General features: G+C 46.1%; 1 protein-coding gene across 1 annotated transcript; it reads right to left on the bottom strand.

The window, feature by feature from the left end:
- Positions 1–26,472: 26,472 nt before the first annotated feature.
- On the bottom strand, positions 26,473–51,837 carry CNGA3 (cyclic nucleotide gated channel subunit alpha 3). Its single transcript, XM_068564697.1, is given in 9 exon segments — positions 26,473–26,507; positions 26,510–27,862; positions 31,075–31,181; positions 31,975–32,082; positions 33,406–33,469; positions 39,945–39,997; positions 43,223–43,402; positions 45,658–45,771; positions 51,734–51,837. Coding segments are annotated over 9 exon segments (2,118 nt in total).
- Positions 51,838–52,296: the final 459 nt, after the last annotated feature.

Below are 52,296 nucleotides of genomic sequence, written 5' to 3'. Positions count from 1 at the left end.
AGTGAATTAGTGCAAATGAAGCATTTCTTCTCCAAGGAATCAAACACAATTTATTTTAAAATCAGATAGAAAAAAATTGAACAAAATGAGTGTTTTAACCTACACTTTCCAGATAGAAATTTTCTCACCAAGCTCTGTGTTGTCAGTTACATCTGTCCCCCCGACAGCCATCATAATATTCTCAAAGGGTGTACAAATTGTGTCATTTGGTCAAAAGTCAAGCTTGAAAATAACAGTATTTCCAATCTTTGCTTTTAGAACAATTCTCAAAACACAAATTATCTATTTTTCCTTTTGCTGGTGATGCTTTTGGTTTCACATCTGAAAGACCATTGCCTACTAAAAGGTCACAAAAATGTTTGCCTTTGTTTTTTTCTAAGAGTTTTACAGTTTTCATTCTTACATTGAAGTATTTGATCCATTTTGAGTTCAATTTTTTATCTAGTATGAGGTAGGGGTACGATTTCATTCTTTTTCTTTTAAATAGCCATTTGTCTTGGTACTATTTGTTTAACAGACGATTCTTTCTCCCATTGAATTGCCTTGGCATCCTAGCCAAAAATCAATTGACTGTAAATGTGATGGCTTACTTCTGGATTCTCAGGTCTATTCCATTGATCTATATGTCTATCCTTATTCTAGTGCCACAACGCCTTGATTTGTAATAAATCTTGAAATCAGGAAGTGTGAGTCTTGCAATTTTGTTCTTCTTTTTCAAGATTTCATTGGCTCTTCTGGGTCCCCTGAACTTCCAAATGAACTTTAGGATCCACTTATTAATTTCTTCAAAGAATCCAGCTGGAATTTCATTAGGGAATATGTTGAAACTATAGGTAAATTCAAGGAATATTACCCTCTTAAGATGTTAAGTCTTTTGATCCATGAACATGGGATATCTTTCCATTTACTTAGGTCTTTTAAAATTTCTTTCAATAATGTTTTCTAGTTTTCAGAGTATGAGGTTTGCACTCTGTGGTTACATTTATTCCTATTTTACCCTTTTTATAATATCATAATAGTTTTCTTAATTTCATTTCTGGTTTGTTCATTCCTACTGTATGGAAATAGTAGATTTTTGTATATTCATCTTGTATTCTGCAACACTGCTGAACCCATTTGTTAATTCTTATAGATTTTTATTAGATCCCTTAGTTTTCTATATACAAGATTATGTCATCTGTCTACAGAGACTTCTTCCTTTCTTTCCAACCTAAATGCCGTTTATTTATTTATTTTGTTTGCTTGTTTATTGACTAACTGTGCTTGCTAGAATCTCCATTACAATGTTGAATAGAAATGGAGCACTTGAATATGTTACTCAACTGTCTCCATTACGTATTATGAGGAGCCAGCTGTTAATCTTATTGGGATTTCCTTGCATGTGACAAGTCACATTCTCCTGCCGCTTTCAAGATTTTCCCTTTGTCTTTTTAGTATTTTTACTCTGATGTGTTTGTGTTTGGATCTCTTTGGATTTATTCTACTAGGAGTTGGTTAATATCCTTGAATGTGTAGATCCCTTTTTGCTCCTCTCTCCCACTCTGGTCCTTCTGTTATTGACATTAAGTGTATATTAGCGTGTTTAATGGAGTCCCATATTTCTCATGGTGCTGTTTATTTTTCCTCATTCTTTATTCCCTCTGTTCTTTGGCTTGCGTAATCTCTATTGCTCTATCTTCAAGTTTGCTGATTCTTTCTTCTGCCAGTTCACATTTACAGTCAAGCCCCTCTAGTGAATCTTTCATGCCAATTACTATACTTTTCAACCCCAGAATTTTCATTTGACTTTTTTTATAATTTCTGCCTTTTTATTGATATTCCTTTTTTTTTTAATATTTGTCTTTATTTTGGCTGTGCTGGGTCTTAGTTTTGGCACTCGGGATCTTCGCTGAGACATGTGGGATCTTTAGTTGAGGCATGTGGACTCTAATTTGCAGCATGCATGCGAGATCTAGTTCCCCGACCAGGGATCGAACCCAGGCCCCCTGCACTGGGAGCACGGAATCTTACCCACTGGACCACCAGGGAAGTCCTTGATATTCTTTACTTCATGAAACATCGTCATAATCTTTTTTCACTTTTTTTTTTTTTTTTTTTTTTTAATTTCAGCCCCAAAGTTTATTCCTGACCACCTAATTCCTGAATCTCTGGACTGATTTGGTAATTTGCCTCAGAGCAATCTGGTTTTCATGTTTGTTTTTTGCTCAAGTCTAGGATTTTAATTTTGGTGTTTGTTTGGGGACCCTGAAGATCTCCTTTACTTTCCAAAGGGCCAACACTATATTATAATTATTATTATTTTTTTTGGCCATGCCATGCAGCTTGTGGATCTTAGTTCCCTGACCAGGGATCGAACCTGGGCCCCTGGCAGTGGAAGCATGGAGTCCTAACCACTGGACCACCAGGGAATTCCCTTTTTTCACTTGTTTAAAGCATGGTTTCCATTCTTTGAATATGTTTATAATGAAAGCTTTGAAGTCTTTGTCTGTTAAGTACAATCTAGGCTCTCTCCTAGGCAGTTTCTATTGCCTGTTTTTTTGTTTTTGTTTTTGTTTTCCTGTGTATGGGTCCCACTTTCCTGTTTCTTTGCATATAGGAACTGAGAGGAGCAGCTACTTAACAGCTACCTAGATGTAGGACATGCTAGTGTCTTGTTACTTCTTTCAAAACCTGAGGCTGGGAGAACTTTTGGTTTCATTTAGTCTTCCATCTTCAGGATTCTGTGAAGAGACTGGATTTTGATCATATTTCTCCTTTTTGATATTGGCTCCCTCCTTTGATTGCTTTTCTCCTGGTTAGTACAATTGGATGAGTCTGGGACTGTCTCACCTTGCAGACCCTCAAGGTGGGCCCCTGCTTTAGAAGCACCTTCTCTTCCTAAGTGTGGGCTTCCTCCAGCACCTTCCATTCTTTGCCTCTTCCTATAGCATTGCTTCCCAAATATTTTTACTCCATGGCACACATAAAACATATTTTCCAGGATCCTGGGGTAATGAAAGAAAGCCCCTTGCAGCTTAAACATCTTAGGGTTTCTGGCTTCCCAGACCCCGTCAGGGAAGTGTCTCCAACATATCAGTTGAGCATCTCTGCTCTAGGCCAAGATAAAGTGTTAGATGTAGGAAAAAGGGACAGAGGGGCTTCTCAGTCTGATTTTGGTGTCAGCCTTGGGCCAGAAGTCCAGAATGTATCAATCCAGCCTGTAAGCATCTAGATTCATTTCCCAGCCTTCAGGGACTGACCCCTGAAAACTACACCTCCTAGGTTCCTTTGCCAACTGACTTCTGGCTGGGTTCCCCCAATGGCATGCACTGTCAGGAGACAGAGGAGCAGGAGGAAGGGAGAATCTAGGCACCCCCTATCTCCCTTGACCAGAGTTTGTCATGTTTGCATCATTGGCTGCATCTCCTTGCTCAGCCCAGCTCCCCTTGTGCAGTCCTTACTGTGTTTCCAGCTCCCATTAGACAACTCTGGCCCCTGGGTTCTGGTAATTCCACCACCTCCTAACGCCCCTTCAGCTTTTGGGCTCTCTGCTAATCTCTGGGTTGCCTTATGTTTGGATTTTTAGCAACTCTATCATGTAACTAGTTCCTCTATCAAATTCTCTCTATTGAGTATCTGTTGTGGGCTGCTTTCCTGACTGCACCCTACTGACAGCTTACATATGGTCTTCCAAATACCCCTAGCTGCTAAAAAGAAAGAACAGGCACTGATTGACCTTCTTCACTGCGCAGAGATCTTCCTCATAAATCTCATAAGCAGCAGTGGGCAGCTGGTCCAGAATTTGGGATCCTGAGTCCTGGCCAAATATCATCTCCCTACGGCTAATAATGAGAAAGAACAAAGCTTTGGGGCAGCTCCTTCCCTTGTCTGCCTGACAATCCCCTACTCATCCTTTAAGGTCTAAATATCATCATTTCTTGAGCAGTCGTCTTTTTCTTCCAACTTCCTCAAGACTGAATTAGTTCCTCTCTCATCTGTATTTCCAAAACAAGCATACATAAATGTACTATAGCAACTTTTGGCATTATAGTCACACACAGATCTATTTCCCCTATTAGTCAGCAAGTTCACTGAGGGCAGGGACCTGGTCTCACTCAACTCTATGTTAGGGCCTCACTCAGCTCACAACGCCTGGTACATAGCATGCATTCAACAATTTTCTTTCTAGAAATTCTTTAACTTGGCTGCATATTAGGATCATCTGGAGAGATTTTAAAAATTGTAGCTGTCCAGGCTCTACCCCAAGACCAATTAAATCAGAATCACTGAGGATGGGGCCCAAGCATTGGGATTTTTAAAAGCCTTCCTGGGTGATTTTTTTTTTAATTTAACTATAGTTGATTTACAATGTTGTGGCAATCTCTGCTGTACAGCAAAGTGAGTCGGTTATACACATATAGACGTTCTTGTTTTTATATTCTTTTCCATTATGGTTTATCACAGGATATTGAATATAGTTCCCTGTGCTATGCAGTAGGACCTTGTTGTTTATCCATCCTATATATAATTGTTTACATCTGCTAATCCAAAATCCCAGTCCTTTCCTCCCCCACCCCCCTCCCCCTTGGCAACCACAAGTCTGTTCTCTACATCTGTGAGTCTGTTTCTGTTTTGTAGATAGGTTCATTTGTGCCGTATTTTAGACTCCACATATAAGTGATATCATATGGTATTTGTCTCTTTCTGACATACTTCACTTAGTATGATAATCTCTAGTTGCATCCACATTGCTGCCTCCTAGGTGATTTTAATGTGCAGCTAGGGTTGCAAACCACTGGTTTAACTGATTGCTTCACCTTATCACACTTGCTCTTGCTGGTGAGTCCTGCCATAAAACCAGCTTCTCCTGAAATTTAATTCAATTCAGCAAATATTTTTGAGCACCCATTCTGTGCCAGCCATTATGGAGACAGACCCTTGCTACGCAAAGTGTGTTTTGTGGACCAGCAGCACTAGAATCATCAGGGAACTTGTTACAAATGCAGAATCTCAGGCTCCATCCCAGACCTACTGACTCAGGATCTGCATTTAACAAGGTCCTCAGGGTGGTTTGCATGCACACTGAGGTCTGAGAAACAGTGCTGTCGATATCACACAAATGTCAAAATTCTTGCTCACTGTGAATTGTATTTCACTTCCTATTCACTCTGCTTTGCTTTCCTTTAAAGGACTATCATATTCTATTCTATTCTCCAGCTAAAACAGAGCATCTCATCCAAAGCAGGTTGAGACTAAGCAGGGGAGAGATGAGCTAGTGGATGGTGGATTCCCTGAGTGAGGGAAGAGGGAAGGTGAAGTTGGCACTTGGAGAGATAGATGGAAGCATTTCTTGGCACACTGAAGATCAGTGTATCGGAGGCCTTGGGGATGGTCTGGAAGGGATGACTACTGTCTGACATGGCCAATTCACTGAGAACGATCTGGGTGTTCTGGGGGGCTGGAGCAGATCTGGTTGCCAGGGAGCATGCTGACATTGGTGCCTTCATTGGTAGGATAAATAAAGCAGCCTTGTTCACCTTGTACTTTGGAGATCAAAGTATAGCGGGGCTCACAGACATAGAAAACAAACATATGGTTACCAAAGGGGAAAGGGGGGGAGGGATAAATTGGGAGTTTGGGATTAGTGGATACACACTACTGTACATAAAATAGATAAGTGACAAGGACCTACTGTATAGCAGAGGGAACTATATTTAATATCTCATAATAACCTATAATGAAAAAGAATCTGAAAAAGAGTAGATGTATGTTTATACGTGTAACTGAATCCCTTTCTGTACACATGAAACTAACACAATGTTGTCTAAAACATAAAAGGTATAGTGGGGCATTTCTGAGGGCTGGCCCATTAGGAGTCACAGGTTACCCCCAAATGTAACATTTTCTTTTCCCATTAAACTCACAGACAATTGAGGCCTAATTTTTGTGGTGTTGTCAGACTGTTGACTACAATCTGTAGCAGAAGATTGAATTTTACGTCCCAATCAAACACGTGATATGTGAGTCTAACAAACGCAATCTTCATGGAGCCATACCCCTGTGAATGGTGCCAATGCAGTCTGTTATTTTCTATCATATTCTCTTAAAATCTGTCATTAGATTGATTTCATGACCCAATAATGGATTGCAATCCACAATTTGGAAAAAAAATGCTTTTCACAGAATCATAGTAATTTTGCAAGGAAAGCACTGGACATATTCTGTTTGAACTTGTCAAGCTGACCCAACTCCTGAGGCACAGTTTAGCATAGTGGTTAAAAATGCGGGCTTCCGGAATCCCTGCCTGGCTTCAAAGCTGTATGCTCTGAACAAGTGATTTCATCTTGCTCAGCCTTGGTTCCCCATTTGAAAATGGGAATGATGACAGCTACTTCCTCCTTCCTAGATCTCTCCTAGAAACTGCGCTCACCCTTAGCTGTCCCACAGGTGGCAAAATAACTGGTGTGTCTCTGGGCCCAAGGCTTTCTGTGCATCCATGGGCAGAATGGCACTGCAGGGACCCAGGGACGGGGACAGCACCCTTAGGAGCATCACGGATCAGGAGGTAGGGTTGGGAATGACTTTTATAGAAATATAACACCGACTTGCTGGCACAGGAAGTAAAATGCTTCCTTCCTTATTCAAAGGCAGATATTATAAAACGTTACAAATAAACACCAAACGTCATTGGCTTTACACAGTGAAGGCCTATTTCTCACTCATTTCACAGTCTTGGGGGCTGCAGCGATGGCTTGGAGATGCAGACTCTGCATCATGAGGCCTGCAGGTCACCGAGGCGGAGGAGGAAGAAAGCGTGGGGTGGGCACATGCAGACACGCTACTTCCGCTCACACGTCTCTGCCCACTGTTGGTCCCCTCATCAGCCGAACTGCAAGGGAGGCAGAGGGGGGCCTCGGTGTCTGTCAGTGAGCCCTCACCGTGGCCTCACCACAGAGACGAGGAAGGAGGACGCTTGTGACCATCACCACCATCATCAAAAGCCACCCACCCACGAGAGGGACAAGCACCTAGGAGTTTATTTATTATCAGTCATTGGATCTTAAATTCTACAAATGGTGTCAACCACATTCTTGAATTGGCATTTTGACTTAATTATTGCAGGGTGCCAAAAAGGACAAACCATACCTTGCTGCCAACCCTGAAGGCTGCTGTTTGCACAGAAAAGAGCTGTTCCCTCCCACTCCTACTTGTTCTGGCTCTGAGGCATGTTCCCTGCTGGGTGGATCCCCTGGGTGGGTGTATGTGCACAGTTCAGCCTACCTTTCCCTGGAAAACCACTCCAAGTACTGGCAGATGTGCCCTCTGGATCCCTCCCCCCCCCCGATTATTAACCTAAACTTTGTATACAACAATCACACACACAGGATTTCTCCTCCAATGCACTTAGGAAAGATATGGGCTGCACTTAAACAATGGGAGAGTCCAACATTGCCAAATCTGTGAATACTGATTTCTATTAACAGCATGCATCTTGCATACCCACCTGAAATATATGGAAGAATGAAATCATTCTGTCAAAGCCGACTCCTCATCTGGGTCTAGGGTTAACCACTGCTGCCAGCAGCCATGACCGGCTTGCTTCAGTGGTTCACCAGGCCCCAGGGGAAAATATCACCCAAATGATTCATAATGTGTCACTCGTAACTGTCTAATCTTAGGCAATTTCACTGGTAATATAAGGTGTCTATTAACGTATTGACCAACATTTAATTTTAATATTTGAAAGTATATCTGAAGTTTAAAAAATTTCCAAAGACCATCTTGAGATTCTCATCTTAAAATGCTTGTCTTAGTAAAACAGAACTCAGATTATTTTGAAGGAGCTATCAAAAGAGTTTTGAAGTTTTCATAACCCATGCGGGCTTTCTCTAGAGGCGGCGAGCGGGGGCTACTCTGTTGCAGTGCGCGGGCTTCACATTGCGGTGGCTTCTCTTGTTGCGGAGCATGGGCTCTAAACGCGCAGGCTTCCGTATTTGTGGCCCATGGGCTCAGTAGTTGTGGCTCGTGGGCTCTAGAGCACAGGCTCAGTTGTTGTGGCGCACGAGCTTAGCTGCTCCGCGGCATGTGGGATCTTCCCGGACCAGGGATCAAATCTGTGTCCCCTGCATTGGCAGGCAGATTCTTAACCACTGTGCCACCAGGGAAACCCCTCTTTTTTTTTAAAAAAAAGAAGTTGATCCTTGGCATCTAAAGCATCATTGCTCAAGTTGGGGAGCCAGTTACATGGTTATATTCAAGGTCATTGACATCAGATTCTTCTGGACTGCAGTTGCCACATTGTAGCAATTACTAGATACAAAGCCTGGTTTCTGATATAATTGCCTTGTCTTGGGGACAGGCAACTTCTGAAGTACAATGTCACCCATGGGCATGAGTTGTTTTATTTTTTCTCAAAAATCTTGCTTTGCTGTGGTTCTGGGAAATCCATTCATCGTGAAATTCTTGCATACAGAAAAAAAATAATGGTCTATCATTTTAATTTTAATGGTTTCATTCATGTTTACCTACTTACCTATTCTCTGTACTCATGATGTGGTTTAGCAAATACAACGTTAAAGCAAAGTGTTAAAACAGAAGACTTGGGGCTTCCCTGGTGGCGCAGTGGTTGAGAATCTGCCTGCCAATGTAGGGGACATGGGTTCGAGCCCCGGTCTGGGAAGATCCCACATGCCGTGGAGCAACTAGGTCTGTGAGCCACAATCACTGAGCCTGCGCGTCTGGAGCCTGTGCTCCGCAGCAAGAGAGGCCGCGATGATGAGAGGCCCGCGCACCATGATGAAGAGTGGCCACCACTTGCTGCAACTAGAGAAAGCCCTCTCACAGAAACGAAGACCCAACACAGCCATAAATAAATAAATAAATAAAAATTTAAAAAAAGAAAAGAATAAGGCAGCACTACACGTATTGACATAGGATATCTCCAAGATATATTGTTAAATGATAAAAAAGAGGTGTTGATTGGCCGTGCATGGTAGCTACCATTTAAAAAAAAAACAAAAAAAAACAGAAGACTTGGATAATAAAGAATATTAGACGTGCAGGATCCTCTCTGGCCGAGACAGGAATTAGAAGATGAGAGTTGCTTACCAAAGGTTCTGAGGGCCCCTGGCCCAGAGTTCTTCCTCCTTCATGTCTCATTTTTTTTCATAAATAATAACAAAAGTAATACATGCTTGTGGTTTAAAAAAATTGGAAGGTACAGTTAAGCAAAGAAGGACAAAAAGATCATTCACAATTCTACCAGGAAACAACGGTTAATGATTTAGTGCATGTATCTTTCTACCTTTCGCTATCATACCTACCTCTTCTAGAAGGAAATACAGAATGAAATAGCACAAGAGAACTTGCCAAGGTCACCGATGTCCTCTTTGTTACCGAATTCAATGCACACTTTGCAGCTCTTCCCAGAACGTGACATCATCGATCGCACCCTCCTCCTTGAATTTCCATCTCTGATTTTGACCACATCCTGACCACTTACTTGCTTGCCTCAGTTCTCTGTAGGTTTCATGGGTGTGTCTTCTTTCTCCTACCCTTTAAAAATGGTGATGCTCCCCAGGCTTTAAAATACTACTAACTTACTAGGCCTCTTAAATGTTTCTTTTTTTTTTTTTAATTAATTAATTTATTTATTTTTGGCTGTGTTGGGTCTTTGTTTCCGTGCGAGGGCTTCCTCTAGTTGTGGCAAGCGGGGGCCACTCTTCATCGCGATGCACGGGCCTCTCACTGTCGTGGCCTCTCTTGTTGTGGAGCACAGGCTCCAGACGCGCAGGCTCCGTAGTTGTGGCTCACGGGCCTAGTTGCTCCGCGGCATGTGGGATCTTCCCAGACCAGGGCTTGAACTCGTGTCCCCTGCATTAGCAGGCAGATTCTCAACCACTGCACCACCAGGGAAGCCCTTAAATGTTTCTTGACTGTTCAGCCTGCCATCCTCCCTACCTGGGCCAGCACTAAGGCTTCCCAACTGGTCTCCCTAGGTCTCCAAATCCAACTCCCACACACAGTGGTTTATTTAGGAGGCAGCTCAGAACCCTCCAGTATCAAAGGATAAGGGCCACCTATAAAACACAAGGGGCACAGTCCCCCTTTCTCCTACTGGTAGGATCAGAGAAGGGCAGAGCTGGAGGGGCCTTGGAAACTGGCTGACCCCACGCCCCCAGCCCTGCCCCAGGTGCAGAGAGATGCAATAGCTGTGACATCACCCTGTTGGCAACAGCATTAACCGACCAGAGCGGCCCCAGAACCCTGGACACAGTAGCCTTTCTCAACAAAACATCTGGAAACATGGTGGAGCTGTAGCATTTGCTCACTTAACTTCTGCAAATCCAACTGTCTGAGTTTGGGGCTGAGCAGGAGGGAGGGAAGGAGGGAAGCACTCTGAACAGTGTGGGAGACTCTGCCTGTCCTTCTGCTGCTGAAGTGAGCAGGGATTCCCAAGAGCATCTCAGAGTGTGAGCAGTTTACCACACAGACATCCTAACGTGCCAGAACAAGGCAAACATGTTTTCAGTTAATAGATTTTTTGTTTACCAGTCTTAACAATTATATAACAAACATAAGGCTATCATTAAAAAATCATATGCCTGACCAAATAGGTGAAAGACGTATGCTGAGAACTATAAAACACTGATAAAGGAAATTGAAGATAACTCAAAGAAATGGAAAGATATCCCATGTTATGGATTGGAAGAATTAATATCATTAAAATGGCCAAACTACTCAAAGCAATCTACAAATTTAGTGCAATCCCTATCAAATCACCCATGACATTTTTCACAGAACTAGAACAAATAATCATAAAATTATATGGAACCAAAGAAGACCCAGAATTGCCAAAGCAATCCTGAGGAAAAACAACAATGCTGGAAGCATAACCCTCCCAGACTTCAGACAATACTACAAAGCTACAGTAATCAAAGCAGCATGGTATTGGCACAAAAACAGACATATGGATTAATGGAACAGAATAGAGAGCCCAGAAGTAAATCCACACACCTATGGTCAATTATTCTTCAACAATGGCGGCAAGAATATACAAAGGAGAAAAGACAGTTTCTTCAGCAAGTGGTGCTGGGAAAGCTGGACAGCAGCATGTACATCAATGAAGTTACAAGACTCCCTCACATCATGCACAAAAATAATCTTAAAATGGCTTAAAGGTTTAAATATGAGACATGACACCATAAAACTCCTAGAAAAGAACATAGGCAAAACATGCTCCGACATAAATGGTAGCAATGTTTTCTTAGGTCAGGCTCCTAAGGCAAAAGAAATACAAGCAAAAATAAACAAATGGGACCTAATCAAACTTATACACTTTTGCAGAGCAAAGGAAACCATAAACAAAACAAAAAGACGACCTATGGAATGGGAGAAAATATTGGCCCATGATGCAACCAACAAGGGCTTAATTTCCAAAATATACAAGCAGCTCATAGAGCTTAATATCAAAAACAAACAAACAACAAACAGAAAACCCCCAACAACAACAACAAAACAACCCAATCAAAAAATGGGCAGAATACTTAAACAGACGTTTCTACAAAGAAGACATACAGATGGCCAACAAGCACATGAAAAGATGCTCAACATCATTAATTATTAGAGAAATGCAAATCAAAACTACAATGAGGTATCACCTCTCACTGGTAGAATGGCATCATCAAAAAGACTACAAATAATAAATGCAGGAGATGGTGTAGAGAAAAGGGAACCCTCCTACACTGTTGGTGGGAATATAAAATGGTGCAGCCACTATGTAGAACAGTGTGGAGGTTCCCTAAAAAACTAAAACTAGAGTTACCATATGATCCAGCAATCCTACTTCTGGGCATATATCCGGAGAAAACCATAATTGGAAAGATACATGCACCCCAATGTTCATAGCAGCACTATTTACAATAGCCAAGACATGGAAGCAACCTAAGTGTCCATTGACAGATGAATGGATAAAGATGTGGTAAACACACACAATGGAATACTACTCAGCCATAAAAAAGAATGAAATAATGCCATTTGCAGCAACATGGATGGACCTAGAGATTATCATACTAAGTGAAGTAAGTCAGACAGAGAAAGACAAATATCATATGATATCACTTATGTGTGGAATCTAAAAACTGATACAAATGAACTTATTTACAAAACATAAACAGATTCACAGACATAGTAAACAAACTCACGGTTACCAAAGGGGAAAAGTGGTAGGGGAGGGATAAATTAGGAGTTTGGGATTAGCAGATACAAACTACAATGTATAAAATAGATAAATAAGGTCCTACTGTATAAAACAGGGAACTTTATTCAATATCTTATAATAACCTAAATGGAAAAGAATCTGAAAAATAATACATTTATATTAATATGTATATGAATATATATATATTTGAATCACTTTGCTGTACACCAGAAACTAACACAACATTGTAACTAACTATACTTCAATAAAAAATTTTTTAATAAAAATTATGTGAAACTAATTATCAAACATAAAATAGAAATTTTGAATTGTTAATGAGTTGGAAACTCAAAATCACTAAGAAAAATTAATTTGTTATGAAACAGATATACCTATTGCTTTCCTGGAAATGAAATGCTTTGCGAGTTTTAATGGTGGTGTGTCCATTATCTCTTTTCTATAGAAATGATCACTGCATTTTCCAGTTTTTCTTGTGGCATTGTAAACCTTAAGAAGCTACATTTTCTACTGACAACTGATATTGCCTAACTGATTTTGTATATAAATATATACAAAAGAACTCAGAAATGAATCCAGTAAATCATCGCTCCAAGTATGCTCCAACACCCTTGTGGGAGTCAAAAAATGACTCGATTAAGAACTCAGGTCTCTCTGTTATACGGAAGGGAAAGATATACAGCTGCCCTGTCCAGACAAGACTCTTTACCTACCCTGTTAGAGAACTGTCATACTATACTTATCATATTAGAAAAAGACCCTCTCTATATATAAAATAGATAACTAAGAAGGACCTACTGTATGGCACAGGGAACTCTACTCAACACTCTGTAAAGACCTATATGGGAAAAGAATCTAAAAGAGAGTGGCTATATGTATATGTATAACTGATTCACTTTGCTGTACACCTGAAACTAACACAACATTGTAAATCAACTATACTCCTATTAAAAAAAAAAAAAAAAAAGGACCCTCTACTGCCATCTGCTGGAAATATGTCATAATAAATACAAAAATCTGTGATGCTAACAAGGCAGGATGCCTCTTTAGAAGGGACACTTTTGAGCAGTGCACAACTAGAGCAACCATATGTGGCAGTCCTGAACATAGTCACTAAAAGCAAGCCAATGCCTTCCTCTGGCTCCCAGCCAAAGAGTGAGCAATCTGCTCCACTGAAGGGAATACAGGCATGCTGGACCTAACACAATCCTAGACTGTACACAGAGGGCAATTCGAAACATTTCCTAGGGTAATTTTGGCTACACTTGATTTTTTCCTTACCCAGCCTTTATATAAAGGGTGATCCTGTTTCCCTGGTATGTTTAGTCATCAGAGAATAGGACTGACTCTATTATATGTATATGAAATACATCAAATTCAAGAGCAAGTATGAGGACATAAAAGGAAGCTGGTGAGCTACATGAATTCTGAAGGATTTTTCAGCTAATTTTAGTTTGCATGGACAACTATAGGTCTATTAAAAGACTGTGCTCCCTTCCAGAGTGTAGAGTTGTCACCAGGAAGGGGCTGCCTAGTCAAGGACCATAATTTTCACTCCCCCCCCGCCCCCCGTATTCCTGTGTGTCTAGACATGACAAATTTTTGCCAAGAGAAGTGATGTACATCTCTTCTAGGCTGAGGTGATTATGAAAGCAGGGGTGCCTTCTCTATCTCCCTTGCCCCCCATCTGCAGGCTTCAGAGCTTTGAGACCCAAGGGGAGGGCAGACCCCCAAAATAGACAGCGCCTGGATCCCTGCCAGCCAGGAGCACCCACATTGCCCTGTTGCAGAGTAAGAAACTTGTACTGCATCAAGCTACGAACTTTTGGGAGTTCATTTATCACAGCAGCTAGCGTTATCTTAATATGATTTGCTAATAGTTAATGCATTTTGTCTGCTAATAGCACAAATAGTACCGGGGAGCAAAAGTTTCAGCAAACCTTAAGGAGGAAAATGAAAAAATAAGGCCATTACTGTCTTCTGTTGATTGGCAAAAGACTGCCCTTTCTAAATTTCAGAGCAAAGTACTAGCATAGCTCACACACACATTCCATGAGAAAATGGTTTTGAGAATCCCTGAACAGGCTTTCTGGAAGGCTGCTTTCTGCTCACTCCTTCAGGAGAACAGCCTAGTGGTGGTAAGTACACGGCAGAAAGCCCTCCTGTACCTACCAGGCCTCTCTCTGATTGTCCTCATTGCTGTAACATTGCTGTTCACACTCACCTGATCCAGGTGTAGAGCTTGAGGGTCTGGAACATCTCCAAGGCCATCTTTTCCGTAAAGACTATCATAAATCAGGGGCTGAGGTAATAGGGAGGAAGTGCTTTCCTTCCTTTCTTCCTTCTCCCTCACCTCCCTTCCTCCTTCCTTTGCTTCCTTCCTTTCACTTTTGGTGAAAACATTTCATAACTGGTGGTGTGTCCTTTTTATTACATAAGTGAGGGGTCCCATAATGCTTGATTGATCCACCTGTAGTGATGTTAAAGTTGATCACTGAGTTCAGATTTGTCAGTCTGATCCACAATAAATTTCCCCATCAACTTTTCAACTAGCAGTTTTGACATCCATTTAATATTATTGCCTAGATCCAATATTTCATAAGGTGATTTTTTTAGTTGGAATTCTTCTATAGAGAAGAACTTTCCTTCCTCAACTGTTTAGGCTGCTCTGAAATACAGTTTGTACAGGAAGATCAGGATAAGTGCTTGATTCTTTCCCCTCAACGGTTTTCAGAATGTCGAGTTGCAATGGTGACCAATAGATTACTTTTTAGTATACTTATCAACTCACAGATTAAAGACATATATATACATATATATGTATATATATTTGATTTAGTTAGAACCACTGCAGTTGCTTTTCTTTTCAATGCTCAAATCTCCCATCTTTGGCCAGTGGAAGTTCATTCAGGCCGGCTCCCGTGTCCTATGGATGTAACCCCAGTAAGTAGTCTTTGATAGCTCCCTTGCTTTCTGGCAAAACAAAATGTCCAGGTTCATTTTGGTTTCTTAAATGTGAAAATGTATTTAAAGACTGCAATCTGGGTTCTATGGATACTCATACTACTGAATTGTCATTGTTTCTGAGCTTTTTCAATGGACACTCCTTATGCCAATATCTTCCCAGTCTTTTGATCTTCAGAAGCTTCTTGTACTTTGGTAGATTACTCAGGAAGGGCTCATTGAAACAGTATTCTCTGAGTTGTTGCGTGTTTGTAACTGTTTATCTGTGGCCTTTATACTTCAAGGTCAGTTTGGTTGGATATAAAATCTGTGGCTCATATTTTCTCTCTTTAAATATATTAAATGTGTTACTGCATTGTATTCTAGCATCAAGTGCTATTTTATAGAAGTCCCCCTTACAAGTGATTTTGTCTTTTTGCTTGAGTGCCTAAAATATTTTTTTCTTTTCCTTTAAAGAAAGATCCATAAGATTTGCAAGAATATGTCTCAATGCCAGCTTCTTGGGTCAGTTTGTCAGGATGCAGGATGCTTTTTCAATATACAGTTCAAGCTGACTTATTTTAGGAAAGTTTTCTTAAATTATAAGTTATAGTGTTTGCTCTTTTCCAGAGTTTTGGTTTACTTCTTTGGAAATTTTTGTCAACATGTTAGATCTTCGTTGCTTGTCCTCTGTATCTATCCCTTTCAAATCTTTTCAATTTTTTCATTTATTTTTGAGTTTTAGAGTATTCCTCCTTTCCATCTTTGATATTTCTCTCATTATCTATTGTGTTTATTTGCTTCAGTGTTTCTTCTACTTCAGTCTTTATTTTGAAGTGATTTTTTTCTTTTATTTCCAATACTTTTCTGAGTTCTGTGACCTCTCTTTTTGAATCTCCCTTTTCCTCAATCACTTCAATCCTGATTTTGCTTTACGTTGTTCTTTAGAGTGTCCATCATTTTCTTAATCTCTGTGGGCTGATTTTGAAATGTCAGGTCACAGTTTACATCTGTTTTGTGAGCATGTCTTTTTGGTGGATTTCATTATTTATAGAGACATCATACTCTATCTTATTCCCTCTCTCTCTCTCTTTTAATAATGACTTTGCCTGGAATTTGGCTGTGATCCTTTTCTGTTGCTCATATTTTAAGTGAATTGAATGTGCTTTATACTTTTTTATACTTTTTTATACTTTAGAGAGAGGGAACATGATTTATCTTTCTCTACATGGTCAAATCTTTACATTTGGGCAAGTAGACGGAATAGGCAAAGAAATAACTATTAGAATCCTTAATAAAGGCATCTGTTTGTTTGCTGCCTCCTTTCAGGGGCCTTGAAGTAGAGCCATGCAGCTCCCAGCAACAGATTCTTTATTCTTCCCAAAACAGAGTTCCTGGTACTGAGTGATCCTGAAACTCCACAGTGTGGTGGTCAAAGTCTACCAGTGATAACGTAGCTGAACTTTTTTTTTTTTTTTTTAATTTATTTATTTTTGGTTGTGTTGAGTCTTCATTTCTGTGCGAGGGCTTTCTCTAGTTGCAGCAAGTGGGGCCACTCTTCATCGCCGTGCGCGGGCCTCTCACTGTCGCGGCCTCTCTTGTTGCGGAGCACAGGCTCCAGACGCGCAGGCTCAGTAGTTGTGGCTCACGGGCCCAGTTGCTCTGCGGCATGTGGGATCTTCCCAGACCAGGGCTCGAACCCGTGTCCCCTGCATTGGCAGGCAGATTCTCAATCACTGCGCCACCAGGGAAGCCCATAGCTGAACTTTTGAAAGGAGCTTCTCACTTCATGAGCCATCCCATTACTTTGTGAGAAAACATGAGATAAAAAACATATGATCCACAGGTATATTTGCCCAACAGGAATGAACGCATACATCCACCACAAGAACGTTCATAGCAACGTTACTCATTATGACCAAGAACAGAAACAGCCCCAAAGCCCGTCACTACCAGCATGGATAAATAAACCATGCTCTATTCACCCAACGAAACAGTGGTCAGCAATGAGAATATGGACTACAGCTATATATAACATCACGGATGAATCTTGAAAACTTTATGTTTAACAAAAGAAGTCAGCCACAGAAAGCAAATACGATATGATTCCACAATATGAAGTTTGAGAACAGACAGAACTAATCTCTAGTGATAGAAGTCAAAATGGTTATCTTTCAGGGGATTCTAGACTGGGAAGGGACACTAGGGGGGTCTTTCCTGATGCTGGAACTGTTCTATGCCTGTGAGTTCATGTCCACATGTAACTATGTATCAAGCTCTACATTTACGATTTCCCCACTTCACTGTATCTTACCTACATCAAAACCTTTGCTCTGGAACTTTGTGGTCTCAACCTCATTTAACTCCTTTTACCAAAATGAATTCTTTCCAAATAGATAAAGAATTCAGATATACGAAATGAAGCCATAAAAATCCTAGAGGTGTACATGGGTGGATATTTCTATGTCCCGAATGAAAAGGCTTAACTATGACATAAAGGCCAAAACGAATAAAAGATGGATAACTTCAACTACATAAAAATGTAGAAACTTTTGTGGACAAAAACTAAGCAGAGGGGAGATTGTATCACATGTTGACAAACGAATACCAATTCATTTTCCTAATACCATCTCACAGATGAATAAGAAAGAGGAGAAAACCAGAAATATAGGAAGAGTTATAAACAGGGGTTTAAATAGAATTATAAATAACCAATTATTATATAAAAGATCCATTTATATTTATAGTGAAATAAATCACATTAAAATAAGATAATTTCCCAAATATCAGTTTGATAAAGAATAAAAAAATGATAATACACAGTTACTCTTATAAACTTTAAAAGGATGTAAACTTTTGGGGGAGCAACTTAATGTGCATCAAAAGCCTTTCTGGAGAATTTCTACACTTTGACTCACTAATTCCACTTCCAGGAATTTACCCTAAGGAGCTTCATCCCTTCAACTTTTCAGCACATATTTATAGAACACCTATTATTGTGCTTGGCCCTTTGCTGGGTACACTGTGATAAGAAAAAAAAAAAAAAAGACCTGATCCTTGTCAGAATGGAATTTAGCGTAGGAGGTAATCAGATGAAACCTCAATAGAAAAATGAACAAAGAGAATAAAAAATCATTCACAAAATAAGAAATGAATAGTGGAGACGTGTGATTAAAGACTGACCGCACTCACCACCAGCAAGACTGGAAGAATTTGCTCTTTCAGACAGGGGGTGGGTGTGTACACTGATAGAGCTGTTGGGGGGCGGGGGACTCAGGCAGGATGTATAAAAATGCTAAATGTGTAAGCCTCTTGAATAAGAATGGCATGGTTTCTTGGTTTCTGATAACAAGTCATGTGACTTACAGTGTTTGCCTTTTTACTTTCATTGTTTGGATCCTTGGAGCCCAATTTGATGTTCAACCTTTAACCATTTAAATCTTAGGGCCCAAAATTGCACAGGAACTTCTCTGGTGGCGCAGTGGTTAAGAATCCACCTACCAGTGCAGGGGACACAGGATCGATCCCTGGTCCAGAAAGATCCCACATGCCGCGGAGCAACTAAGCCCACTCACCACAACTACTGAGCCTGCGCTCTAGAGCCCCCGTGCCACAACTACTGAAGCCCGAGCACCTAGAGCCCGTGCTCCGCAACAAGAGAAGCCACCGCAATGAGAATCCCGCACACTGCAACGATGAGTAGCCCCTGCTCGCCGCAACTAGAGAAAGCCTGTGCACAGCAACGAAGACTCGATGTAGCCAAAAATAAATAAATAAATAAATAAATTTATTTTTAAAAAAACATAAAAAACTGTCATAGGAGCAAAAGACCAAAAAAGACTGAGGAGCCAACTGTTCCAGATGAAAGGAGGTTAAGGAGATGTGACAATAAATGCAATTTGGACCTGGATTAGATCCTGGACATGGAAAAAGGAGAGCTTCTTGGGACTCACTGAAATGTGAATACGGATCACAGATCAGATAAAAGTATTAAATCAGGAAGTAGTTAAACTTTCTGCTTTTGAAAACTGTACTGTGGTAAAAGAATGTTCTTGTTCTTTTTCTTATAAAATACTTACTGAAGTCTTAGTGGGGATGAGGGTGAGGACAACTGAGCTGCAGACTCATCCGATGACTGGCTCAAAGAAAAATTTTAAAATTCAGATAAATTTCTATCTTCTACGCTATGATTATCCTAGTAAATCATTAAGAGAATGTGAAATTCTCATTAGTCCAGGTTTTTGTTGGGCTGCATTTAACTTCATTTTTGTTTAGCAGGCATGCTATTCTGCTAGAAAAAAAATCGTGAATCCAAAATTGGCCACAAAATATATACTAATAAATGTTTATGCTCTGATCACAGATAATGTATATGGGTGAATTCAATGCCAACATTTGGTGCTTTTTTCTCTATCTCAATTGATTTGACACTGGGTGGGACATTTAACTTTTCTGAGTTTTAGTTTCCATGGCTGTAGAATGGGGATTCTACTCCTTGCCTTCAAGGGTTGAATATAAAAGAAATGCAGAGCACCTGATATTGTACCAGACACCAAGCAAGTGCCTTCCACATGTCAGGGAGTATTATGGCATGTGTCTCCAACTCTCTTCCTATTAGCTTAACCGATTAGAGCCTGGGTCTGGGAAATTCCAGTTCTATGCCGGCGCAAGGCAAATTAGTACTTTCTGGTCATAAGCCAGCCCCCATTCCTGGACTCTAGGTCATCCATCAGCAAATGCAAGATCCTCCTGATGAGCCATCAGGGCCTGACCTAGCCTGGTGTCTCACTTCCCATCATCATTCACAAAAAGCCACTCAAAGCCATGACCACTGACACATGGGCCCCATATATCAGGAAAGGTTAGTATAAAACCTCTGTTAGATATTTTTTAAAAACCAGCAATCTCTGATGGAAACAACTCAGAAAGGTGGTCGCCTCTGAGAGTGGAATGGAGATTGCCTGGGAAGGAGTGTGAGGAACTTTCTGGAGTGTTGGTAATGTTCTACATCTGGATAGGGGTATGTTGCAGGGTATACACTTATCAAAACTCAGAGGACATATGCTTAATATCTGTGTACTTCATAGTTCACACATGCATTTTGCCTCAATAGAAAAAAAATCTGTAAACACAGAACTCTAATGATATGCATGTTGAAGTATTTGGGAGGAATACTGATAGCTGCAATTTACTTTGAAATATATTTTAAAATTAGGTGCATTAATGGATGGATAGAAGAATGGATAGATGGATAGTGATAAAATAAATACAGTAAAATGTAAATGGTAGAATCTAGGTGGTGGGTATATGGTTGTTTAACTGCACAATTATTTCTGTTTTGCTGCATGTTTGAAAATTTTCAAAATACAATGTTGGGGGAGGGGGGGAGGAATCAATGCCCAGAGCCCAGGACCTTGAAATGGACTGACATTTAAAATACCTGATTATTTTCAACACTGAATCCACAATTCTCATTGGGTTGGATAAAGAAAGCATGATTATAGCAATGAATAATCAGTTAGCTTTTTTCTGTCTTCACCACTGGCTGGTCTAGTGAACCGTAAGATCCTGGACAAGTCCAGATCAAAGATGAAGGATCGGTGTCCAAGTGCAGGTTCAAGGTCCAGGTCTAGGTTCATTACCCAAGTATAGGAGAACAGTTCAGCCACGAGCCCTGATGACTTCACGCAGGTCCAAAGTCCAAGTTCAGTATCCACATCCAGATCTAAGGTCCAGGCCCATGTCTATGAACAAGGTCAGGTCTAGGTCCAAATCTGAGGTTAAACCAAAGGTCCACATTCAAGTTTATTTGTTTGTTTATTTATTTATTTATATATTTATTTATGGCTGCGTTGGGTCTTTGTTGCTACACGCAGGCTTTCTCTAGTTGCGGCGAGTGGGGGCTACTTTTTGTTGCAGTGCGTGGGCTTCTCATTGCGATGGCTTCTCTTGTTGCAGACCACGGGCTCTAGGCACATGGGCTTCAGTAGTTGCAGCATGTGAGCTCAGTAGTTGTGGCACACATGGGCTTAGTTGCTCTGCGGCATGTGGGATCTTCCCGGACCAGGGATCGAACCCGTGTCCCCTGCACTGGCAGGCGGATTCTTAACCACTGTGCCACCAGGGAAGTCCCCACATTCAAGTTTAGAAGTCCAGTTCCAAATTCTAGGTTCTAGGTCCAAAGTATAATAATGTCAAGCACATGTTTCATTTCAAATTCATGTCCAAGTTCCAGGTTCAATGTTCAAGGGCAGATCAAGTTTCAGTATGAAGTTCCAGGATGAAGGTCATGTCTAGGTTCAGGACTGAGGTCTAGGGTCCAGGTTTGAGGACCATGTATCAAGGTTCAGATCTATAACTAAAGATCAGATTTAAGGCCAGATTCAAGGTTCAGGACTAATCCAAGTACATGGCTGAGGTCTGGTGTCTGGTTTTCAGGTCCAAGTCCAAGACCAAAGACAAGGTCAGTAGCCAAGGCCTTTGACCAGGTTGAGATCTGAGGTATAGTCCAAAGATCAGGTCCAAGGTCTAGGGCTAGGTCTGAGTTCCAGGTTCAAAGTTCAGGTGCAAGGTCAAAGGTCTACTTCCAATGTCCACGTCCAGGATTTGGTTCAAGGCCCATGACTATTTTTGAGGTTCAAGTTATATCCAGGCTCACATCCAAGGTTGACGGACAAAGTGCAGGTCAGATTTGAGAGGATGAGGGGAGAATGACCAAAAAGGCAGAGTAGAAAGACCCTGAGCTCACCTCCTCTCACGAGCACAACAAAATCACAACTATTTGCAGAACAACCATCAATAAAAAAGACAAGAACCTATCAGAAAAGATCTTCTACAACTAAAGACATAAAGAAGGAACCATGACAACACAGGTAGGAGGGGCAGAGTTCTGATATAATCAAGTCCCATACCCCTGGGTGGGCAACCCACAAACTGGAGAATAATTATATTGTAGAGATTCTCCCACAGGAGTGAGAGTTCTGAGCCCCATTTCAGGCTCCCCAGCCTGGGGGTCCTGTACCAGGAAGATAAGCCCCCAGAAGATTTGGCTTTGAAGACCATCAGGGCTTAATTTCAGCAGTCTTTGGGAAGACTGGGGGAAATAGAGACTTCACTCATAAAGGGTGCACACAAAATCTCACGCTCACAGGAACCCAGAGCAAAAGCAGTAATTTGACAGGAGCCTGGGCCAGACCTACCTGCTGGTCTTGGAGAGTGTCCCAGAGAGGTGGAGGGAGGGGGTGGCCGCAGCTCACCTGGGGGACATAGAAACTGGTGGCAGCAATATTGGGGAACATTCTAGTGTGGGAACAATGCTCCTTGGGGCTTCCACCTTGGCTCATTAGCCCCAAGACCTGGCCCCGCCCAACAGCCTACTGGCACCAGTGCTGGGAAGCCTCAGGCCAAACAACTAACTAGGCAGGGACACAGCCCCACCCATTAGCAGACGGGCTGCCTGAAGAGTTCCTGAGCTCACAGCCATCTCTAGATACGACCCTGTCCACCAGAGGGCCAAGACCCAGCACCACCCAGCGGTGGAAGCCTGCGCCAGCTTCTAGACCAGCCTCACCCACCAGGGGTCAGACACCAGACAGAAGAAAACCACAATCCAGGCGCCAAAAGCCTCCTGCTTTTCTTCTTTGCAGAGAGGAGGCTGCATAGCTGGGAAGCCCGGGGGTGCCCCTTCTGCTCTTTCAGGCTCCCGGGCTTGTACCAGTGCACTCTGCGAACCAGCTGTGCCCCAGCGGTGCAATGGAGCGCCCACCCTGGGGGCCTGGCAATTGCTTGGCATTTAAAAAAAATTTCTGGAGGGCTGCGGGAGCACTGTAGGGGTTCGGAAGTGGTTCTCGGAGGCTCCCCCAACCTTGACTGCATTTGTGTGCAGCTGAGTGTGAGGCCAGTGTCCAGTGAGGGACAGGGGTTGCTCATGTGTGATGTCAGAGAGAGGCTGGACCGAGGGTGCAAAGTGGGAGGGAGAAGAGGAGCCCATTTAGGACCGAGATCACAGATGTTTCTGGCTTTAAATTGAAAGGAGAGGGGTGCCCCCCCCAACCCTTGTAATAACTGTGGGCTGCAAGGGTGTTCTTAGATTCTAGTATTTAGGTTATTTTCTTTTTTGTATTAAAATAATGCTGCAATAAACATTTGTACATGTCTCTGGGTACACGTGTGAAGCTTTCCTGTGTATGGGAGCCAGGAGTGTGGTTGCTATGTTACAGGAATAAGTCTTCAACTTTACTAAACAAAATCACTCCCTGCACTTCAGAGAAGCATTTTTCTTCTCCATTTTATTCATTCATGGTTTGCATTTCACCTCTCCTTCCTCAGGGTATTACTAATGGCCCCAGACCCAGAGAAGGAATCTGCCTTGGCTTCCTTCTATTTGATAGAACCCTGGCAGAAGGGTCTGAGAGGGACCAGAGTGTGCTTGATAAAGTTACAGCAGGTCTCTGGTCCTGCTTAATTTTGGGAGTTGGTAGCATCAGATGTCTGAGGGCCGGTGTTTCGGGGGGGATGGAGCAGGCTTCTCTCTTATTGAATCAGTTGAGTTACAAATTTTTTCAGATGCTGCTTATACTGGTTACTGCCAAGAAATCCTTTGCCCGGCTCTGTGTGTTTCCTTGAGGCCTGGAAGCTTTGGGACTTTCCAAGCTTGAGGCATTGGACTCTTTACCAGGCTGGTTTCCCCAGCGCCAAAGCTCCAGCCCGCTCATCTGAGGTCCTGCCACCTCTTACCTCCCCAGGGTTCTGCCAGGGATCCTGCATCAGTCCATACCTTGAGGGGCGCCCACCAACATTTTCTTTCTTTTTTGTTTCAGAGACTCTCTCTCTTGAGACAGACAGACAGACACACAGACAGACAGACACACACACGGACCTCAATGAACTTAGATTCCCACAAAAGGCACAAACAGAAGCTGTCTCCCAGCATGGATCCCCATGGCTGAACCCAGTGCAGAGGGAAGAACGGCCTTCAGGGGCAGCACAATGGCTGGGAGACCACAAACCCTGTCTCAGGTTCCAAGACAGTGAACAGCAGTCCTGAAAACAACCCGAGACTCAACTTCCCAACAATCTTGGCAGCCGGAGGCTAACTAGATGAAATTGTATTCATTTATTTCTCTAGGACAATAACGTGACTTTTTCTGCACCCAAGAAGTTGAAAGGGCCATCCGCATTATACTGTGTTATTCTAAAGTTTATTCACAACAACTCTGTGAAGTAGGCAATATGGTTCCCATTTTTCAGGTGGGGAAAGCGAGGTCTGGTGAGGCAAAATAACCTGCCCAAGAGGCAGGGTTGTGACCTGAACGACAGCAGTCCTGATTCCCCGAAGCCCATATTCTAACTTGGCACCCAAACTCCTTGGGCATAAGCACTGGACAAAGCTGGGGAAACGCTTACCTGTCCATCCATGCCTTCCCGAACTGCCTGACCAACCCCCCGTGGTGACCCGGGACAAATGATGCCAGGAATCTTAGCATCCTGCTTGGGATACACTTCTTATATACCTGAATGCTTTGAATCACTCACTCTGACAAATGCTGCCGCTTCGGTTGCATTTTCTTACCTGCTTTTGTACTTATCCCCTTCACATCGAGCATGTGCTGTCCCTGTTCACCAGCGCCAGTTCATTTGGGGAAGCCGGGCTCATTGCCCTAGAAACATACCCCAGGACTGAATCTTCCCTTATAACAAAAGATGAAGCAGGAGTCATTCAGTATTTTTAAAATCCAGGTCTCTATTTTTCCTGTGCAAATATGAATGTAGGAAAAATTAATAGTCAAAAGGCTTTTTAAAATATATGCATTTTGATAACACGTTGCTAGTTACATTTTGTTGTTGATATGAGCTGGGATCACACTTTCCTTTAATAGGCCTTCGAAATTCCTTTTAGAAAGTTAAAATGGTCAAATGATCCATAGTAAAAACCAGAAGAGACCCATGTAAATCCAAAATACATACTTGAAAAGGCAGCACATTTTGGATGAACTACATTAGGGCCGAGTTATATAGAATATGGATTATATAACAGTGGACCACAGAGACTTCAAAGCAAATGGGGCATCTTGTCTGAGAACAAGAGAGAACAGGAAGAAAGAGGAGGAGAAGGAAGAGAAGAGAAAGAAGGAAGAAGAAGGGGAGACAGAGACAGAGAGATTGATGGAAAAGAGGATCAGGAAAACCTACATATACGGCTTCTCTGCATCAGGAGAGTGACTCGTCTTTGGGTAATTTACAATGTGTATTAAGCAAAGGATGGACCATTAAGGTAATAATTCACAAACACAGAATCCAAATCTATAGCTATCTTATATAAAATGTTAATGCAATACTATTTACTGGATTAGATAAAAAGAGCTAGGTTCTACACTCTGCACATTTTCAGCTAAGAGTTTTGCCTCAGCATGTAATTCCAAGGGAGAGCAAGGCTTCCTCTTCAGGGGTCAAGGAGCAGTTTGCAAAGACATGGCCTAAGGGTCTCATCTCCTAAAAGTCCTAGTGGTCAGCTTGTTTGGCTTAGGACCCCATTCCGACCTCCAACCTGGGAGCCTTTCCCCTCCACATAACTCTCCCCACCAAGTCAGAACAGGCTGCCCCAGAACCCTGACTCAGGTACCAGGAGAGAGGTTGTCTTTGAACCCCACTGGCGAGTTAGGAGATGCCTCTTTCCCTAACGGAGATGCTCTTTTCTATGAAACAGATTCCGGTTTCACAGCAGCTGGATGGCAGGGAGCCTGGATTTGTTTCTCAGACTCGAAGTGACCTCAACTGGTGCGACCTGGCTTTATCCCTTGTGCTTGTTGCAGCACCAATGGTCAGGGTTTCTAGGGTCCCAAAGAGAACACGAGGATATAGCAGAGTCAGAAACAAGCCCCAAACTGTCTCGTGTATCGAATTTGAGTTACCACATGTACTTCAGATTCTGTTACATCTCCCTCAGCAGAAGGGGGTGAAGTGAGGGGCAGGAGCGGGTGGGTGACTAAACAATCTTCCACTTATAAAAAAAAAAAAAAAATGAAGTTCAAAAGTCTAAAAATTCCCCGTGGATAAAAATTAAGAGTTTTGTGCTCACACTTTCATACTCTTGATCAGGGGACACCTCACACTTTACAAAGCCCTGCTGCATGCAGTGTTTCTTGTGGAGCTCACAGCAACCTGCCACTTAACTGGGGCAGATGTAAAGAGTCCCATTTTCTAGATGAGGAAACTGAGGCCATGCAGCTCGCAAAGGGTAAGGAAAGCTGGAATTCAACCCTGGCCAAGTCCCGCGCCGTGTAGCATCACACTGACAGCTGGCTCTGGGAAGCGGGAGACAGACATCTGCCTCTTCACTGTTGTTTGGCCTCTGTTTGTGGAGCATCCCGTCAGGCGGGAGGCCGATCTTTACCTGGTTTTCCAGCTGGCTGAGCCGCTGTTTCACTTTCATCTGGGTGGCACTGTACTCAGCCAGGAGCCGTGCAAACCTGGTCTGCAGGGTGTCCAGGGAGGACTCCAGGTGCTCCACTTTCTCCTCGATGTCCTGGGGGTCCGCCCCGGCCTTGGCCAGTTCCTCGTCGATCAGGTTGTCCTTCATCAGGATCTGCCGCCCCTTCTCCTCCAGCGCCTTCTTGGCCTCAGGGTATTCGGTGAGAGCCTCCATCAGATCGTCCTTGGAGAGGCAGAACAGGTCCGAGTAACCGATGCTTCTGATGTTGGCCGTCCTGCGGTTCCCTGACTTGCTCCCCTTGATGTTCAAGATGCTGATCTCCCCAAAGTAACTCCCATCGCTGAGGACCACGAACTGGGTGATCCCATCCTCGGCCACCACAGCCAGCTTGCCCTCCTTGATGATGTACATCTCCCTCCCTATGTCCCCCTTCTTGCAGATATAATCCCCGGGGCTGAACACCGCAGGCCGCAGCTTTAGCACCAGCTCCACCAGCAGCCCCACCTCGCAGTGCTGGAAGATGTGGACCTTCCTCAGAGTGTCCAGGTGCACATTGATGGCGATCTCGGCCCTCAGCTTGGCGGGGAGGCTCTTGAGCACCTCCTTCTCATCCACCGTCTTCTTGTTGGCCCACAGGTAGTCGAACCACCGGATCACCCGTGTCTCCAAGTCCTTGGTCACCTTGCGGAATTGCATGTACTGCTTGATGGAGTCGCTCTTGGCCTGGAACTCAGTCCGCGAAGAGTTCATGTGCGAGATCATGGAGCCCACATTGCCCACAATGGTGGCAAAAATCAGGACACCCACCAGGAAGTCGAGGACCACAAAAAGATACTCCTCATCTTTCACGGGGGGTGGGGTCTCGCCGACGGTGGTCAGGGTCAAGGTAGACCAGTAGAGACTGTAAATGTACTTCCTGGAGAGGCGCCCATACTCTGGGTTTGAGATGTTTGGGTAGACCCAGGAGTCGGTCCCGAAACCAATGAACTTGGAAATGGCAAAGTAGATGCAGGCATTCCAGTGGATGATGATGAGGATGTACAAGACCAAGTTCCCAATCCTGAACATGTTGGGGTAGTTGGTCCTCGTCTCTGTGCGGTCAAAGAATTCGAAGAGCCGGGTCAACTTCAGTAGGCGGTTGAACCTCAGTTCTGGGTAGTTCATGCCCAGCTTAAAATAAGCCAGGTCCGTGGGGACCAGGGACAACATGTCCAGCTTGAAGTGCAAGGTCTTTGTGTAGTGCTTCCACAGCCGGTTGGCATCCGTGACCATCAAGCCTTGCTCCAGGAAGCCTGATGAAGAAGATAGATCACGTGGGCAACAAAGAGGCCTTTTTATGACCATGGCCCGCAGAAAGGTATCTCACCTCAAGACCACACAAAACGTGGTTATACATATATAAAAGGAACAATTTCCACAAACCACACATACCATTACTACAGGAAATGCACTCTGGTATTTTCTATTCAACGATCTAATCTATTTTATTCAATTAAAAACATAGATCAGTTAGGTAGATTTGAATGTGGATTGGGTATTTGATGGTAGTGAGGAATGCTTATTAAATTTTCAGAGATAAATGGAAGTTATACTTAAAAAATGGGCCCCTAGTTAAGGTTGCATGCTAACATGGTTACTGTCTGAGATTTGCCTTAAAAAACTCCATCCAAGAACAGGGAGTGGGAGGATAAATGAAAAAAGATGAGCAAAATGTTGATAACATTTGGAGCTGGGTAAGGGTATGTGGGGATTCATAATACTACTGTCTCAGTTTTGTATATGTTTGAAAATATTAACAATAAAAAATTTGAGGGCTTCCCTGGTGGTGCAGTTGTTAAGAATCTGCCTGTCAATGCAAGGGACACGAGTTCGAGCCCTGGTCTGGAAAGATCCCATATGCTGCGGAGCAACTAAGCCTGTGCGCCCTAGAGCCTGTGAGCCGCAACTACTGAGCCCGTGTGCCACAACTACTGAAGCCTGCACGCCTAGAGCCCATGCTCCACAACGTGAGAAGCCACTGCAATGAGAAGCCCACACACCGCAACAAAGAGTAGCCCCCGCTCGATGCAACTAGACAAAGCCTGCGCGTAGCAATGAAGACTGAACGCAGCCAAAAATAAATAAATAAAATAAATAAATTTATGAAAAGAAAATTGAAAACACTGGTCATGGCCTAGCAAACTGACTTTACCAGTCACTGATGGGGCATGACCCGTCTTTTTATTTTTTATTTATATATATATATATTTTTTAAACTCTATTTATTTATTTATTTATGGTTGCATTGGGTCTTTTTGTTGCGGTGCGCGGGCTTCTCATTGCAGTGGCTTCTCTTCTTGTGGAGCACGGGCTCTAGGCAAGCAGACTTCAGTAGTTGCAGCACGCAGGCTCAGTAGTTTTGGCTCACAGGCTCAGTTGTTGCGGTGCATGGGCTTAGTTGCTCTGTGGCATGTGGGATCTTCCCGGACCAGGGCTCGAACCCGTGTCCCCTGCATTGGCAGGCGGATTCTTAACCACTGTGCCACCAGGGAAGTCCCGCAACCTATCTTTTTAAAACCTTGCCCAGGAGCACAGTGGTTCTCCTTCCTGGTTGCACATTACTGTCACCCAGGGGGCTCTGAAAACACATGAAGCCTGGGACCCACCCTGGGCTGGAGATGGGCTGTACCTTGGGAGTCGTGAGGTGTTATTATTTGGTGAAATCCACCAAATAGGCCATGACCTGCCGTCTCCCTTCGTCCCTCTCTCCCTTCCTTTTCCTCCCTCCCTCTTTCTTCCTTTCTTTCTTTCATTTTCAAACATGCACAAGAGTAGAGAGACTAATGTAACAAGTGCATTTTAGATTTGAGTGAGCTACAGCACCACACCAAGGGCTCTGTAAGTCACAGAGCTGGACCTGTCCCCAGAGTTTGGTCCCATAGGTCTGGGGCACCTCTAACAACTTTCAGGTGACGCTGCTGGTCCAGGGCCACACTTCGAGGGCTAGACAGAGGTAGGATTGCCCCCTCTGTGAAAAGTAAACAACAAGTTTGTTGTCACATGTTAGGGACACCTGGCTTCCCAGCTCCCCGTCCCCTATTTGTTTGGTTACACTTGTGTTTATTGAGTGCCTAGATCATTACATTGCACTCGTGTGCCTTGGGACTCCTCAACACCTCCTTAATAATCTTGTCTCAATTCTGACGATTTTTTCTCCTGGAGTATGATCCATGGCCTCTTGGTGTCTGTGCCCACCTGTTCTCCTCTCTCTCCCAGCCTTCTGCTGAATCTTAGATTGCCAAGGACAGTACCAACACAAAAAGGGGTGGGGTCGATGTCTGGGTGAGAGCTGCCTGTCCCACTGAAGCCTGATTGAAGCAGGGAGTCCCCGCAACGAGTCGGCCACCCATGGGGCTCTTGCATCTCCACAGGCTCATGTAACCATGGAGTGGCAGGCCACCAGGACTGGCCAAGTCACCCAGGCAAGCCTCAAGCTGTGTTCTTGAGATCTTCTAAGTTATGATGCAGGGCACTAATTCTGGAGCGGGGGTGGGGGGGCACCCATCTGGCCTGCTGGGTGGTGACTGTGGCCTTTGGGCTGGCCACTCAGCATCTCTGGGCCCCAGTTTCTAAAGCAGTAAGATGGAGATAATCATGCCCACACTTCTTGTCTTCTGCAGCAGTTCTCATGAGAAAACAAGACGTGCTTGGAATGCTTTGTACACCATGAAGCCACCCTGAGGTTTTGCTGTGATCTACTGGTTTTTATATCCACAACCATGGCACAGTTTTTAGTTTAAAAATCTTGGAAATGACAAGCAGGGCCTCCACCAGCTTATGTGATGCCTTTGTGCAAATCAGAAAAAGGAGACCCAAGGAGGCACAGCTTGGAGACTGAGGCATGGGTGGGGCTTTAGCCCCCACTCACAACTAGAGGTGATCTTGTTACCGACTGGGGTCCTTGGACTCTTTAATCAGTAGAAATTGATAAGAGTCCAGATGAGGAATTCAGGCCTTTATTGGGACTCATGCTGCAGCACAAGGGAGCGAAAACAGTAACAGGTGGCCTTGCTCGCTCCCTGAGGGGCGGGGGCGAGCTTGTCCCTTAAAGGATATGGGGGTGGATTGGTGGGTTGGGCTGGAGGTGTGGCTTAGGTGGTCTGCACATGCATGTAGTTATTTTTAGTCCTTTACAGATTCTTTGTGTCCTGTTGCTAGAGGAGACGTTTGTCTAGCGGCAAGTGCAAGCACTCTGGTAGAGGGTCCCAGGTCCCAGCCTGTCTTAATCTGAAGGAAGTCATATTCCCCCTAGGCCCTGTTTTAGATTTTAGTTCTGAAACGAATATACTTTTAGTATATTACACCTCCTCTAAAAGCCATGGGGCAACATGCCCGGGCTCCTCTGACTGTCTAAGAAGAGGAACTCCAAGGGCTACTACCACTCTGGATCTCCCTGAACCTGCCCTGTGGCCCCCAGGTGGCCCCCGAATCACGCTGTGGGGTCTGCGGCCCTGGGCCCACTCACCTGTCCGGGCTCGGACCAGCACATCGAAGCCATAGAAGAAGTCGGCTGAGTAGTCCAGGACCAGCCAAAGCATCAGGTACCCAGACTGAAGCTCATCAAAACAGGCCCTAAACAAGTGTGAGAAGGGGCAGGTGTGTAGGGGGGAGGGACCAAGGCGGGCAGCAGCTCTGTGCTACAAACCCGGGGTCAGCTCATCCCGCTAACAGCCCAGCCCACAGGGTTGCACCCCGGCATCAGCATCCCAGCCCCGATGAGGGGACCCAGGCTCTCAGAAGCTTTTCTGTCTCAAGGTCACCGAGCTCCTAAGAAGAGCTGGGATTGACCCCAAAGAGTGGGCCCTGTTGCCTCGCAGCAGTAGCGACAAGACTGCTCCCCTCCCCCGGCTGGGGGGCAGTTTATCCAGGCCTCAGATGAAGGGGCTGAGAACTTGCCCTTTCTGGGGCCTTTAAATGCCAACAAAGATATAACAACTTCTGGGAGATCAACAACAGAACAAGCCACATCTACCCCCACAAATTAGCAGTTTGGGAGCACCCCGAGGCCCCGGCTGCCCTCACAAGAGCAGCAGCTCACCCTGCACCCCAACCAGCTCAGAAAACCCAAAGCCCACAGCCGACAGCCTGAGAACGCCGCTGGGCGCCTGCATCCCTGTCCTGCAGGTCAGCTCAGGAGTGACCCAGCCCCTCCCACTTCCCCTCAGAAGAGCAACAGCTCGCCCTTGCATCTTCCTCCTGCGACCCCACTAAGGAGGCTCCAAGGTGCCAGGACCATGGTTTTGATCTCAAAGCCAGGCCTCCACCAGTGCTTCAGGGAACCCAGGAGGAACTGAGGCACATGCAGCTGGATGGTGGCTGCCAGGGACTCAGAGCTCTGTGTTGAGGCCCCGCCCCACGCCCCTACCTGCAAACGAGCAGACACCAGTTGTAGAAGATGGGCACAGCGATGACGGTCAGCCAGTGATAGTACATGTTGTTGGAGGGGTCCACCACAATGGTGTCCTTCTTCTTTCTGGAAACACCGACATACAAGCAGCACGGTGCGTTGGAAGACCACAGCTTTGGAAAGGCTTAGAGACCTGGCCTAGCTTAGAGACCCCAGGGCAACTGCGGGCTGCAGCTAGAGATGGCTTCCCAGATAGGGTGCTGTCAGTCCCAGGGGGTCACATGGGTGTCCCTGTATGGGTGCCCCCACCCAGGCTGGGAGCAGGGCAGACTCCAAAGGCCTTCTCTCCCAGCTCAGCACCTCGGGAAGCCACTGGTGACTACAAAACCACAGTGATGACATTCCCATGTCCTGGGGTATCATCCATACCCTTCAGGATGCCGAGGAGGAAAAGGGAGCACGGTGATGTTGGAACCATCTCAGGGAGCTCTGTGAAAATGCCGACCCCCAGGCCCAGCCAGACCCCTCCAGGACTGGGGCCTGGAAATGTGCATTTAACCACTGCCCTGGGTGGTTCTGAGACAGCGCCTCTCTGGACTGAACTTGGGAGCTTGGGAGCCCGGAGCTCTCCCTTGGGAATGTGCTCTCTCCACCTCACTAACTGCAATTGTGCAGATGTTCTAAAGACATTTCCTGCCTCTCCACCAAAAACCACCAACTTGGGAATCATCGAGGTTGTATCAGCCAACATTGAATGCAAGAAATAGCTTAGGGTGCTTTCGGTGTTTATTTTCAGGATTTTCGGAGGATTGGAATTTATAGGCGGTACTAGAGATCTTTCTTCGGGCCCATGCGTCTCCTCCCCCACCCCATCTGCCCCCCATGCCCGCCTAGGCCTGCAGAGCTGCTCCCGCGCCCTGGAGGAGACCCTGAGTTGCCTTTCTGCTTTCACCTCAACTCAGCAAGTCCAAGATCAGCTGCTGATTGACAGGGCTTTGGACGTTCCCAACACTCATTGCCACTGGGTCTGGATTAAAGTTTGTGAATATAGTGTTTTCTAGTGTCCAGGAAAATGGCTCCACATACCCCACTGTGTGGACGGCCACCTTGTGGGCAAACAGAATGCCCAAGGGGAGGGCACCGGAGCAAGCTCCCAGGGAACCCCCGAACTGCTCACCTGAGGCTGCAGACAAACCTGCCTACCTACAAGCCCCCCTTTGGGTTCCCCGACTTTCCCTGCAGAACGAGACCCTCACATGATCTCAGCAGGCCTGATCCCTGCCTGAGACCAACTCCTTTTCTGTAGCCCTAAGCAGCCCTCTCTCCAGGGCTGACCCTAAGGCCTGACGGCATCTCTCTCCTCCCCAGGGTCAGGGCCGGGTGGTGTGGAACCAGGCCTGCTGTGACCATGGAACCCCCTCTTTGGGGGCAGTTTCTCTCAGTACTTACTCCTCCTTTTTTGGGTTTTCCTTTTTCTCTTCCTTTTTTTCTTTCTCCTTTTTTGCCTTGTCATTGGATGACACTGGGTGACATTTAGCAATTTTCATATACCAAGGTCATTACCACGGGGAGAGGGTAGGCCACAGTGACACGGGGGAGAGGGCGTGGTGCAGGAAACCAACCTTTCCAGCACACTGGGATGAAATGAGGTTGTCGATTTCATGAATAATATCATTATTATTATTCCTGAAGGGTGAGGGTACCACCTCCACTGAAGTATCCATTGTATACATTGAAATGTACACAATGGTTCAGTCTAATATTCTACAATTTCTGACCTATTTCCGTGAGTCCCTAGAAAATCACAAGCAGCTTGAGACTGGAAACTTTTGAGGTAATGGGAAATAAACCCAAATCCACACCTTTAGGGTGGAAAAGTCACTCAGAGTTTTGGGAATCACATGGAACACTCTTTGTTCTGAGGAAAGGGGGCAGCCTTTCCGTTGTTCTGGGGTCACATGAAAACCTGGCCCTCGATGGGAAAGCCAGGGGACAGAAAGGAAGCGAGACCCTTAGGCAGGCACAGGTGTGCTGTGCAGCAGCAAGTCTTCAAGTCGTCTGAGGCAAATGCAGCCACGCTCAGACGCTTCCAGACTTTGCTGGATGTGGCGTTGCAGGTGGGGCCTCGCCCTCCTGTCTGCATCAGCAGGAAGGGCCTGTAAGGGCAGATGTTTCCTCAACACACAGCTTTACTCTGCTTCCCCTTCTTTAGTGCATGTCTTTTATGGGCTGGACAGTTACAAGGGTTACCTGTTAACGGTTAGAGTAGTTCTGCAAGGCATGCATTTTGCCCACTGAACAGCCGAGGAAACAAAAGTGGAGGGTAAAAGACCCTGCCTGCCTCAGGGCACCCCCGGAATCACCCGCAGGCCCTTCTGATTCCCCTGTTCCTTCCCCTGGAGGAAGGAAGGGCTGAGAAATAAGTGTCTGCTAATTAAACACTCGTTGAAAAGGACCAATGCACTTTACACAGCACTTCCCCAGGAAATAATCAAAGATGTGTGCAAACATGCATACAGAAGAATCATCACCACCATTATTTCTAATAGCCACAGCATAAACAATCTAATCATACAACAGAGGAAATTCTTCATCAACCACAGAATTCTATGAGGCCACTCACAACGAGGTTGTGGAAGAATATTCAGTGACAGGGGAAAATGTTCCTCAGATTTTGCTAAGTTAAAAAGTAGACTACAAAAGATTTTCTAATAATAGCTGTACTAGTTTTCTATTGCTGCCAGAACAAATTACCACAGACTTAGTGGCTTAAAACAGCCCAAATGTATGATCTTGCAGATCTGTAGGTCAGAGGTCTGGGGTCTCTTAGAAGTCAAGGTGTCGGCAGGGCTGTAATACTTTCTGAAGACGCTAGGGAAGAATCTGTTTCCTGCTCACTTGGATTGTTTGCAGAATTCAGTTCTTTGCAATTATAGGACCAATATCTTCATTTTCTTGCTGGCTGCAAGCTGAGGACATTCCCAGCTTTTAGGGGCTGCTGCATCCTTGGTTCATGGCGCCCTTCCTCCATCTTCAAAGCCAGCAACAGCGGGTTGAGTCCTTCTCAAGATGCCATCTCTCTGCAGCTGGAAAAGGTTCTCCACTTTTAAGGATGCATGTGATTCGACTGGGTCCACCTTGATAAGCCAGGATAATCTCCCCATCTCAAGGTCCTTAAACTTCATCACATCTGCAAAGTCCCTTTTGCCGTGTAGGGTAGCATAGTCACAGGATGTGGGGATTAGCACATGGGCACCTCCGGGCTACCTACTACAGTCTTCACTGCCCCTCAAAGATTTCCTTGCATCCCATGTGCAAAATGACTTCACCCCCATTCCAAGGTCCCCCAGCCTCATCCCATTAGAGCATCAACTCAGAGTCCAAAATTATCATCTAAGTCTCATCAGTTCAGAAGTCCCAAATCTCATCATCTAAATCAGGTGTGTGTGGACTCAGTGTGAATCATTTGAGACACGAGTCCTCCCTACCTGTGGAACTAAAGAAACGAATCATCTCCATAAACACAATGCAGGAGCAGGCATAGGACACCAGATGTAGATATTCTAGTTCAACAAGGGAGAAGATGGGAGGACAAAAGGAGTCAGTGGTTCCAAGTGATTTCGAAATCCAGCAGGGCCATCGGCCAGCATGTTTCAAGGCCTGAGAATAAACCTCTATAGCTCATGGCTCCGCCCTCAGTCATCCTTCCTTTTTCATGAAAGGTAGCACCTGTTTGTAGCTGAGTAGTTTTTTATCAGCCTGCTTCCTGCATCTAGAATTTAGAGGTCTAACAGTTTTCCTTCATTTTGTACTGTTTCTATCCTTCAGGTCCAAGCTGGCAGCGTTTCTGCTGCCATAAAATCTTCTAGAACTTAATGGGTCATGTATACCAGAGGGATCCACTCCACTAGACAGAGGCTCATCCACAGAGCTTTCTGAGAAATCTCTTCTCTATTTTTGGCTTCTGTTGAGATGAGCCATGGTTCACACCCTCGGTCTCTTCAGAGGGTTTTTTATGCGACTGAATACTCAGAACTTTTGATCTCTGAGTTATTAGCAAAAGTTCAGCCGCATCCTCAGCTTTTTCCTGAAGGCATGCTTTCCTGACAGTGAGTTTTTAAAACTTATCATCTTTTGCCATTTAAGCAGGCTGAGAACTTCCCAAATCATCAAGTCTTGTTTCCTTTTCATTTATCAGTTCTTCCCTCAGTCTCTTTCTTAAGTTTTACCATAAACAGCAAGAATAAACCAGGCCGCACCCTCAATACCTTTGCTTAGAAATGTCCTCAGCTAAATATTCAAGCTCATTGCATATGAATTCTGCTTCCCCCATACTTGTGGGACATAATCCCGCTAAGCTTTTTGCCACTGAACAACAAGAATCCCCTTTCCTTCAGGTTCTAATAGCCTGCCCCTCACTTCCTTATGAGCCCTCACCAGCAGCACCCCTAAAGTCCAGACGTCTACAAATAGTCTGTTTCGATCATTTAGGTATTAAGTATGTAGGCAACTTAGGTTTTTCTCTGTAATGCTCCCCATTTTTCCTTCTGAACCCTCACTGGTAGTTTTTTTTTTCTGATGATTGTTCCCCATTTTTTTATATCTTTATTGGAGTATAATTGCTTTACAATGTTGTGTTAGTTTCTGCTGTACAACAAAGTGAATCAGCTACATGTATACATATATCCGCATATCCCCTCCCTCTTGAGCCTCCCTCCCACCCTCCCTATTCCACCCCTCTAGGCCGTCACAAAGCATCGAGCTGATCTCCCTGTGCTACTGGTAGAGTCTTTAACATTCATATTTCTTTTAACAACCTGTTCAAAGTAATCTAGACTTTTTTAAAAAAAACACGCTCCTTAAAATTCTTCTAGATCCTGCCTAGGGTCAATTCCGAAGCCACTTCCACATTTTAGGTATTTGTTACAGCAGCACTCCACTTCTGCGATCGAAAGCTGTGTTATTGGTTTTCTACTGTTGCCATAACAAATTACCACAAGTGTAGTATCTTGGAACAACCCAAATTTATTCTCTTACAGTTCTGGAGATTGGAAGAAGTCGTATAATCTGACTGGATGAAAATCAAGGTGCCCTCAGGCTGTGTTCCTTTTTGGAGGCTCTGGGGAGAATCTGCTTCCTGCTCACTGGGATTGCAGGCCGAATTCAGTTCCTTGAAGCTCAGGACCAAGGTCCCTGTTTTCCTGCTGGCTGTAGACGGAGGGCTATCCCTGGCTTTTGGAGGCTGCTGCATCCGTGGCTCATGCCTCCCTCCCCGCTTCCTCCATCTTCAAAGCCAGCAATGACAGGATGGTCCCACTCACACTACGAATCTCTCCTCCTTCCGTCTCATATCTCTGACTCACTCTCCTACCTCCTGCTTCTGCTTTTAAGAACTCATGTGATTACATTGGGCCCACCTGGATAATCCAGGATAATCTCTCCATCTGCAGGTCCTTAAACTCAATCACATTTGCAAAGTCTTCTTTGTCATGTAAAATCATCTACTCACAGGTTCCAGGGATTAGGATGGAAACATTTTTGGTGAGGTTGTGGTAGTGAAATTACTCTGCTTCCCACACTAGTCAATATTGATTGATCATTTACTACGTACCAGGCACTGTTGTAAGCACTTCACATGTATTAGAACAGTTAGTCTTAACACAACTCTGTAAGACACCAATTACAATCCCTATTTCACAAGTCGGGAATGGGATGCACAGAGAGGTCAGGTAACTTGCTCAAGGTCACAAAGCTCTTAGGTGGTTGAGTTGGGATGCAAATGCTCTTAACCAGTACATACATTAAACATATTGCATCTGTCTATGTATCTGTGTATCTATGTATGTATCTATCTATCTATTCAATATATATGCCTAGAGAAAACTTGGAGGGATATTTGCCAACATGTGAAGAGGGGTTGTCTCCGATAATGGGGTTGAACTGCTAACATAAAGTGTACTTTTTTATGGGTGTATGCTTGTGGGTGCTTTTCTGTGTTTTATAAGTTTTTGACAATGAGTATATTAATAAACAAAGAACAAAAGTTGTTAGAATCTTTAAATGAGAGGAGCAAGGACACTCACCCATCCTCTGTTCTCTTGAATCTACTGGTCTTTCTGCAGCTGACGTCTTAATGTCAAGACACCAGCAGAGGGCGCTGCCCACAAGCTTATTGGGCACACAGCCCTGCTGGGAGTTTAATTACACCAGGCTCTGCCACCCTTGTTCAGGATTTGTGGCCCCAAGTTACAAGCCTTGGACTTTCCTCTGGCTACCAACCTGCTGAGGGCCTAGGGAAGACCCCGTGCCATCCAGCTGTGTCCCGGAATCCACCCAGCACTGTCCCAGGGGACCTACACAGAGCTACAAAACGAGGCTGGTTTTGGCTGAGAACAGATCGATTGGGAGAAAGAAATTTTCAGAACCCATGGGACTAAGTGAAAATGCTAGAAATGTGGTGGAAGAATGGGGGAAGGTGTCCATAAGAATTACTTCTGTATCTTTGTACCCAGGTGGCTCCATTTGGGGGCAGCCCCCAATTTTGTCCCTCAGTCCTTGGCTGCAGTGTGGACCCACGATACGAGCCCATCTGAAAAGATTTATAAGAGCCTGATGTAGCTGACGGTATCCACACCATCCTTGCCCACATCCCAGCCCCAGGATGGAGAAGCCTGGAGACCCACCCACAAGACCTCTACCCATGGTTTCTGGTGCCCTGAGCCTTTGCCTGACTGTGGGACTCAACACCAGGTTTCCAAGGGCAACAAACACATATCACAGTAGCTGTCATTTTGCAGATTAAATCATTTCATTTTTCTTGACTGTTGGCATTTGGGTCTCTGGATTTGATGTCCCAATTTATGTAAACAAAATGCAACTAAGGGGGAGAAGATGGGGGAGGGATCAACTGGGAGTTTGGGATTAGCAGATGCAAACTATTATATATAGGATGGATAAACAACAAGGTCCTACTGTACAGCACAGGGAACTATATTCAATATCCTGTGATAAACCATAATGGAAAAGAATCTGAAAAAGAATATATGTATGTATAATTGAATCACTTTACTGTATTCCAGAAACTAACACAACATTGTAACCTCACTTCAATTAAAAAAATACACTTAAAAAACAAACAAAAAAGCCCCAAAATGCAACTAAGGTTCACGGAGGGAAATGGAAAGAAGTTCTATCAGAAGAACAATGGGAAATAACAAGAAAAAGCCTCGGCACAGTTCTCAGTCAATTGGAATTTCTTGGCTGATATTGATGGTTTTCCCCTAAGCTCCAACTGAGGCCCCCCTCCGCTACCTACCCCCACAGTGTTCCAAAAAGGAAGGCTGGAGAACGGGGCACACACGCACACGTGTTCACACACAAATATGGTCACACACATACGCACACTGTCTGCTTGGGCTCTTGGGTGATGTTGCCAGAATCACACATCAAACTGCTCTGCCAGCTCAGCATCGGATGGTAGGAAGGAATTACAGTGGGTCACGGTTTCAAGAGGCTAATCTCCGGAACTATTTAAATTTCCTCTTTCCACTGTCCTGATCATGCCCTCCACATTGGCCTGAATTGGCCTTAAGACAAGGGCACTTCACTGGCACACAGGAGCTTGAGGATGTAGAATGGAAAGTGCATTCCCATCATGAAGGAGATTATCCACTGCTCTGTAAAGGGACTCCAGCTTTGCATATTCAGATACATAGCAACAGAGGTGTTAGCACTGAAAATGTTTACCGATCCAACCCCTTCGCTTTCTAGATAAGAACAATGAGAGACACAGAGATAAAATGACCTGCCCAAAGAAGTCACACAGACCAGGTCCCTCTCCCCATTTGTCCACGGGGATGGGTTTCCAATGGAAGGAGCAGGATTCTAGAATGGTCTGGTGGGGTTTGGGGGAAGTAGCAGTACAAAGCTGGGGTGTCTACAGGGAGGCGGTTGGCCGCAGGGAGCGGGAGGGAGCAGAGGTACTCACTCTTTCTCTGAGTTGTTGCAGGCATTGGTGTTGCTTCTGGCCAGGGGCCAGTCACTACGGGGAGGTAAAGAGAGCACAGCATGGGAATCTGAACTCAAGTCCAATTGCTGGGGACCCCCTGCCCCCAGGCGGTTATTCTGGGACTCCCATCCCCTGTCTCACGGGCCTTTCCACACAGCTTGAACAGAGGGAATTGTTATTGTCAGGGACAGACATTTTTTTGTGACTAGTTAGTGTTGGTGAAGGGGAGAGGATGAACACTTGGGTAAACTGAGGCTTCTGAATAAGTGAGGATTAACTCTTTGAATCCCATCCAGCATCCTAGTCTCGATTCCTCTCAATGTCCTCCAGTTTTAGCATGTGCCAGGCAGTGGGCCAGGTGCTATGGGGGGGCACAGAGACCACCCGGCGTGGCGCCTGCCCTCGGGTGCTCCTGGGTGAACAGGCCAAGCTCCTTGGACCAGAATGGACATAGTTAGCAGCAGCAGCAACTTGCTGCCCCCTCTGCAGAGACGTGGCTGTCACGGGGCCCTTCCCTCGGAAACCCCATCACAGGGGCCGCTTCCAGTTCTCAGGGCAAAAAATGGACTCTGGGCAGAGCTGCCCCAGGTTTCAGCCCATCCTCCCTCTTCCCCTGCCCCACGTTCATCTTAGAACTTCAGGGCCCGCCACCCCGGATCTATGTGGGAATCTGGTAGAAGGTGGGTGCTGGTTTCACAACCCAGCACGTTTACTGAAGGCTGGATTGGGCAGTACTTGGTGGTGTTCTTTAGGAAAAGTCGTGATCTCCCTGAGCTCACCTGCCAGTTCGCGTCTTTGACAGCTGGTTTTAGAAAGCCAGCCTGGCCTCACAGGGCTAGAGGGCAGCTTGCCTGTCTGTGGTGACTGCAGACCATTCACAGGACAGGGGACCCCGGGGCCCAGAGCCAGGCGCTGGTGACACTCCAGGCTGACTCTCCGGGCACCTGTTCTATGATGTTGAACATCCAGCCAGATGCCTTTTTGGTACTTCTGCTTATCCCTCCCAAGCCTCCCTCTCCCCATCCAGGATGTGGCTCTAACTGCTTGTTTCAGGATTGGTTCGGGTCATCTAAAAATCCCCTGGAGAACCAAAACTGTGAGATTATGGAGGAAAGTTTAGCTCTCTGGGGTGCAGCTGCCCGTGAGCTGCACCATAATCTGCCATAATCTCATCGGGCCAAACCTACAGGAGAACTAAGACCCATCTCTGCATAAACTTTGCTTTGCTGTTGGGACTTGGCCTTGAAAATTCAAAGTCTTCTTCCCCCAGGAAGCCTCCCTGATTGATCTGCTCCCATTCTGCACCTTTGCATTCACCTGCCCACTCTGAACCTTCCAGCAAGTGACCAGGCATTGGTGGCACAGTTGGGGCCTGGTTCTGATGGGGTGAACCCTCCGTTAATCTGGTCACATAGGGAAATGGGCAGAGTCCAATGTTCATCTCCATGAGTCTAAAGTTGTGGAGAAGAAGTTTGATCAATTAAGCCAAGGAGGTCTTTGCTTGCCTAAAAGGAACTGAACCAGCCTGGCTGGCTTGCTAGCAAACCTCCTTTCCTCCCCCACTCTTTCCTCCTCCTCCTCCTTCTCCACCCTCCCTTCTTCCTTAGCTGCCATCCCTCCTGTCTTTCTGGCTCAGCAGCGAACAGCATGTGGGCCTCGTGGTCCTGGTGCTCCCTCACAGCCTGGGATGCCCGGCCCTGGGAACCTGGGATGGCCCTGCACACATCCAGCCAGCAACCAGGCCCTCCACGGTCCCCTTCCCACAGCCCAGGGAGCCCGAGGGTTTATAGTCCAAGCTCATGGGAAGTGGGAGCCTGAGCCTCCGCCTCTCAGCCAGAGATTCTCACACCTTCCCCCAGCAGAGAAGACTAACGCATGTCTCCTAATGCCTCTGGCAAGACATTTCTTTGAACTCTCATATTTTATCTTAAATACGCTTGTACATCTTGTACATTTTGCAATGCACTGCATAACCTGTAATAAACATAACCCCCACCCCAAATCTGGAAATAAAATCGAAGTTCCAGAAAGATTCATCTGTTTCCCCTGAGGCTTCATGGCCTTTACTCCCCAGGGGCTTTCTTTGCCTTTTCGAGGGGCCCACAACCGAGCCCTTCTGTTCCTTTGACTCCAAAACAGACAGCATTTTCTCTAGCAAATTATATAGGGACTGTCTGTTCTGCAACAATCATGCTGCTTTTTTCACATTTTACGTCTTCTAAACCCTGGCATAACCGAGAGAATTCAGCCAAAAACTCTTTTTCAAGCTCCTTTTTCCTTAAAACAGGTTCTGAGCAAGTGTCCTCCTGTTTGTGAGTCTGAGAGGAGGTCTGCTTCCCCTGAACGTGTTACCTCTTCTCCCCCAACTGCCCCAAGGGTCCTAAAGAGACCCTCTGCTGTTCAGCGACAATGGATTCAACCCACGGTCGCCCAGTGGTCTCCCCGCCCACCAGAGGCTGGGGTGACTTCTCAAGAACACGAGAAGAGGGGGAGGGGAAGCAGCAGCTCTGTGCGGGGGGGGGGGGGGCAGGGGGACTGGGGGATGTCAGTCCAGCCCCTGCAGATCTCTCTACTTGTAGGCACCAGACAGCGCCAGCCACAAGCTCCCCGGCGACAGGGGGCCGTGCACGGTGCTCAGAGCCCTTGTTCTGCAGACCCTTCTCCTACCAAAAAGCAAACACTCTCCCCATCCCCCACCCTACTCCCACCCACTGCGCTCCCCATGGCTCTTAAACCAACTGGGACGAGGACGGTTCCCCTTGAAAGTTCTAACCAACCTTTGGACCTTATCCCCAGAAGAATGTACGTATACCCATCCATAAAATTGTGGGTACCGTCTAGGTACTCCCTGAGGTTCGTGGTACAAGAGCCCCAGTTTTTTAGCAAGGTGGGTCACAGTGCAAGGTGAGTAGGCTGAGGGTCCTTTGGCGGAGAGACTGGTGAGGCTAACGTCCCCGGGTGCGATTCTGAGAGCACCAACTCCAGGGGGCGCTAGCGGGAGCTCCGCGGAGGACAGGGTCAGCCGCCCATGAGGCTGGGGCCTCTGGTTAAAGGGTTTCCGGTCCCGCAGGGCTTCTTGGGCTCGTGTGGAGACTTCTAGAGCATGCAGTGTTCCCCCAAGACAGACCCCTTCTTCAGGGAACAGCTGAGGGACTGGTGCTCCCGGCCACCCGTTGCGGGGGGTGGGGGGGGGATCCACGCTGCACGGAAGGAGCTGCTTCCCTCCCCGTCTGGGGCAGGCAGCCCCGCCTCCCTTACCTTCTCCCTCTGTCTGGCGGCCCCTGGCTGCCCGTGTTGGACTGGGCACGGCCTTCGCGGCCGGACACCTTCTTGAGCTCGGCTCCGCGGAAACTCTCCAGGAAAGAGTCAGGCCTCTGGTCCTCGTGGCGTAAGTGCCTGGCAGCCCCGGCGCGCAGCGAGATGATGAGGCGTGATAACCTGGAAGGGCACAGACCCGCAGCGAGGGCGGAGCGGAAGGAGACGCAAGCCCCTCCCAGAGGGCTGGGGTAGGGGTAGAGATGCCGGCAGGATGTGGGTCCCAGGGCCGGGCTCAGGTTTGCACGCCACCACCTGCCCCTCACTCGCCAGAGCCTTTTCTTCCCTCCGCCTCTGCCACCCGGGACGGAGCTTCCGCCATAAGGGACGTTTCTTCATTATGGCTTTATCCCTATAACACCTGGACTCCATCAAAGGCATGATCCTGCCAATGGGCCATTAGCAAGCTTTTCTGCTCATCTTTCCTCCTGCCCCATGTAGAGCTCTTTGTTATGACTGGTAAGCACAGGAACAGTAAAAAATACAATTTCCAAATAGTGATAAAATTCAGAGCAAGGTATAAAGGAACAAGCACCCAGATACAACCTAGGTTCTTTCCCCAACCCTTGTCCTATGAGTTGCTTTTCATACAAACTCTTATTTTCTCCCCAGCCCTGTGCAGAAGTTCCTTTGCAATATGCCCTGACCTCTCTACTGGAGCGGACGCCACCCGGGCCTCAAGCACCTGAGACCAGGCAGTCCACACGCCCAGAGCTCATCTTAGCTTCAGTTTTCTGTAAAAAAGCTTCCCTCAGCCCTGCCTCTTGCTTCCCCGTCTTGGCCAGGGGGGAACGGAAAGACAGACTCAACTGTTTCTTGGCGTTCAGCTTTCCTGACTTGGCACCCACTGTGCATGCCACTGTCCCCAAGAAATCAGTTCTGAGCAACCTGGCATGGAGTCATGAATTGTCACGTACCTTGATCCCCATCACACACTTGTGACCATAGCCTAAGGGAATAAGTTGAAGTGAGGGAACATCCCACGAACAGAGATGCTTACAGCGGCTGCCGCAGATGAATGGCAAGGTGCCTGCCCAGCCTAACCTCTCTGCTCTGACACTCCCCACACCCACGTCCTCCCTCTGCTGAGGGGGAGAAGCAAGGTCATACTCCCCAGAGCTCCAGCCTCAGCCAACAGGCTCGGGGATGGACGACTGACCCACAGAGAGTCACTCAAGCCTCTGAACTAAAAACCACTCCAAGATGGGGTTGGGTGTTTCAACTCGGGATCATATGGTGAAGGCTGTTTTCGGCCTGTGACTGCTGAGGTGTGAGCAGAGAAAGCCAGAAACGTAGGAGGCACGCAGGAAAAAAGCACACAGATCATGAAATGCTGCTAGAGAAACGAGAGAGGGAAGGCAGCTGCTTCCCCACGGCCCCTTATGAGCCCCACTGGCTCCGTTTCCACAAGGTGGCCTGGATCTTAGCTTATACCAGCCCCTGTCCCAGCCCTACCCTTTTCATTTGAGCTAGTTAGTTGAAGGTGTTCTCTAACTTACGATCAACAGGCCTTTTATTAATAAGACATTTTATTAGTTAAGACAAAAAACACTGGCAATCACTTAAATGCCCAGCTATAAGTGGCTAGTGAAATAAATAATCCTCCACAATGAAAAACATGAAGAATAACTAAATTAATTTTTTTGCAGTACTCTTAAGCAAAACCTGTAGAACACATGACTGTATGAAACTCTGGCTTTGGTAAAAAAAATCAGTGGAAGGAAATAATGAGCCCAACATTTGTTGAGCGCCCGTCGTGAGGCAGCACTGGGCTCTGCCGCAGCCCTCATGTTACTAGATGCATCTTTAGATGAGACATGAAAGGTGAAATGACTTCCTACAGGTGGTACAGCTACTGAAGCCGGAGGACAGATGTCATCAGAAGGGAGACAGAGCTCGGAGCCTAGTTAATCTTTCAAATACTTTTGCGAGGACGTAAGCTATGAAGTCTAGACCCATACGAGTGAGGACCTGCCAGGGGCTATTTCCGACAGAGCCACGATTGCCCTCTGTGTGCCACTGTGATCCACCCAACGGTCTCCCACGGCTGGCTGATCTTTCTTCTGAATTCTTTTCTGAAACTTCTCTGGTTGGCTTTTTTTCCCTGAATTCTTCCAGAATTGAGCAAGTACCTCAATATCACTTTTTATGAGAGCAATTTCAGATAAAGGCAGTTTTTCTTAGACTTTTCTGAGCTCGGAACACCTGACCCAAGAGGAAATGACTCCCTGATAGATTTCTGACTCCGCTTCTCCTGCCCCTTTCTTCTCCAAATCTGCAACCCTACCCTCAACCACCATTTCTTCCTGAGACTTATCTACCTTCTTTCTGCCTCCGTCTGCCCTTTCCCAAGGTGAGGGCTGAGACCGGTCGGTTACCTGGCAGGCCCCTGGCTGGTGAAGGAGCTTCGCTTGGATTCAGCCAGTCCGCTGGTCTCCATGGCGATGCCTTCTTGCAGTTCTGACGGTGTCTCCTCACATGGCAAGTGGGTCCTAGGAAATCAAATATGCAGCAAGCGAAATTGATTTCAAGCTCATCCTTGACATTGATTTCCAACCTCTTGGACACGTTGAGGACTGAGATGGCCAGATGCCCTGCTTAAAGAGGAAAGCTGCTGTCACAGATCCTCAGCCCAGAGCTCCCCACTTCAGTTCCTACTCCAGCAGGAGCCAGCAGGTCCTGGCTTTCAGGAGAAAGTGGCCTTTCCTTTATGACAAGGAGGCTACTGCCCATAGCCCAGGTGAAAAGGGCAAGCCAGCAGCAAATGGTCCTTATTAGAGCACTGGGGGCGGGGGGGAGGTCCCGGGCCTGCATCTGGAGCCAGAGCAGCTGTTTCCATGCAAGGATTCCAGAACAAGGATTTTGGTTCACACACATCTCTGCATACTGAAATCCTATCTCCTAAAGTCAGATCAAGTGCCACCTCCTTCAAGAGGTCTTCCCTTGCCCTCTGTCGTAGTGTGTAGGTACTGCAGGAGCCCACTGGTTAAGAGGAGGGTCCGGCAATATTGTAAGGAATTGGCCTAGCCCTCCACGTGCATTTGTGTAGTGCTTTCAAATGAAAATCCATTTCTGCTGTGCCCTTTTGCCAAGCCCTAACCCGTGTCCCCTGTAATGCAGAGGGAAGGGGGGCGGGGACCCCACCTGTGCAGCTCAGGGCGAAAAGCAACAGCACCCACAGGACAGGTGTCCACAGCTCAGTCTGAGCATCAGCAGAGCCTCGTGTTTGTTGAATTTCCTGGAATAAGACCTCTCTGCTGGGGCGTAATTTTCCTTTCTTTCCCTTTCTTTTAAAACTTCCTAGGGCTGAAGTTTGATCAGCCTGATTAAAAGCCATCCAGGCATTGGCCTCCAGCGATTTGCACTTTATTCTAAGAGTCTTGAAGAGCCCAGGCAAGACAAATTAATTCGATCACATGACCTATTCCAGCCTAATCGGCCTTCTTAACAAGGTGGCAACACGGTTGAAGACGCAAGCAAGAATTAATGTCTGGGTAAAGGCTTTATCTCTCCCCAGTGAGCGATTCGAAGTCAGAATCCCGTATCTCAGCCGCCGAGCTGCTGTCTCTTCCTTTCTGCAACCTCCCTGCCGTCTCCAGCATGGGGAGCTCACTACCATTCCATGGCTCCTCCAGGTCTTCTCTGCACAGCCCTGATTGCCAGCAGGTTCTTCTCTCCCTCAGCTTCCCCATATCGAGGATACACTTTTTTTTTTTTTTTTTGCTGGAACCACAGGGAGTCAGGCAACTTCATCTTCTAAAAGACCGCCTTCCATGAAGGGACAGCTCTCACACCTGTGCTGCCTCGTTTTCCCAGGCTAGACACATCAGCTCACCCAGCCTTTCCTCATCAGGTTCAAGTCTCTTCCCTGTCATGGTCATTCTCCAGTGAGCAGGTTCCTGTATTCTTGCCTGACTGGGCACAGAGACTGAGAACCACCTTGCGGTTACTGGAGCCCAAGATGTGCTTTTGGTTCCCCATCACCAGCTACCATCATGCAAAACCCAATGTCTTATAACATGTGCTGCTGCTAAGCCAGAAGGCCCTGTCTTATGCATGCACAATTGATTTGCTGGAAATAAGTATTGGACTCTCCCATTTATCTGAGCCACTTGATGTTTTGGGACCCTTGGTATGCAGGGTCCTCCCAACCCCGTCTCATTCACAGATGTGATACCCAAAGTATACTGCTTGCTGTATGTCAGCCACATACATTTTATCACTTAATCCACATAAAAACTGTATAAGAGAGGAAACTGAGGTTCAGAGAGGTTAAGTAACTTCCCCAAGGTCACATAGCCAAGCAGCAAAGCTGAGATTTGTATGCCACTCCATCTCATTTCAAAGCCTGCTCTCACCTACTCCATGAATCTGCCTTCTGTATTTTCATATATGGCACTGATTAAAGCAAAAGTTGAATTGGACACAGCTGAGAGCTGAGCCCTGTGGCATGCCACTAGAGACATGGCTCTGATTCCCCTGGCTGCACTAATGTGGGCATGGCTTTTTTATTTCCAAATCGCCTAACTGAATTCTCTATACTCATAAGAGACCACTCACACCTCATCCTTATACATATGAGAGACCCCACCAGAGGCCCTGCTGCAGTTAGGAAGCTACAATACCCTTGCGCTTCTAATATTCTGCGTACTACAAAGGTGGGAATGCATGTTGCAAGGCACCCGGGTCAGTTACAGAAGGAGGAGGAGGCAGGGGGACAAGTGAGTCCATCTCTCCAGTGCCTGGATCCTAGCAGCTGGCATGCTTGGGGGTGGGGAGTTGGAGTGCGGGCAGCAACTAACAGCTGGGCTCTAGCTCTGCCACAGAATGTGTGCCCGGAAGATCTAGAGGCAACCCCCAGGACGAGGTGTTCTGTCCCCACCAGCAGCTCCCTCCTCAGGGAGCTCTAGGCACCGAGCAGGCGGCTCAGCATTTCTGCCTAGTCTGGATTCTGTTCATTGCGGGGGGGGGGCGGGGGCGGCACATCCTGAGAGCAGATTTATTTGCATCGTAGCAAAGGACTCAATGCCCATGACATCAGGGCTTGTGGGTGGGTGAGGAGGGCAGAACTCACACCAGATTTCAAAGCAGGCCTGCAGCTGGCAGCAGTGAGAGCTACTGCGAGTGGCCTGGACCTTTGACACCTACGTGAAGGGGAGGTGGCGTAGTGGGGAGCCCGGAGGCCTGGGTTCGAATCCCTACCCCAGCACCTATTAACTAAGTGCACTGTGGGCTGGTCACTTACCCTCCCTGAGTTTCCTCTTATGTCCCCAAAGTCACTGGAAGAAGACACCAGATCCACAGAGCACAAAGTTAATCACCAGACACAAGACATTTTTATTTCTGGTCTTTTCAAGGTGTAAACTTAATTTTTTTGTTCAAAGGAAACATTTTGATCCTTCCTTATGACTCTTCACTAGGAAAATGGGCCCAATGATTTAAAAAGAGAAACAGAAACCTGGGTCTCTAATTTGGTGAAAGACCTGGGAGACGGGATGTCTCAGGGGTCAGGGAAAAGATACTCCCCGCTTTGTGGGGCACTCAGCAAAGGACCGCACCAATGCATATGTTCCCAGCACAGCTGTGTGATATCATTGAGGATAAAGAGTGATTAACATTTAAGGACACACATTCATAATTATTTCTCCCAAAAGTTTTCTAAAAGGATTGGAATTTCAAGGCAAAGATCTATAGTTTGTTCAAACACCATTTCCTCCCCGCAAATAGTGATTTGAAACTTTAAAACTTTTATGTGAATGTGCCAGAGTCCTTTGCTCAAATCAATCTTACAGGGAAAACTAGTCTGTGAATCGACAGATGTTGGGCTGCTCTGGGAAGCAGGGGAGGGCTCTGGACCCAGCCTTCCGGCCCAAGGCTGCTCTCCCCAGCCTGAACTCCTATTCTCAATCTTTGGTGATGCTAAGGAGCCATTCTGGAAACTTCTGTCTGTTAACCCACTCCTGCCTCCATGAGATAATGCTTCTCATGAAGGAAGCATTTTTCCTCTCTCTCCTTTTGAAACCTCTCAAGTGTTTCCACGGGATTCTGTACTAATCTGTCAACAAGCTTTTACCACGTATGTAGCTGGGCACGGCCCCAAGTGGAGCTCACTGAGACTCGGCTAGTGGTCAGGCTGAGACAGCCTGATGTGGGCACAGGCAGGAAATGGCCCGTTCCAGATGTCGGGACAGCTGGGGCCACCTGAGGTCAGAGGAGGTGAAGAAGGCCTCAGCTGGGACGCCAGAGAAGGCCCATAGGAGGGACAGCATCTCCAAGACCGGCAGTGAGCACCGATTAAGCACTCACTGCGTGGCAGGGGCTGTGCCCCAAGCTTTACCCTGTTTTACCCTCATTTCTGCCCTGAGGTCAGTACTAGTCCATTTTGCAGATGAGGAAACTGAGGCTTGGAGCTGCTGAGCAGCTTTTCAGAGCCATTTTTCAAACCCGGCAGTCTGACCCCGAGCCTGTGCTGTTGGTCACCACGCTGGCCTGGGGATGGGGGTTGGGGAGGGGAGGGCATTTGCTCACCCGTAAGATGGCAGAGCACTGTCCAAGAGCATCACTTCAGAGCGCTGGCTGTGTGGACAACCTATCCCCGGAGTGTGCATGGACCCAGTGTGAGCCCACAGCGAGGCTCTCGGAAGCCAGAGGCTCTTGAACAGCCCGCAAGCCAGACGGAGCTGGTCGGCCACCGGCTGAGGCAGAGCCAGGACGAGTCGGGCAGAGCTGGCTCATGGTGGTGTCGGGTCAAGCAGGCATTCTGGGCAGAAGCCCCAGCCCACTCGCCAGGCCTGCCTTCTCCTGACTGTCTCACTGGGAGGAGCCAGACTGAGCCTCTAGGGAGTCTGGAAGCTCCACGAGATGCTCTGGTTTTGTCCCACTCGAGGCAAAAGGGAGCAATGGGGAAAAGTTCCATTTGCTTCAAATTCTTCTAGATCCTAACAGCTTCTTCCTTCTCCCATTGGGCCCAAGATCCCAGGAGCCTGATGCTGCCCAGGGAGCCTGACTTCCTGCTGTGCTCCATGCTTGGGACTCTTCCCCCCTCTACCGCAATCCTCTTCGAAGCCCCTCTTCAGGGGGTTTTATTAGCTCAGATGTGGGAAAGAAACTATTAACGCACGCTAAAGTTTTAATAGCCGATAACTGTCCTAACAGTGTTCCTCTTCCTTTTAAATAAGGCCAATGCCTTAACCTAAAGGAAGGAGTCCTCAGTTGTGGAACACAAGTATTGACAGTCGGCCAGTTAGGAGGGAGAAATTTGAGTAGGGTGAGAAATTCTGATGCCCCTGAGTCTATCACACTTCCTGGGTCCGAGCACCAACTTAAAAGAGTTGGAAGGAATATCTGTTGCCATGCTGTGAGGTTTCCTCCCTTTGCCTGAATCCCAGAAGGTGGAGGTCCAAAGACTACGTAAGTTTGCAAAGATAGGGAAATTGCTGTCTATCACTTATTAGCAGAGTTGCTAAGGAGCTGCGGCAAAGCACCTAAACGTAGGAAAAACCAAATGTGCACCTGAGAGAGGAAGTGACATATATAAGCTAGTGAGGAGAAACGACAGAGGAGGGCCTATGTGCCAGGGATGCTAGGATTGAGGGACTGTCATTGCACTTTTGGCCGTCAGATAATATGCAGTTTTCATGGGAGGAAAGTTTTAAGTGTTATATATGTGAGACAAAAATAACATAAATATTGGAAATAAAGCTTCTTCTTGTTCAACTCAATCAACTCACTGAGAATTTAAGAAACATAAAAATGTAAGTCCATTTGCACCAAACAGATACTCTCCCATTTCCCAGTTCCCAACGCTGCTCCATTTTGCAGTTGAAGAAACTGAGGCATGGAGGGGTTGGTGAGTTTTCCCAGGTCTACTAGTAAGTCAGGAACCGGGCTAGAAGTAGAACTCAAGGTCCCAGGTCTCCATGTGGCTGCCTGTGTCGGGATGTCACTGATGGGGACGATGGCTTTGCTGGCAAGGCACGCCACCCCCCCCAGGTACATGAGCACGGCTGAGTCCTGGCCTTCTCCTGGAAGTGAGGGACAGTGCACCTGATCTGTACTCCACCCCAGTGGCCAGGGCAGTGGCTGGCGCACAGACAGAGCCCGATAAATGTTTCATGTATACAAGGGAAAGTGTGGCAGTTTGGGGACATTTTTACAGTAGAATTTAATCTGCTGCATGTGAATCTTCATTTTCTTGCCTTCTAGAAAAAAAGTTACAAAAGTTATATAACCTTTGGAGCCTCATTTTCCCACATCTCTAAAACGAGAATAAAAACTACTTCAGTGTGGGTTGTGAGGAGTAAGGGACATGGAAAATGAAGTTAGAAGGAGTGCTGTGAACAGACCCCACCCTCCGACCTGTGCTTGCCCACAGGCTAAGGCAGTCTTTCCCCCAGGTCTAGATCAGGTATGGAAATAACCTGTTCCAGGCATGAAGTTAAAAGCCCATCCTACCTGCTGAGGCCGTTCTCAATGCGATCGAGATCTCTGTCCGTAGTCCCTACCGCGAGGTGGTGAGCCCTGGAAGGGTGGGAGTATTGGGTGCTAATCTTGGCCATCTTCTTGCTTTGTCACATTCAGCCCCAAGGTGGTTGCTGAAACATGAACACAAAGCAGATATGTCATCAGGACCCCCCAGGAAGTAACTGCAAACCCAGCTGGTATGGGAGGGCTACTCCCCCAGGCAAGCCCTGGCACACGTGCCCTCCTCCATTTCTCTCACAGTTCTTGCCACACTGTGTTTTAGTTGGATCTCTCTGGGCTAGTCTTCCGAGCCAGAAGCACAAACAAGGTCTTTTACTCCTTTGTATATGCTGCATGCTGAGAGCTGCTCAAAGGTTTTTTTTGTTTGTTTGTTTTGTTTTGCTTTTTGCCGCACCTCGTGGCTTGCAGGATCTTAGTTCCCCGACCAGGGATTGAACCTGGGCCCCCAGCAGTGGAAGCGCGAAGTCCTAACCACTGGACCGCCAGGGAATTGTCAAGGGCTGCTCAAACTTAAGTGCTGATTCAGCAAATGA

The sequence above is a fragment of the Eschrichtius robustus genome, chromosome 15 (assembly GCF_028021215.1).
Source record: "Eschrichtius robustus isolate mEscRob2 chromosome 15, mEscRob2.pri, whole genome shotgun sequence".
Taxonomy (NCBI): domain Eukaryota; kingdom Metazoa; phylum Chordata; class Mammalia; order Artiodactyla; family Eschrichtiidae; genus Eschrichtius; species Eschrichtius robustus.
Note: the sequence above shows the minus strand (reverse complement) of the source record. Positions and strands in the feature narration are given on the sequence as shown.